Source organism: Nelumbo nucifera, chromosome 4 (assembly GCF_055504915.1).
Source record: "Nelumbo nucifera cultivar China Antique chromosome 4, China Antique-T2T, whole genome shotgun sequence".
NCBI classification, from domain to species: domain Eukaryota; kingdom Viridiplantae; phylum Streptophyta; class Magnoliopsida; order Proteales; family Nelumbonaceae; genus Nelumbo; species Nelumbo nucifera.
The window spans coordinates 31099239-31168757 of NC_142652.1; the positions used below are offsets into that span (position 1 = coordinate 31099239).

Below are 69519 nucleotides of genomic sequence, written 5' to 3' on the forward strand. Positions count from 1 at the left end.
TTAGGCGAGGTGGCCATTTCACGTATGGGGCGTCCTTAATCGTCATTAGGATCTCGGTCCGCCTTGTGTTCAGTGGCGTGTAATCCATCCGAACTGGCAGGGGAGCTCGGAACGACTGGTTCGGTTTTGGGTCCCGGGCCGGGTTTTTTCGGTCGGCTGAGTTAGAGGGCTCGCCATCCCTCTTTCTTTTCTCATTTCCGCCCTCGGTTCTTTGGTTGATTTCCTCCTCAGTCCTCATGAACTTGTCCGCGAGCTTGAGGAACTCGGCCACGGTCGCGGGCTGGTTAGCTACCATGTGCCATTTGAATTCCTTATGCGTCACTCCTCTTTTTGCTGCGGTGAGCTGCACCGCGGGGTCTAACCGCGGTATCTGTAAGCATGCTTCATTGAATCGTTTGATGTAGCCCCGTATGGGTTCTCCTTCCCTTTGGACTACCCCGAAGATGCTTTCCTCTGCTCTGGGGCACCGTTTGCTGGTGACAAAGTGTGCAGTGAAGACCTGCACGAACTGAGCCCAACACTTTATCGACCCGGGGGCCAGGTTCCTGTACCAAGTGCGGGCTACCCCCTTGAGGGTGGTGGTGAAAGCCACGCACATGCATGATTCGCTGGCTCTGGCGAGGTGCATTTGGGACTGGAAGGCGTCAACGTGGTCGTTGGGGTTGAAGGACCCGTCATACTTGTCTAGAGGCGGGAGCTTGAAATCTCTGGGCAGGGGGACTGCCAAGAGTTCTGACGCGAGGGGGGAAGGAACTGAGAGAATCGGGGCAACTCCTACCTCGTCCGAGCTCGTCTCGCCTTTGCCTCTGAGCTCTGACAAGTCACGGGTGGTGGTTCGTCGACCTCGACGGTGCCTTCGCTACTGAGTGGGCCTTGTACTGGCGCTGCTGGCCTCCGTGTTGCCGAGCTCGATGGGCCCGGAGTGCTGGTAGTCCGCTGCTGCCAGTGCGCCGAATCGGTTTTCAGCGAGTGGGAACTCCGGTTTGGAGCCCCGAGGTGCCGATCTCGCGGGCGAGGTTCCCGACCCGCCTACGAGCTGCGAGGCGGGGATGACTTTCCTCTCTCTCCAGCCTGGGGACGAGGCCTGGCTGTTTGGGTGGATCTGGGGCTTGGAGGCCTTTCCTTGGTGGAGGCATCCATCCTGCGGAGAGGCCTTGACCGGCTTCAGAGCAGGGTGGCGAGGTGGAAGTAATGGTTGGTTCGGTGGCAGTTGGGGGAACTGCTGTTGATAGTGATACTGAGAGAGGTTGTGCAACACTTGGTGCTGGTGAAGCTGGTGTTGTTGGAATTGTTGCATCTGGGCTTGCATTAAATAATTTTAAAATGGTAAAATTATCCTTTATGATATTTTTCTGATCATTTTACCCATTTCATCTAAGTGTTAGAAGAAGGAAAGGGGAAGAAGGGTTATGAAACTGGACACCGATCAACTGTGAATCTCCCGCTCCCCTATTCAACCTCCCCCATTCAACAATCAATTGTAATAGGACGATCACCTATCCGGTTTCATAACCCTTCTTCCCCTTTCATTCTTTTGACTCTCAGGCAAAAATGGGTAAAATGGTCAAAAATATCATAAAGGGTAATTTTGCCATTTTAAAATTACTTAATGCATACCTGATGTCGCATGACGATCAACTAATGATAGGAACCTATTAGACACAATTTGAAGTTCAAAGTATTGCAGAGACACGCTTTAAAGTTCAAAGGCTGACTTAACACAACCCCCAAAGTTCATGGTACTGTTCAAGAATTTTCCCAACATTCATGTTTCCGTTAATACCCCATGTAGGATGTAGGATGAAAAATGCTTAAAGGGTAAAATTATCGTCATGGGTCAAGTATTTTGTTGAAGGCGAAGTATCAAACTAACAGACTTCCTGGCCGAGTTGTTGGGCTCGTATATCCAACCCAATTATCATCATGGGTCGGGCTTCAAGGTATAGGACAGGGAAAATTCCCGATTAGTACCTTGTACTTTGGGTCTAGTGTCACTTTGGTCCTTGAATTTTAAAATGCGATAATTCAATACTCGAACTTTCAAAACATGATAATCTAGTACCTGCCATTAACTATCTATTAATCCGTCGTTAAGTGATATTTTAAAAAGACACAAATGCCCTTCAAGTGTCATCTAAATTTTATGTATGAATTATGTAAACGTTAACAAAAAAAATTAATAGTCCCAAATCCTTGCTTTTTCTATTCAAGAAAGTTGGGATCACCATACATAACCCCTACTTTCTGGAATGGAAGAAAAGATAGTTGATAAACAAAATTTGATGACACTTGAAAGGCATTTGTGTCTTTTTAAAATATCACTTAATGACTTCTTAACAACCAGTTAATGACAGGTATTGGATCATTACGTTTTGAAAGTTGATAGTGAATTATCGCATTTTAAAAGTTCGGGAACAAAGTGGCACTAGAATACAGGTACTGATCGGGAATTTTCCATATAGGATAAGATCATAAGACTGCAAAAATGCTTAGAGAGTAATGATCACGTAATGAGCTACGAATCTTCTGTTCCAGTTATTCTCACTCCCACAAGGTAGTTGCTCCGCCTTTCTTGTTTCTTCTGCTACTCGTCTCTGATGTAGTGGCAGGTCTTTGAGGAGTTTATGACGTGATGTTTATGGTGGAGTCCAATTGCAGAGACCGTATACGAGCGTGATGATCATCCCAACTGGTGTAGGTGCCTCCATTGGAGGATTTGCAGGCGATGCTCTGCCGGTTGCTCGAACCCTCTCCACCGTCGTTGATTGCCTCATTTCTCACCCTAACGTATCTACTTACTCTCTCCTTGTCTCATTTAATCTTGCGTCGACCATTGCTAAGCTCAGGGCGGGAGGACGAGAGAAATTCGTCATCCCTCTGTCTTTGTAACCCTTATCCAACGTTATGTGAGTTTTCCTGCATTCCCAAAACTTCGAGCTGATTCTTGGTTATGTTTGTCCTAAAATGATGAAGTAAGGGTATTCTGGACATTTTGTTCAAACGGTAGGGTGACTTGTGAGCTCTGATATGCACCATGTGAAAACACTGGTCCACTTGCTCCAGTGTACTACTGTGTACCGCGTGGCACATCGGCTCAAAATGCAAACCCCACTCCATGCTAAGGGAAGCCTTAAACCTTGAGCCTTCCCTGTGTAAAATTGAAGTCGAAGTTTGATACTTCGATTTATAATTGAAGCCTTTTACTGTGTAGTTTGGTTTACAAGTTGACACATGGGCAGGTGCTCAATGCAGCTATGCTCTACTGGCCCATGTCCAATGTTCTTTACGTCGAAGGTTATGCTCTTGATCGGTTTGCAGAAGGGTCATGGGCGCTACAGCCTGTTCACCAAAACAAAGTCTCTCTCTCTCTCTCTGTTTTTGTCTTCGTAAGGCACGTAGTATTTGATTAAAGATTAGGGGTTTAGGAAAATGGGATGTGCCCAATTCACTCCCCTTAGTAAAAGAAATTTGATTTTTTATGTTGGTCTCGACTTGAGACAGGTAGGGCTGGTTCTTGATGCTGGAATTGAAGAAGAGCTTCGAATTCGGCACTTACAAGTGGCGGATGCAGCAAAGGCTTCCCTTGGATTGCCTGTTTTGGAGTATATAGTCACGGATACCCCTTTGCAGGTATATTGTCACTTGGGTACATATTTTGTTTTATTTGCATGTCAGGTGATCAAATGGCTCATTTCAGTATTGAGGTGCCAGTTCCATGTAATAATAAAATTGCTTATGGAGGGAGCTGCTAAGATTCAATGGTTCTAGTATCAATTTGCTAAATCTTTATTAACATCACCTGTATCAACTTTCACTAGTATGCTGGACAACCAACTATTTTAGTATTTTCACTTAATTCTATTACATTTCTCTATCTTTCTCTCACGGGTTATTCATCTTAATCAGAGTCATAATTTGTTGAGTTACATACTCTATTGTTTAAGATTCAGCTTGACTTCTTTATATGGTATGAAGAACTGATAGAATTTTATCCACCGTGCCTTCTTATAAGAAACTCTATATTTTTATCACTACACCTCATGGAAGCCAACAGGTGGCAATTGCCACTCTCCGCAGTTGTAGAAAGAGTAAATGCTTCCCCTAATGCCCCTAGACTTTTTCTTTGAGATTTTCACTTATTTTCGTCAAATTGAACTGAATCTTCATATACTACTCAATGATGAACTGAAATATCTGTTGTCTGAGGTTCTCTGTTGGACTCCATCCTTTACTTCATAACCATTTTGTAAGAGTTTTTCACTAGCCTTGTTCTCTGGGATGTCAGGTGCGCTTCCCTCATCCCCTCCTCTTAATACAACTCTTCTTCAATGTCAATAAATAAAAGAAACCTATTTCCTGTTTGTAATTGGAAACATCCTATTGTAATCCTTATTAATAAACTGACTTTCAATGCCACAAATCAACGATACCAAGTACCTGTACAAAGGTGCCATATTATGTTGGATATATCAAATTCTAGTGAAAATTTTGTATCCAATACCAATATTCAAAAATACATCAAAGAGTTTTATATGCACCTTGGAGGATTGGACAATGGAAAATTGGGCTAGATATACTTATTTGTGATTGTGAAATAAGTTTAACAATTTTCACAGGTTGAGAAGTGGGTTGATCCGAAGTGTGGACAATCAACAGGAAGGATTAAGCATCCTGATTCACTATTGAGAGCTGTAGACACTTTAGTTAACCATGCAGAACTCAATGCCATTGCAGTTGTGGGACGCTTTCCAGATGATGACATTGAAGAGGTGGAAGACTACTGACAGGGGAAGGTATATTCAGCGATACATTTATTTTCATAGGTTCCCTTTCTATAGCCATTGGTTATGAAATGCCTATATAATATATTAAAGTAGTGACTGCAGAGTTGAAGACATGTATAATGTCAAAGATTATATTTTTGAAACATCTAGTGCTTGTGGATTTGGACATGTGGACTTGTGGAGACTGGAACATCAAAATTTATTTTCTGAAAACGTCTGTTACCTTTTATCTTGTTATATATGGAAGCTCTCAATGTGACCATACTTTCTCAATAACCAAAATTTTTACTCTACGTGACCATACTATGGAATCTATACTTGCTTAATCAAGAAAATATTTAGATGCCTTGGATTGCATCTGAAGACAGTCGTATCTCTATTTCATTTGGCAAGTTGGTGTTTTGGATTGCATCTGTAAAAGGTCTCCAAACCAGGGTGTTTGGAGCCCATCTGAGTTCTAGAAGCCTTGTAGAGTTGTAATGTTTATTGGGCTTTGGGCCTAGTGTTTGGCTCTTGTGTGGGGTCTCTCTGTATTCTTCATTTCTGTTATTAATGAAGTTACCTTACCTCTTTTCGGAAAAAAAAAAAATAGATGCATGCATACCCTGGAACGATGTAGATATCATCGTCGGAGGAAGGTTCAACATTTTGGCAAGCATGATAAGCAAATCATATGGTTGCTGAAGGTATAAGCATAACAATGATAAGCAAAGAAATGATTATGGTTAAATTTTCCTAAAAAAAGAAATTAGAATGTTATTGAAGTTCACATATTTGTCTTCAGCAATGATTAGAAGGTTGGGTGTTGTTAATGATTACCTATTTGTCTTTAACGCTACGTCAACAAGACAAGTGTGAGTCTACAAATACTGCTTTCAAATCAGAGAAGCAGATCCCATTTTGTATCAACTCTTTTCATGCAGCATGCCAATTAGTGGATCCTATCCTAGTCTTGATGTGTACCAGTAAGTGGTTTGCAGTAGGTGAACACTTGGCTAGCTCATAGAATGGTATGGATTTGTTACATTAGGCCCCACTAGTATATCTGAAAGATTTGGAACGTTTACCAGTTGCCTAGTTCCTTATATCTGCTCATTTAACTTGGGTTTGTCTTAGAGGATAAGGGACATATCCAATGATGGTTCTGGCTATTTGAAATCTTGGGAGGGTTAGACTGGGAACTGACCCAACCTCTGGCACTTTTTTTTTTCTTTTTTCTTTTTGTTTTTTTTTTCACAAAGTTGCCACTGTCATAATTAAATCTGCATTCTCATTCTTGTCAGCCTGATATATTACCATTGCACAATGCAATGGCCACTGCTTGTTTAGAGCATGAGGATATCCAAGGTTATAAGATTTACTTAGGGTCTGTTTGATGCTGAGAAAGTAATGAGAAAAGGGAATATTCCTGAATTATTCTTCCTTTCTTGTGTTTGTTTACTGGTAAACAGTGTTTTGGGATGAGAAACAAGAGGGACGCGGGATCCCAAAATTAAGTGAGCGGGGTCGCACCAAAATAGTGCGACCCCAGTGAGAAAAGAAAAAGCTAAGAAAATTTCTCGGGCAATTGCTGGAGGAGCTCTGAAGACCAACATTACCACCCTCGGTCCTCTTGTCCTCCCAATTAATGAGCAGCTTCTCTTCTTTGCAACTCTAGTGGCGAAGAAGCTGTTCAATGCAAAGGTGAAGCCATACATTCCGGACTTCAAGCTGGCTTTCGATCATTTCTGCATACATGCCGGAGGAAGGGCTGTGATTGATGAACTGGAGAAGAACCTACAGCTGATGCCGGTACATGTTGAGGCTTCTCGGATGTCCCTCCACCGTTTCGGCAATACATCGTCAAGCTCCATTTGGTATGAGTTGGCCTACACAGAGGCCAAGGGGAGGATGCTCAAGGGCCACCGTGTGTGGCAGATTGCATTCGGAAGTGGTTTCAAGTGTAACAGTGCTGTCTGGGAAGCTCTTCGGCATGTAAAGCCTTCTCCCAAGGGTCCCTGGGAAGATTGCATTGATAGGTACCCTGTGCAAACAGTTTCTTAATCTCACCCACATTTCGATTAGACATCTTCTTCATTCAGACAGTAGTTAGATATACCCTAACTAGCTCTGTCTATTTTACTTTACCATTTGATTCTGGTCCTTTAATCCATATTGATGTTTTTCTTTTTTTTTTTATTTTCATTTTTCTTTTGTTAATGTGTGCTTCCAGTACTTTGCAATCATGTACTATTACTCTTTGGGAATTTATAAGCTGCACCCTTCTGTTGTAATTGAAGAATGAATCCTTAATGGCTTCCTTATTCTGAAACCCCCTGGCCCTATTGGATATGCTTGTTTCTTTGTCTTTAAATATTTATGGCTCTTCTTCACTAATGGCAAAAGTTATTCAGAAACTATGTAGAGGTATTTACATATGGAGATTGGAGAAATCTTTGGTTTTCCAGGGAATATTAACTAAGCTATTTGATTATAAATTGATAATGATAAGATTGTGATTGTCAGTAAGGCTTCCACTGGTATAAGGCATCTCAATTCTTCCCTATGCTTGCCTCTCTTCACAGATGATGGGGTATAGCTTGCTTTCAATGTGATAGGATGGCATTTATTAAGTGAATTATAAGTTGATGGACTCGAAACCTGTGGATATAGAGCCCAACTTAAGTTATTTTGTTCACTACAATGAGTTGTGATCATTTCAATGTGTCATCTTCCTACTACTGGTTTTGGTTTCCTACTTGCCATAACTAAGTCTGAAATTCTCTACATTACACAGTAAATAATCATTTCTTATTTAATTGTCTTGTCATTCGCATCCTGTTGTTTTTCATGACAGTGCTAATAGCGAGCTAGATTTTATTCTCTTCATCCTATATGTGAGTAATGTAACTGAAAAACAGAAAGTGTGACATTCCAATTTGTATGAGGAGTTCTTGCACCTAGTTGATATTTTCCTTTTCATATGCTCCTTTCCTCTTCTGCAGGCAGCTATGCTCATTTGCAGTCACTTGTGTCCCAGATTCAGTTACCTACCAAAATTATAGTTATGGTAATGATATTATTTGGCAATTTGGGCAACTCTTTTTAATTATGGCATGCAAAGACACAATTAATATATAGTGTTATTATTTTTGTCCTTCTATTGTCTTTGTCCATAATTAATTTCTTTTTATTTTCGGGGGTGGGGGCGGGGGCGGGGGCGGGGGCGGGGGCGGGGGTGGGGGTGGGGGGCAGGGTGGTTTCTCACATCACTGACCTAATAATATTAGAAATCCCAGATACAGTTATTTGATAGAAGATTATTTTGATTTTACTTGCCCCCATATGAATCTCAATTCTTATTGTACTTTCTTTAAGATTGATCAACTCTTACAATATTCTCTAAAGATTAAAATTATAGCAATTGGAGGCAACTTGTAGCAATAGTATATGTTAAATATTAAAACTACTCCCTATGGTCAGAACATGCTTTTACAATATTCTCTAAAGATGCACTAGCAATAACATGGGGTAGTGTGATCCCAATCTACACTTTGATTGCTTCATATTCTCAGTGTACCTACTAGCTGGTCTTCTACTCTGGCTGGTTAAATTTCCTTACCCATATAATGGAACTTAAGAGTTATCCTTGAATTGAAAGTTGAAACAGGAGACATAACAAAGGAGCGGAGTATTCCTGGAAGCTTTTGTTGTGGCTTCATTTACATCTCTGAATGTGGGAAATAATAAGATTAACAAGCTCATCACCAATCCACATGCATATTCACAAAAATGGACCCAACACATGCTGAACTCAGATTCACAAACAAATTCTTGTCAACATTGAGCTTAAATATCCATTAGCATCCTAGAGGGGAGTTCATCTCTATAAGACTATTACAGTATTTTCTCTGTTTCCTACGGTGGTTCCAACTTATGCAAATATCTCCCTGTTCACCAAAGCAAAGCTCCTTTGGACCCAAGCCAAAGATATTGATGCTTATCTACTTCAATGGAGTGAAAAATTGAAACATATCTTCTTTCTCATATAAGAAAAATGAATATTTCTTTTCTGAACTCAGACTGCATTGTGAGCACCACCAAAAATAATTTGGAGAGGCCCATAAACTATTATGAGAAACTCCTTACAAGAGGAAGAAACCAGCTCTTTTCAATTGCCACTTTCCATAGGTCTTCTGGAGGCTGCTGTTTTTAGGCAGAGAAGCCAAAGGGAAGTAACAATGTCAGATTGAACATAGATTTATTTACTACTAGGAATTGTGGACAGGCTTGCTTCCTGCATTGGCACTTTCTGATCACATTTTAAAAAGTATAATTGCACAAATGTGGTCTCAGTTATCCTCACTTCCAGATTGCAAACTTATTTATTATTAAAAATTGTGGATAGACTTATTTCCTACATTGGCACTTTCTGATCACATTTTAAAAAGTACAATCGCACAAATGTAGTCTCAGTTATCCTCATGGAAAGGATGAATTTTTCTGAGGCAGCTTCATCATTTCATCATATTGAACTTGCTCATGTATGAATCTATGCTTTGAATGGCCTCAATGGTTGCAAAGTCAATTAGAAAATTGCAACTTTTAGCATAGAAAAGGAAGAATGAAGATAATAGAAAATTAATTCATTTAAAGAAACATGACAGTGGGAGCAACTAAAAATAGACTTTTGGATCCCAAGATAAATAACTAACTTTGTTCAACAAACGGGTTATGGAACATATAAAATCATCATAACAACAAATATATTCTCCCATTTTCTCATCTTGTCCCCTTATTCCACGGAGGTAATTGATTCTTCTTGCACTGGATACTCTCTCAAAGAGCACATATCTTCATTAAGAACTGCAGATAATGATTTATGGAAAAGATAAAGGAAAAAATAACCTGCAGGGAGTTGCTGATGGTTGAATGTAGAGATTTGGTTATGCACATGTAAATTCTGTTGAAACATTTGAGAGCAAGCAACTTGTCATCCCAACATTTAGGGGGTGCAAGTTGTCATAAAAGTAAATTACATGCATTTTTACAGTTTAGCATGATTTTTCTCCTATAAATTTTCTTGCAAAACAAACACTAGAAAGTGGATTTTCTCACAAAAATTTTCTCAGCAAACAAACACATTATAACTAACTGAGAAAATAAATTTTCCTCTTCTCATCCCAACATTTCTCATCCCATCCTTTCTCAGTCCAATTTTCTCAGCAATCAAACAGACCCTTAGGGTTATAGTTGGTTTCTTATTTTTCTATAATATAGTTATTAACACTTTGGCTTTAGGAAAAATAGATTTTTTGATCTTTATGGCTCTGTTTTAAGTTCAGTAAACATGTGTAATAATTATTCTTTTGGACAACCCATGCTGGCTAGTGGCACTCTAGCTGTTGTAGACTGTAGAGGTTCTTGTTGCAAGACTCCATTATCTTTTTCAATCTTATATTATTTCTCTATATTTGTTGTTCCTTTTATTTTTGTACTCTTAATCTTATATCAAGATTACCTTATTCTAAACCCATAGTTTGTATTTGTCTTGGTTAGATTATCTTTCTTGCATAACTATTCTACATCAACTTCCCCTTTTCCCCTGACACTAGTTATTAAATGGAAATCCCAGTTTAGGTGGGCATTGGAATCCCACTATGAACCTGAGAAGTCAAGCTAGGCCAGTCAAGATCAAGCAGAAGAAAAGCCAAATCGAATCCCTCATTCACCCAACTCAGATTCTTCACTAAAAACCTAGCATCTAATTTCAATGATGGAACAACACCAAGCATCTTATAATTTTGGTGGATGCTAGTGTCATGGGTCCCTTGAATCATAAAGGACAAGACACAAAATCCACCACCCCTGCGTCTATACAAAAAACACCTGCTTATGTTTTGTACTCATTTGAGGTTTGTGATAGAAGAAACCCATGATGCTAGAATTGCTCAATGAGTTCTTGTTTTTAATATATTGCAGGGAATTGATTTGCTCGCAGGAGTGGAGGCAGTTATAAGCCATCTAGTGGTGAAGGAGTTCCAGATCCCTTGTGCACATGCTCCTGCATTATTGCCACTTCCTATAAGCTTATCTTTATGCCCAAGGTCAGCTGCTGAGGAGGTCAGTTAAATCTTTTGTCTGGTTAGTAGAGATAATTATTGATCCTTCCATATGTTAATTTGTAGCTGAAAAATGTAAATTCATAAATAAAAAATATTATTTAGAACATTCATTGTTATCCATTTATGGACATTTTTCTTCCTTTAGCATCTTGCTACAACTAGTGTCTTAGTTGGAAATACCCTTATATTTTTCAATGGAAATGCCTTCAAATTATAGTCTCAAAAACAGGACAGTTTAGTTTCTAGGGTTTCTTTTTGGAGTGTAATGATACAATCCCATGATTTAATTCCTTGAGCAGTCAGAAGTGACACAGTATCATGTGACTTTTAGATAACTTCTGAGCCTAAAATCGTCACATGTCATTATATATATCTTAAAAGCAGTTAATTTAAGTTGGAGAGCTCCATATGGGACTGGAAGTTAATTGGATATAGTAATTTTCCCTTTTTGGCAACCAGGCCTTGTGGGATGCATAATCTTTAGGGTGTCAGTAAAACTAGTTTAAGGTGTTTTCTGGTCTCTAGGCGACTAGGCATTGAGTCAATGGCTTCAATGAAGAAAATTCTCTAAATATTAAATAATTGGAGGTTTTTCATACTCTCTCTCTCTCTCTCTCTCTCTCTCTCTCTTTCTCTTTTCTTATGGTGTGATTTGGAGGGGTCGGACACTTTAGTTGGGGCATACTCACATGTCTGAGTTCGGACATCTGCTGGGACCCTGGGAGAACTGCAAATACAATAGAAATATATTTCTAGACATCCTAAATAATTTGATATCTTGGACAGTGACACACTTTAAAGCTACACAAGCACATGTTAATGAAAAAGCAGACCAACAAGGATGGTTTTAGGCATTTTTTTTTCATAGAGAACGATATTCCTTAAATGGATTTCTCTTGTTTACTTCATAATAAAAAACTTTCTTATCAGTCAAAAAGACATACACGGTAGCACATAGAACACAAATGAAAAATAAAAAAAGAAAATAGAAAGGTAAACATCACAACCATTAATCAAGGTATTTCTCAATGGATTATAAAAACAAAAAATGGAGATTCTAAATCTCTCTCTCTCTCTCTCTCTCTGTGACACCAAAACTATGATTTATTTTCTGTGCTCATGCATCTATTTAATTTCTTGCGAAACAGATAGGATATACCTTCTTGCCATGTGTTCTTGCTGGATTAAGTAAAGCACCCCAATATGTACTAAGGAACTCTGACATTTCAGAGAAAGGTTGTCTATTTTCAAGTGATGTTGATAGTGTAATTCTTCCTGTTGATGCTTGTGGTGGGGATGGTGCTCTGGCTTTTACAAGAAGATCAACAAATAAGGTAAAGTACATGAAGTCATATCATTTTTCCTCTTTCTGTGGTTTGTGAAATGTCCGACTGAACTGAGTAATGGGAGGCAAATCTAAATCTTTTCTTTCTTCCTAGAAAAGGAAAATGTTTTCGTTCATTTGGTCCAAGTTTTGTATTTTTCCTACTGTGAAAATCTGCATTGCATCTGTGACCTGATTACATGAAAGAGTTAAACCAATTATGTTGCAGCCTCTGAAAATTGCCGTTGAGGAGAACCAGACGGTTCTGGATGATACACCTGATAAACTTGGTATAAAAGTGGTATGTATAACATCCTTTGCTTGCATTTCCATTTTGATAAACTACTTTTTTCCCTTATATTTGGCCATCTAAGCATTTGGGTATATCCGTATGTGAAAGAATGGTGAATGCCATCTGCAGGTCAAAGTTTCAAACTATTGGGAAGCCATAGGTGTCATTGCAGCTCACAAGGCTGGGGTAGACCCAAAGTCTCTCCGCATAAATGGAATAAAGCAAATTAGCTCTTCTGTTGTACATTCTTATAATGGCTATTTAGCTTGAAGTGCGGCATGCGTTTCTTGATCCATTCTGTTTTTTGAGCATGCCAGTTTTCTGTGTACTACACAATTTTATTTTGTAGCCATTGCTTACAGTCAGAAGGAAGCACTTTTTTTCAACAGTAAGCCATTGCTGCTGTATAGTTTCCTATCAAAGTATCAATACAAATTTAATTCTTAGAGAAGCTCATGTTTTCTGGAATGAGCAGGTGGTTCAAGCAATCTGTCAAAACTAACTTAAAAGACCGACCAAATAAAGGGCTCTGTCAGCGCTGAAACTTGCTGCTAAAACTTGAAAGATTCTTAGGTAGTAGAGATCTCTTATCTTTATGTTACAAGACTGGAAAAATTCCCTTAAGGTGGTGGAAACAACCAATCAAATCTCCAGTGCTAGATTTTTCAAAGTTTGAGTTGGCTAACGATTAATATCTCCGTTAAAATGTTTGGATTTGGATTTGCCACCGAAAGGGTGATTTCTTGACACAGAAATGTGTGGTCTCTGATCTAATGTCACAACTCTCAATTACCCAGTGCAAGTCCATGAGCCATGAGTTTAGCATATATTGCACCAGTGCTTTTAAAATCTAGCAGGACTGGAGCCAATGGTTTAAAACTGGTTCAGTGGTTTGATGGAGCTGGCCATTCAGCCATTGGTTAAACTGACAAACCAATTGAATTGCACCAAGAAACAGGAACGGTTTCAAGATTGACTTTTAAGACCTTGTTTAACGCTTCTCATCACTCTTTACACTGCTTTGTATTACAATGTAAAAAGACGAAACCATACCAATACAAGGAATAATGACTACTAATTGAAATCCAATATAATTCAAAGTTTTAACTTTGATGTCAAATACAGATGAAGTTCACTGGTCCACAATCGACATAAAAGTTTAATGGCTGCCTTACAAGATTTAAAAAAGAGAGAAAAAAAAAGAAAAAAAAACAAGAAGGATAAAACACTAGACCCAAACCGAGGAACCATACAATTGAAATAGTAATCTCTTTCTGCTTAGTGACTATTGCACCAAAGCAGATTCAAATAACACATTGGATTTCTTGCATTATGTTGTGCATGAGGAAATCTGCCATGTACCTGTAAGCTTTCTCTGTCAAATGGATACCATCCCAACTCACGCGTGTTTCTGGGTCAGGACAAACTGGAACCCCAGGAGCTCCACACATCTTAGTCAGATCAAAGTTGTAATCACCTCCAGTTCCACAACAGGCTTTCTGTAGAGATTTCTCTTCAAATCCTGTACTCCAAGATAAAAATATATGGAATGAGGAGAAAGGGATTGATAATTGGTTTATAATTTTCCTATCAAGCTACAAAATGATTGTTTGGACATAGAAGATGAAACCAAACTTACCAAGAGAAGGAGCATGGCTAAGTACCCACTGAAGGGCTGTGTAGTAGTCAGCATATACAATAGTGACATCAGGGTACTCCTTCCTCAGCTGTTTCAAGGCTCTTTGGAGGTTATCATTGTGAAACATTGCCAAGTTATTCAAGCCTTTCAGGCACTTGAGTTCATCATAAGCCGCTGGGTCATCGCTTCTAAAAGCTGTGAGATAAATTGGCATGCATCCTATTGGGAAATTCCCTGGAACAATCACTGTCCGTGCACCATGATCTATCACTTTCTGCACATGCACAACATGAGAGGATGAAGCTTGAGCAATGAAATTTCAACTATAAGTAAAAACTGATCTGTCAAGATTACAAATTAAAGAACCTTTACTCGGAAAATATAAAATGGTAATGTTGAGGAGGTTGACTAGAGACTTACTCTAACAGCATCCTTGATTTTCTGGACGATATAAGGCACGTAACTCTGAATCTCTCCTATGGTTTTTCCTTGAAAAAACGCATAGTTATAGTCATTCCCTCCAATTTCTCCCACTAGAAATAAGGCCCTTCCAAGCTTGTGGGCACACTCTAAACAGAGATGAAAGAAAAAAGGGCACTTCAATAACTGAAACTGAAGAGTAATCTTGTTAATTAGAAATGTAACTGTGGTGTAATTGAGCAAATTTAAATCAAGTGTTCAGTGTGACATACCTGTATTGGTGTAACAGATGGATTTTAGATGGTCTTCGAACCAACCAAGTTGGACTGAGAGAGAACTGTTGGTGACTGGAGGTATAATTTTGTTTTTTGCAAGGAAAGATGTGTCAAGTGCTGTAGACCCAGCCACTGCAAAGTTCACTCCATGACTGAAGTCCGCATCCCTTGCCAAGTAAGGGTTAAGAAAAGGGAGGTGGAGGGCCGAAGCTGCAATACATACAAAGAAGAAATAGATATAGAATTAGAATTTTAATGGAATGCTGATGATTATCATGACCAATGGACACTCTTTTATTTTCATCAAGAGAGAGAGAGAGAGAGAGATTATTGTAAAGAACAATGAACAATCTAATAAAAAAACTGACATGGAGATCAAAAACAGAAAAGGACCGTCCAGAAGTCCGGACCACATACAATCTGAATCGGGTCTGATCCAATTGACCCAGCTTACACCTTTACCAATCCTGTTCTAAAGAAAACTTATACAACCTGGGACCAGATTATTACATCCTTCGGTGAAGCAAAACAGAAACTAGGAAGGAAATAAATAATAAAAAGAGCCCAATAAACAAATATCAAAGAAATCGTAATAATAAAGAATTAAAATTCTACATCGGTTATATCCAAAAGAAGCTAATGAAAGGAGAGAACCAACTACTTGTGATCGATTACCAAGAAAGATGCGAATGAAGAACTAATTCAAAAGAAAATATAAGACGGTAGCCAACTACTTCTGATCGATGCTGCACTAATCATTGAGAAGGCATAAAAAGAGAATTTTAGATATAAAGAATAATTACCGAAGAAGTCAACCATAAGAAGGCCATTAGAGCAACGACCAGTAGGCTTTTTGAAGAAAGTTTCACCGTAAGGAAGGTGAGCGAATGCAGAAGAAGTCCCGATTGGAGATTCACGGATCAGATTACCAGTATCTGATATAGAGTCTCCCAGTTGATATATGGCATCAAAGGAGCAAACCTTTGGGTGAGCAGAAACAGCAAGTGGAAGAAGGAAACAACTAATAATAAATATCAGAGACAGAGACAGCATCGACTTATTGTTGATGGCCATTGTGGGAAGAAGAAGATGAAGAAGAAAAGAACTTAATAAACAGAACTGCACAAGTATTGATGATCGTAAGCGAGAGTAATGGTACGTAAGTAGAGGCTCTATTAATTTATAGATGAAGAGAAAAAACAACCAAGTGTTACGTTATTTCTAGTTGTAGTTGTAGTAGGAAACTGAGTTTGTTATGGGTCAAAACAAGAATGGATTCCAAATTTCAAATCCTACTAGTACTAGTAGTTGTGTTACGACAAGAATCAAAAAGATGGATTGGGTTGGGTCATTCGATCGAAAACTTCGGCCTTCACTTCACTTTTTAAGTAAGTAGGTGGCTTATAACCGTTAGGAATCAGGAGTGGAGGAGAGTTTTGTTTTTGTTCAAAAACGCGGCTAGGCCTCCCAATCAAAATAGAATTCTTTACCAAAAAAAAAGTTTTAAATAAAATTTATTTGAATATTGTACATAAGCGGTGGTGTGTCTCAACCATTCTGGCTCGATCTTCTTCAATCATGCATGCTGATTTGTGAAATTAGAAATCAAAATCAACCTTTGTTTTCTAACTTAAATAAAAATCAAGCCAAGAGAGGCGTTTATGATAACGTGGGCCCCAAACAAAACACGAAACACGAAACACGAAACACTAATGCACTTAACAAACTGGAATCTTATGACTAAAGCAAAGGAAGAGGGTGGGCTTGGCCTTAAAAATATCTTACAACAAAATAGAGCTTTACTTATGAGGTTATGTTGCAGATTCTTAAAGACTAATGCTTTATGGGCCCAAATCTTACGAGCTAAATACCTCAGCTCTGGTGGTACTTTATGTTGCAGGTTCTTTCTGGACTGGAAAATACAAGAAAAATGCTTCATTGGTATATGGCGCAGCATGGTGAAATGTCGACATGATTTGCGTATGGGCCCTTTGGGGTAATAGGCAATGTATGGAACATTGATACAAGTCTGATCCATGGATACCAGATTTTTCAAATTCAGTCATGGATGCAATCCAGGTTCATAGTACCCAATGTACCAAGGTAGCCCACCTAATAGATACACACGCACACTCAAATTCCACTGTAGCCAAAGGTGTGGAGTCCAATACACTACAAATAACCAGACAACACCAAGGCTTCAAAAAATATCTGATCTCTCCAATAAAACTCAAAAATAAAGCCACTTGATCTAAACAAAACAAAAATCAACAGGATGTAGTTATGTTTCTAGCAGTAAAGCAGGAGGTAACATGGACATTAGTTTTTACAATAATTTGCACCTAACCGATACATCATCCAAGATAACTGGCTCCAACAATTTTTTATAATCAGATGATTTTTCAGTATGAATTACTTGCTGAATCAACATGCTGCCAAGCCAGTGATGCCTTGCCCTGTTACCCAACGCTTTCCATGAGAATCGACTAGAAGTGCAGTAATCGATTACCAACACTAAATATAGTTTCTAACAAGTTCAATACTGGTGGATGGATCAAAGTGTTATCTTCCACTTGATAATCACAACCACTCTGCACCGCAAATATGTATCCACTGAAATGAATTGCAGCATAAACAAACTCCACTTAGAATTTCAATCACAACTTACAAAAAATAAATCATCAAATGGTGCCAGTGCCACTACCCACTAGCCAACCATCCAAATTGGATGTCAGGGATACTTGAGAGAATTCTTCTGTGGCTTTAAGACAAGTGATTGAAGAATTCAACCACAGAAAATAATCACAAGGTACACAAACAGATTAATTATCTGAAGTGGAGACCGGAAAATGCACTTCCTCAGTTCCTCTACAAAGTTTCTTGTTGTTAGCTCTTGTCTAAGCTGTGAAGCATCCGCTAGCAAAAGATTTCACAACACCTAAGCAACAAGTGCAAAATATGCAATCTGCCACTTGCTATAAAAGCTGTATGGGATCATACCTTGTTTGATAAAATCTCTACTACAATCCCAATTTATATTAGGAAAAGGCTACTTGATGCAGTATCTTTCATCAAACTCAGAGCTAGGTAAAACTCAAGGGATAGAACTCACAATCTGAACTGAAATTTGAAACTTGAAACTGCAGATTTTCCAATATTGTGATGCAACAATACTAAATAAATTATTTAGTCCTGGCCCTGCGTTTGAAGGAGATGTCTGTGTGTGTGTTGGGATCCACTGCAGTAGTTGTCCTGCACTTCTATTCAATTATCCTGATCTTGACTGAAAGAAAAGTGCAAGATAAAGGCAGCAAGAAAAAAAAAAAAGGTACAGCAAATCTGAAGTATAATGTAGAATAGTGAAATCCACCCACCAGTCTCTTAAACTGAGCTCAGATCTGCTACCCACAAAGACACTACCCACAAGCTACTCACAAGACACCAGAGCTGCACATTGGGAACATCTTCTGTACTTGTATGTTGTCATTCATGGGGAGATGCTTCCAATGTGCAGATCTAGCATATTGTGGCTAGGGTGTGGGTAGCATCTTGGGGACAGCATATCTGGTCCATCTGGACTCTCTTGAACCATGTTCTCTCTAATACTTCAGTTATCATCTAGTTCTTAGAAAATAAAATTTTAGTTAGACAAATCAGCAATACTCCAGTTATCAAATACTTCCTCTAGTTAACTAATAGATTGGTTTTAGTGTCTACTGACAATGCTTAGTATAAGATGATGCATCATGAGGGCTTTATGCCTGTACCAAGAATGAAGAGAAGGTTGAATCAAGTTCCTGATCTGGAACCTCCTCATCACCCCACCTGAGTAGCTAAGCAAAAATGAGCCATTTTCATCACTTATCACTCCACCTAGCCAATGCAAGACAGATTTGGTACTTTGTTACCTTTATGCAATCAATGATACCATTAGATTTCATTAAAATATGAATGACACTAGTTTTCAGTCTATAGGTATCAATTTAACATGAGTACTGGGTAAAGGAATACAGAGATCCCAATGTCAGTTCGTTTCTCCACACCCATATCTTTGAATGATCACCAACAACTTAGGTATGTTGATTGATGAAATTAAGCAAGAAAGACCATTTAATCTTAGTGTGGTTTGTAACATTCTTCATCATCACTAATAGAAAAACAGCATTTGAGACAAACCACTTCATATACAAGAATGGACATGAAATGCGAATTTATCCCCTTCTGCCTTGTTGGGTGCTATATAGTAGGTACTATTTAAATCCTTTTATCAGCTTATATTTTACAGAGTTATGATTTATGGAGTGAGCAATCCAACCGTTGCAGGTTTTAGTGGATGCTGTTGACTAATAGAAAACCATTACAGGTTTGTGTGGGGAAAGTAGATATGTTTGCTTTGTGTGTTGTGTTTGTCAAATGTAAAGTAAAATTAAAAATGTAATGTCAGTTGTAAATCAGTATATTCTTTAGAAAAAAAATTTAAGTATGGAGAGATCTCCACATACAATTCGCCTATGCATGTCCCTCTATGAAGTAATCTATTTGTCAAATAATTGTTTCAGGCTTTGTTCCTGCGCCATGTACACTGTACTTGTATGGAGAGATGTCCACATACAATTGCATAGGCGAAATGGAAGTTTATGTTTTCTGCAATGAGTGGTCATTGATACCCCACTTAAAACATTGCTTTTAAGCACCTCTTCCAAAAATGCTACCACTCACAATAACCAGGTGGTTCAAGCAATCTGTGCAAACTATCATAAAGATCAACCAAATAAAGGGCTCTATCCGGGCTGAAGCTTGCTACTAAAACTTGAAATATTCCTAGGTAGTAAAGATCTCTTATCTTTATGTTACAAAACTGGAAAAATTCCCTTAAGGTGGTGGAAACAACCAATCAAATCTCCATTAGCACTAGATTTTCGATGTTGGAGTAAGCTAACGATTAATAACTCTTTTAAAATGTTTGAATTTGGATTTGCCACTGAAAGGGTGATTTCTTGACATCCAAAGTTGTGGTCTCTGATTTAATGTCACAACTCACAATTACCATGCGCAAGTCTGTGAGCCAAGAGTTTAGCATATATTATCACCAGTGCTTTTAAAAACCAGCAGGACTGGGACCAACAGTTTAAAACAGGTTCAGTGGTTAAACTAACAAACCAATTGAATTGCACTCAGAAACAGGAATGGTTTCAGGACTGACTTAAGAACTTGTTTAATGCTTCTCATCACTCTTTACACAAATTTCATAAAAGTTTAATGGTTACCTTACAAGATTAAGAAGAGAGAGAGAAAAAAGAAAGAAAACAAGAAGGGTAAAACACTAGACCCAAAATGAGGTTCCAAACAATTGAATTAGTAATCTCTTTCTAATCAAGCTTTGTGACTATTGCACCAAAACTGATTCAAATAACACACTGGATTTCTGGCATTATGCTGTGCATAAGGAAATCTGCCATATGCTTGTAAGCTTTCTCTGTCAAATGGATGCCATCCCAACTCACGTGTGTTTCTGGGTCAGGACAAACTGGAACCCCAGGAGCTCCACACATCTTAGTCAGATCAAAGTTGTAGTCACCTCCAGTTCCACAGCAGGCTTTCTGTAGAGATTTCTCTTCAAATCCTGTACTCCAAGATAAAGATATACGGAATGAGGAAAAAGGGATTGATAATTGATTTTTAATTTTCCTATCAAGCTACAAAATGATTATTTGGCCACAGAAGATGAAAGCAAACTTACCAAGAGAAGGAGCATGGCTTAGTACCCACTGAAGGGCAGTGTAGTAGTCAGCATATACAATAGTGACATCAGGGTACTCCTTCCTCAGCTGTTTCAGTGCTCTTTGGAGGTTATCATTGTGAAACATTGCCAAGTTATTCAAGCCTTTCAGGCACTTGAGTTCATCATAAGCTGCTGGGTCATCACTTCTAAAAGCTGTGAGATAGATTGGCATGCATCCTATTGGGAAATTGCCTGGAACGATCACTGTTCGTGCACCAAGATCTATCACTTTCTGCAAACAACATGAGACGATAAAGCTTGAGCAATAATATTTCAACTAAGTAAAAACTAATCAATCAAGATTACAAATTAAAGAACCTTTGCTTGGAAATATAAAATGGTAATGTTGAGGAGGTAGACAAGAGACTTACTCTAGCAGCATCCTTGATTTTCTGGAGGATATAAGGCACAAAACTCTGAATCTCTCCTATGGTTTTTCCTTGAAAGAATGCATAGTTATAGTCATTCCCTCCAATCTCTCCCACTAGAAATAAGGCCTTTTCGAGCTTGTGGGCACACTCTAAACAAAGATCAAAGAAAATAGGCAATTCAACAACTGAAACTAAAGAGTAATCTTCTTAATTAGAACTGTAACTGTGGTATAATTGAGCAAATTTAAATCAAGCGTTCAATGTGACATACCTGTATTGGTGTAGCAGATGGATTTTAGATGGTCTTTGAACCAACCAAGTTGGACTGAGAGAGAACTGTTGGTGACTGGAGGTACAATTTTGTTTTTTGCAAGGAAGGATGTGTCAAGTGCTGTAGACCCAGCCACTGCAAAGTTCACACCATGACTGAAGTCGGCATCCCTTGCCAAGTAAGGGTTAAGAAAAGGGAGATGGAGGGCCGAAGCTGCAGTACATACAAAGAAGAAATAGATATAGAATCAGAATTTTAATGGATTGCTGATGATTGTCATGAGCAATGGTAACTCTTTCTTTTTGACAGAGAGAGAGAGAGATTATTGTAAAGAACAATTTATGAACAATATAATAAAAAAACTGACGTGGTGATTAAAAACAGAAAAGGACCAGTCCAGTTGTCTGGACCACATATATACAATCTAAATCGGGTCTGACTCTGACCCAATTGACCCAGCTTACACCCTTACCAATCCTGTTCTAAAGGAAACTTACACAAGCTGGGTCGAGATTATTATATATCCTCTCGTGATTCGTGAAGCAAAACAGAAACTAGGAACGAGATAAATAATAAAAAGAGCCCAATAAAGAAATATCAAAGAAATCATAATAATAAAGAATTAAAAATCTTCTCGGTTATATCCAAAAGAAGCTAGTGAAAGGAGGGAACCAACTACTTGTGATCGATTACCAAGAAAGATGCGAATGAAGAACTAATTCAAAAGAAAATATAAGATGGTAGCCAACTACTTCTGATCGATGCTGCACTAATCATTGAGAAGGCATAAAAAGAGAATTTTAGATATAAAGAATAATTACCGAAGAAGTCAACCATAAGAAGGCCATTAGAGCAACGACCAGTAGGCTTTTTGAAGAAAGTTTCACCGTAAGGAAGCCTAGCGAATGCAGAAGAAGTCCCGATTGGAGATTCACGGATCAGATTACCAGTATCTGATATAGAGTCTCCCAGTTGATATATGGCATCAAAAGAGCAAACCTTTGGGTGAGCAGAAACAGCAAGTGGAAGAAGGAAACAACTAATAATAAATATCAGAGACAGAGACAGCATCGACTTATTGTTGATGGCCATTGTGGGAAGAAGAAGAAGATGAAGAAGAAAAGAACTTAATAAACAGAACTGCACAAGTATTGATGATCGTAAGCGAGAGTAATGGTACGTAAGTAGAGGCTCTATTAATTTATAGATGAAGAGAAAAAACAACCTAGTGTTGCGTTATTTCTAGTTGTAGTTGTAGTAGGAAACTGAGTTTGTTATGAGTCAAAACAAGAATGGATTCCAAATTTCCAATCCTACTAGTACTAGTAGTTGTGTTACGACAAGAATCAAAAAGATGGATTGGGTTGGGTCATTCGATCGAAAACGCCGGTCTTCACTTCACTTTTTAAGTAAGTAGGTGGCTTATAACCGTTAGGACTCAGGAGTGGAGGAGAGTTTTGTTTTTGTTCAAAAACGCGGCTAGGCCTCCCAATCAAAATAGAATTCTTTAGCAAAAAAAAGTTATATAATAGAAAAAGTTTTAAATAAAATTTATTTGAAAATTATACGTAAGCGGTTGTGTGTATGTTGATTTGTGAAATTACAAAGTTGTTAGTTAGAAATCAAAATCAACCTTTGTTTTCTAACTTAAATAAAAATCAAGCCCGGAGAGGCTTTTATGTTAACGTGGGTCCCAAACCAAACCCGAAACACGAAACACGGAACACTAACAATTACAAGATGGAATTCAGAATGAGGGGCAATCTCTACTACAATCCCAATTTATATTAGGAAAAGGCTACTGGATGCAGTATCTTCCATCAAACTCAGAGCTAGGTAAAACTCAAGGGATAGAACTCACAATCTGAACTGAAATTTGAAACTTGAAACTGCAGATTTTCCAATATTGTGATGCAACGATACTAAATAAATTATTTAGTCCTGGCCCTGCGTTTGAAGGAGACGTCTGTGTGTGTGTGTTGGGATCCACTGCAGTAGTTGTCCTGCACTTCTATTCAATTACCCTGATCTTGACTGAAAGAAAAGTGCAAGATAAAGGCAGCAAGAAAAAAAAAAGGTACAGCAAATCTGAAGTATAATGTAGAATAGTGAAATCCACCCACCAGTCTACCCACAAAGACACTACCCACAAGCTACTCACAAGACACTAGAGCTGCAATTGGGAACATCTTCTGTACTTGTATGTTGTCATTCATGGGGAGTTGCTTCCAATGTGCAGATCTAGCATATTGTGGGTAGGGTGTGGGTAGCATCTTGGGGACAGCATATCTGGTCGATCTGGACTCTCTTGAACCATGTTCTCTCTAATACTTCATCTAGTTCTTAGAAAATAAAATTTTAGTTAGACAAATCAGCAATACTCCAGTTATCAAATACAAATACTTCCTCTAGTTAACTAATAGATTGGTTTTAGTGTCTACTGACAATGCTTAGTATAAGATGATGCATCATGAGGGCTTTATGCCTGTACCAAGAAGAGAAGGTTGAATCAAGTTCCTGATCTGGAACCTCCTCATCACCCCACCTGAGTAGCTAAGCAAAAATGAGCCATTTTCATCACTTATCACTCCACCTAGCCAATGCAAGACAGATTTGGTACTTTGTTACCTTTATGCAATCAATGATACCATTAGATTTCATTAAAATATGAATGACACTAGTTTTCAGTCTATAGGTATCAATTTAACATGAGTACTGGGTAAAGGAATACAGAGATCCCAATGTCAGTTCGTTTCTCCACACCCATATCTTTGAATGATCACCAACAACTTAGGTATGTTGATTGATGAAATTAAGCAAGAAAGACCATTTAATCTTAGTGTGGTTTGTAACATTCTTCATCATCACTAATAGAAAAACAGCATTTGAGACAAACCACTTCATATACAAGAATGGACGTGAAATGCGAATTTATTCCCCTTCTGCCTTGTTGGGTGCTATATAGTAGGTACTATTTAAATCCTTTTATCAGCTTATATTTTACAGAGTTATGATTTATGGAGTGAGCAATCCAACCGTTACAGGTTTTAGTGGATGCGGTTGACTAATAGAAAACCGTTACAGGTTTGTGTGGGGAAAGTAGATATGTTTGCTTTGTGTGTTGTGTTTGTCAAATGTAAAGTAAAATTAAAAATGTAATGTCAGTATATTCTTTAGAAAAAAAAGTGAAGTATGGAGAGATCTCCACATACAATTCGCCTATGCATGTCCCTCTATGATGTAATCTATTTGTCAAATAATTGTTTCAGGCTCTGTTCCTGCGCCATGTTCACTGTACTTGTATGGAGAGATGTTCAGATACAATTGCCCTATGCCTGCAGTTTCCAGGTCATCCATCACAATGGACTTTCCTCTCTCTCTCTCTCTCTCTCTCTCCATTGATATTGCCAAGGTTCAGTTTAACAGAGTTGATCATACACATCACACTAATCTTCCATAGTTCAATATAAAAGCATTCTAGTGTTTCCTTAACTATTCCCATTATAAGCAACTTTTTGGTCCAAAAACTATTTTTATGTACTATTTTGAATTAAATATATGAAAATTTGGGTTATTTTGGTTAACAATGCCCGTCCTACCAATCAAACTATCAAACTAATAAGAACAGAAATTTGGGTTATTCCTATGGATGTCTAAACAACATACATACACATACCAAACTAGTTCAAATTTTGGGTTGGTCCTATGGATGTCTCAACTAATTGCTAAACAAGGTAAAGCTTGCCCGAGACTACAATATGGAGAACAAGGTGCATGTATAAAGGAGCATATATTTTGATTTTAATCTACTATTTGGAATTAATTTTCACTCTTTGGTGGGTCTAGTTATTCAAAACATATCATTTTGATAGTTCTGCTCAAGTGGTACGACCTATAATTGAGTGTAAACCTAGTTTTGTATTTGTATTATCTTGTCATTTCTAAAATCAGAAATTTTTATTGTCTTCATTGTCCAAAATTATAATGTTCATTGGTTTAATGTTGCCATGTTGAGATTAGGGGCACTATCCCAGCCATCCACTAAAAACATGTACCTTATTGACAATTTTATAAGGCAATCCTTTCTTACCATCTCATGCTTACTTTGATGATAGATTTCTATTAACTTGAACATATTTATCTCTGATTAGCTGATTTCAAAATGTCTGACCTTGTATCAATGGAGTATGTTCATTAAACTATGGGAAACTTCAAAAGGTTATTGGTAAGGCAGAAAATGGAAATTTTAGTTCAATCTCCTAGTGAGTTAACCGTCATTTTTATAGGTGACTGGTGATTTCAATATATAATATTGAAAAGAAGGAAAGTATTAGTAGAGTTCTAGATACATGAGAGTATGCATCAAATGCAAAAATTATAATCAGTTCAATGACCTAATATACACCAAAATCAGGCAAAATAATATTTGTCTCGCAATCTCATTCCATTGAGACTTATAACTAGTCCAACTCAAATCTTCAAACCATTTAAAGACCACCCAACCCAAGATGGATGAACCAATGTCTCAACATATTCTCAGGTGTGTTCTTGTACATGTTTTCAAATTTTCTTCTATTTCTCTCTTTCTAAATGCCCCAAATTACAACTAAGGGGAATACCCTGTATCTTCTACTATACTTCAGTCCTTAAAGCATGGTAGAGTGGCTGAATTTGTTTGATCCTTCTATGCTTCAATCTGGAAAAGAAGTTCAAGAATATTATCAGGTTTTGACCAGTCAGTAAACTGGAATGCTCACTAGGTCATGGTTGTACCAGTTAACTGCTTGGTTAACAAACCAGAAAAAGCTATCATTTAACCAGGACTTGGAAAGGTAAATGTATCACTGGTTCAACCATTTGGTTCGGATTATTTCTTTCCTTGGTCATTATTTTTTGGAAGCAAAGAAGCTAATTGGGGCATGATAATACTACATTACAGAAGAATATGTGTCGGCACAGGTTTAGCTATTCTTTCACAGAAGGATATTCTGTCAAATTCACCTTACCATTATTAACTTTACATTGATCTTCTTACCAGAAAAGTTAGCTATATAGTATTTAATTATGAAAGTAAATGCAATCAATGATACCAAATACCTGTGCAACGGTGCCATATTTTAGTATAAATATTTTATCCAATACCAATATCCAAAAATACTGAAAAGAGTATTATGCACCTTGGAGGCTTGGGCAATGGAAAGTTGGGCTAGATATACTTATTTGTGACATAAGCTTAACATCTTTCACAGTTTGAGAAGTGGGTTGATCCGAAGTGTGGACAATCAACAGGAAGGATTAAGCATCCTGATTCACTATTGAGAGCTGTAGACACTTTAGTTAACCATGCAGAAGTCAATGCCATTGCAGTTGTGGGACGCTTTCCAGATGATGACATTGAAGAGGTGGAAGACTACCGAAAGGGGAAGGTATATTCTATGATACATTTATTTTCAGAGGTTCCCTTTCTACAGCCATTGGTTCTGAAATGTCTAAAGAATATATTAAAGTAGTGGCTGTAGAGTTGAAGACATGCATAATGTTGAAGATTCTATTTTTGAAACATCTAGTTTTTGTTGATTTGGACATGTGGAGACTGGAGCATCAAAATTTATCTTCTGAAAATATCTTTTACCTTCTATCTTTTTATATATGGAAATTCTCAATGTGACCTTACCATGGAAGCTATGCTTGCTCAATAACCAAAATTTTACTCTATGTGACCATACTATGGAATCTATTCTAGCTTAATCAAGAAAATATTTAGATGCATGCATACCCTGGAAAGATGCAGATATCATTGTTGGAAGAAGGTTAAACTTATGGGGAAGCGTGATAAGAAAATCAGATGGCTGCTGGAGGTAAAAGCACAACAATGATAAGCAAAGAAATTAGAATGATATTGGTGACAAGAAAAAAAGAAATTAGAATGATATTGAAGTTAACATATTTATCTTCAGCAATGATTGGAAGGTTGACTGTTGCTAATGTTAACTTATTTGTCTTTAATGCTATGTCAGAAAGACATGTGTAAGTCTACAAATACTGCTTTCAAATCAGAGAAGCAGATCCAATTTTGAATTATCAGCTCATTTCATTCACAGAAAGCCAATTAGTGGATTCTATTCTAGTTTTGATGTGTACCAATAAGTGGGTTGAAGTAGGTGAACACTTAGCAAGTTCATAGAATGGTATGGATTTATTACAATAGGCCCTACTAATAAATCTGAAAGATTTGGTATGTTTAAACATTGCCTAGTTCCTTATATCTGCTCATTTAACTAGTTGGGTTTGTGTTAGAGGACAAGGGCTATATACAATGATGGTCTTGGCTATTTGAGATATTGGGAGGGTTAGGCAGGGTACTGGCCATTTTTTCTTTTCTTTTTTCTTCATTTTTTTTTACACAAAGGTTCCAATGCCATAATTGGATCTGCATTCTCACATTTTCCAGCCCGAGTTTTACCATGAAAAATCCCTGCTTGTTTTAGAGAATCAGGATCTCTGAGGTTATAAGGTTTACTTAGGTTTATAGCCGGTTTCTTATTTTTTCTATAAGTTATTAACACTTCGGCTTTAAGGAAAGATAGATGTTTATATCTGTTAGAGTTAGCCGAATAAAGGTAGATTAGTCAACTCACCTTGCTTAAGTTATGAGCTTATGTGGCAGTCTTATTAGAGGTTCTCTGTCCCATACTTAAGTAGGGGCAGTTTAGTCCTTGTACATTTAATTAGAAGCCTAATCACTATTAAGAGGTCGACTGATAGGGTTTAGCTATCAGGTTCGACAGTTCTTTCATCCTCTTCTTCTTCTCTTCTTCTTCTTCTTCTTCTTTTCCTTCTCTTTCTTCTTCTCCTTACTGGTTCGGACTACTGTAGCTACAGTAGAAACATGGTATCAGAGCGTGACAACTTCAGTTCGTGACCTATTTCAGTTCGTGACAACTTCAGTTCGTGCTTCAGTTCTCTCCTTTTCTTCTCTGGGCTGTCAATGGAGAAAAGTGGTTCGTCCCAAGCCTGAAACAGCACAGCTCTTCTTTTTTCTGGTGCACAGAACCTCCTTTCCTAAGAAAACAATTTCAGCAGTGAATGGTTGGCTGAAGCTCTCAAACGAAGGTTGGTTATCTCTCCTCTATGTGCTGTTGGTATTTCTGGGTTGAAAATCTTCAAGAACTTGAGAGGACTGATCAGAACCTAGAGAACTAGGTTGGTTGTTGCCCTGGTTCTTGGAAAAATTCCAAGAACAGGCTGTGTTTACAGTGACCAAATGGTGTAAGGGCTGCTACTGTAGGTGGCCGAATGGTGCAAGGTGTAATGCAATGGTACTAGTTGAGTTTTTGTTGGTCTTGTGGTGCCCTCTTAAAAGCGTTAAAGCAGGTCTGTATTGTGTCTGACAGCTATGGCTGTGTGGTGGTGCTTGTGATGCACAAACTCTGTTGAGTAGTTGTAAGAGAGCTTGCATGTGGTTAGTAAGTGCTGAATTAATGTCGGTGTAGTCTGTGTTTTTTTTTGTGAAGTCAGTAGTGGTGTGGATAAGAACAAAGGCGTGTGTATCTATCATTGTGTTTAGGGACTGCTGTAGGTTCTGGAACATCAAACTCTTGACAGCAACACTTAGTTGGTGATTGGGAATTCAGATTAGAGGCAGCATTGAAAGAGTATCATGGCAGCAATGGGAGATGGCTGTAGTGATCAGAAACCTAGTGTGGTGGTTTCCTCTGACTATCTAGGTGTACAGATGACCTCAATTAAACTGAATGGTGAGAACTATGTTCCATGGGCCAAGTTGGTGGAAGTTTTTCTCAAGGCAAAGAGAAAAGTGAAGCATGTGAAAGAAGATAAACCACCGACTGACTCTCTAGGGTTTGATGATTGGGAACAGGAGGATGCTCAAATCATGACATGGCTATGGAACAGTATGAAACCCAAAATAAGTGCCAACTTCATGTTCTTAGATACAGCTAAGGACATATGGGAACATGCCAAGAAGCTGTATTCTGGGCAAGATAATACTACAAGGGTATATCAGCTCTATGAGGAGTACTTTGGTCTGCAACAAGGAAATAAAACCCTAGAAGAGTACTATGCCAGTATGAAGAACCTCAGAAATGAATTCAATGTCTATCATCCTCTCACTCCAGATGTTAAGGTTCAGCAACAACAGAGGAAACAACTAGATGTCACAAGGTTCTTAGTGGGGTTGAAATCAGAGTATGAACCAGTTAGGGCCCAAATATTGGGGGGCTCTACCCTTCCTACACTTGAGGAAGTGTTTGCTCGGCTTCGCAGGATTTCTTTGGGACAGACAGAGAATCCCACACAGTCTGATAGATCAGCTTTTGTGACAGCTAGAGGAGGTAGACGTGGTATGAAAGGGGGAGGACATGCCTCTCGAGGAGGTCGTGGTGGTTCCATATTTGGCCGTGGTGGTGGTCGTGACTCAAGGGGAGGCTGTGGCAAAGAAAAAGGCAGCTCTACAAGGAAGTGTACCCACTGTGGCAGGGAAGGACATTCCGTAAATTTCTGTTATGATCTTCATGGCTGCCCTCCCTCTAAATGGGCCAATCATGCTGTTGCTGGTGGGGTTGATGTCAGTGATAATCAACAGGCAGACCTAACTCCTTCCACATCTACATCTGTTTCCGGAAGGGAGATGGTGAGTGTACCGCGTGATGAGTATGAGCGGTTCCTTCAGTCCACTTCACAGCACACTACTGCTACTCTTGCCCACTCAGGTATAGCTTGCCTATCATCTAAAACCTCTCCTTGGATTATTGACTCTGGAGCCTCTGATCACATGACCGGGACTCCAGGTGTGTTCTCTTCTCTCTCTAAAACTTCCACATCTCAAACTGTTACCTTGCCAATGGTTCCTCCTCTCCCATCTGTGGTGTTCGCAATGTTGACATGTCTTCTCTTTCTTTATCATCTGTTCTATATGTCCCTAAGTTTTCATTCAATCTTATGTCTGTTAGTAAATTAACCAAGACTCTTAACTGCTTTGTTACTTTTTTCCCTTCCTCTTGTGTTTTTCAGGATCTCAGGACGGGGAAGAAGATTGGTAGGGGGCATGAAGCTGGTGGATTGTATTACCTTGACAGTGGTGGATCGTCAGTTGCACTTCAGACTTCACTCACTCCTCTACAGTGGCATTGTCGACTGGGGCATCCTTCTCTCAAGGCACTCAAGATACTAGTTCCGTCTTTGAGTCATTTGTCAGTGTTACAGTGTGAGTCATGTCATTTTGGGAAACATCGTCGTGTTTCCTTCAGTCCTAGAGTTAAAAATCGTATGTTGAGTCCTTTTACTTTGGTTCATTCAGATGTTTGGGGCCCGATCAAAATAGAGTCTTATAATGGTTACAAGTATTTTATCACTTTTATTGATGATTGTTCAAGAATGACATGGATTTATTTAATGAAAGAAAGGAGTTAATTATTTTCCATTTTTCAAAAATTCCATGCTGAAATACGTACACAATTTGGTGTTCCAATCAAAGTTCTTCGTTCAGATAATGGTCATGAATATTTTCTAACTTCCTTTCAACAGTATTTAGAACAACATGGCATCATTCATCAAACTTCTTGTGCATCCACTCCTCAACAAAATGGGGTGGCTGAACGGAAGAACCGTCATCTCCTTGAAACAACTCGGTCTATTCTTCATCATATGAATGTTCCTAAACGGTTTTGGAGTGATGCTGTACTTACTGCCTGTTTCCTCATTAATCAGATGCCCTCCTTTATTCTTCATGGTCGGTCTCCCTTCTCTACCTTGTTCCCCACCTTGTCTCCCTTTCTATTAACACCTCGTATCTTTGGCTGTGTGTGCTTTGTTCACAATCTGAGTCCTGGAATAGACAAGTTGGATGCACGCTCTGTTAAGTGTGTCTTTCTTGGCTACTCTCGAACTCAAAAAGGGTACAAGTGTTACAATCCCATTACTCGGAAGTGCTATGTCTGTCTTGATGTCACATTTTTTGAGTCTGTTCCCTTCTTCTCAGGAACTGAAGCATCTTCGTCTCCACCTTTACTTCCTCTTCCTCTTCCGGTCAGTGATCCCGTTCCGGGTGTTCCTGTTGGAGTTGACTCGTCACCTCATCCAGTGCAGATCCCTACTGAACGACCACCAATTCGGCAAGTGTATACATGTCGAACGACACCGGCCCCTCCTCCAGCTTCTACCTTGTCCGTGGATCCTGTCGTTGCTCCTGTTGCTGAACCTTCAGGACTTGACCTACCCATTGCCTTACGGAAAGGTAAACGTAGTTCTACTCTCCATCCCATTTCCAATTTTGTTTCAGTATCTCGCCTTTCCACCTCACATCGCCAATTTGTTTCACTATTGTCATCTATTTCCATACCTAACAATGTCCAAGAGGCTCTTAGTTCACCTGGGTGGAGGCAGTCAATGGAGGAGGAACTCTCTGCTCTTCAGCATACTCACACGTGGGAGTTCACTACTTTTCCTCCTAGTAAGCATGTTGTGGGTTGTAAATGGGTGTATACTGTTAAATACTTGCCAGATGGTAGTGTGGAGCGTCTGAAAGCCAGACTTGTTGCTAAAGGGTATTCACAGTTGTATGGAGTGGACTATATGGAGGCCTTCTCTCCAATGGCTAAGATTAGCTCTGTCCGTGTGTTAATTTCCCTGGCAATTATGTATGATTGGCCCTTATTTCAACTTGACATAAAAAATGCCTTCCTTCATGGTCGCCTTATAGAGGAGGTATATATGGAGCAACCACCTGGGTTTGTTGCTTAGGGGGAGGCTGGTAAGGTGTGCAGACTGAAAAAGGCAATTTATGGGTTGAAACAATCGCCTCATGCTTGGTTCGGAAAGTTTAGTGAAGTGGTGAAGAATTTTGGAATGAAACAATGCCAGGTTGATCACTTAGTGTTCAGTTATGACTCAGAAGCTAGAAAGATTTTATTAGTGGTCTATGTGGATGATATTGTCATAACTTGCAATGACAAATTGGGGATCGACAAACTCAAGGTCTTTCTACAAAATCATTTTCAAACAAAAGACCTTGGGACATTGAAGTATTTCTTGGGTATAGAAGTTGCTAGATCAAGACAAGGTGTAAACCTGTGCCAAAGAAAATATTTTCTCGATCTATTGGATGAAACAGGACTGTTAGGTGCAAAACCAGCTGAGACTCCTATGGAACCAAATGTTAAGTTGAGCAGTGATACATGGGAAATATTTGATGATCCTAGAAGGTATAGACGACTAGTGGGGAAGCTGAACTATTTGACTATCACGAGACTAGACATCTCCTTTGCAGTTAGTGTGGTGAGCCAATTTATGCAGAACTCTCGTATATCTCACTGGGATGCAGTTCTTAGAATTGTAAGATATTTGAAAGGAGCTCCGGGCCGTGGGCTATTGTATAAACCAGGAGGAAAACTTGAAGTAGTTGGGTACATGGATGCAGATTGGGCGGGCTCTGTGTCTGATAGAAGATCTACTACAGGTTACTGCACATTTCTTGGAGGAAATCTTGTGACGTGGAAGAGTAAAAAGCAGACGGTTGTGGCTAGAAGCAGTGCTGAAGCCGAGTACAGAGCCATGACACACACTACATGTGAATTAGTGTGGTTGAGGAATCTCCTACAAGAAATCGGGTTCCACATGGATAAACCTATGAAGTTGTACTGTGACAATCAAGCTGCGCTCCATATCTCATCCAACCCTGTTTTTCATGAGAGAACAAAGCACATAGAGATTGATTGCCACTTTGTGAGGGAGAAGGTTCTTACTGGAGAGATAAGCACAGAACATGTAAGCTCAGGTGATTAGTGGGCAGATTTGTTTACAAAAGCCTTAAGCTCAGGGAGAGTGAACTATATATGTAACAAGCTGGGATTATATGACATATATTCTCCAGCTTGAGGGGGAGTGTTAGAGTTAGCCGAATAAGGGTAGATTAGTCAACTCACCTTGGTTAAGTTATGAGCTTATGTGACGGTCTTATTAGAGGTTCTCTGTCCCATACTTAAGTAGGGGCAGTTTAGTCCTTGTACATTTAATTAGTAGGCTAATCACTATTAAGAGGTCGACTGATAGGGTTTAGCTATCAGGTTCGACAGTTCTTTCATCTTCTTCTTCTTCTCCTTCTCTTTCTTCTTCTCCTTACTGGTTCGGACTACTGTAGCTACAGTAGAAACAATATCTTTATGGCTTTGTTTTAAGTTCAATAATTGGACAGTGAATTAAGGAAGAATTAAATTGCTCTTTGTAAATATTTTTCATGCTTCAATGGTGAGATTTGTTCTTGTTTAAGGCTATTGACACTCTAGATCTTGTAGACTATAGAGGTTATAGTGGTTTAGTTTTAAGTTCAGTAAACACGTATATGACAATTATTCTTTTGGACAATGCATGCTTCAATGGAAAATACCATTGAAGCATGGTGTTTTCCATGCTGGCTAGTGAAACTCTAGCTCTTGTAGACCGTAGAGGTTATTGTGGCATGACTCAATTATCTTATTCGATCTTATTATTTCTCTGTATTTTTTGTTCCTTTTATTTATGTACTCTTAATTTTGTATCAAGATTACCTTATTCTAAACCCATAGTTTGTATTTCTTCTAGTTAGTTAATTAGACTAGATTCTTCACTAAAAACCTAGCATCTAATGTCAATGGTGGAACAACACCAAGCATCTTATTGACTGGTTGTACATTTTACCACTTTGAATGTCTTATAATTTTGGTGGATTCTAGTGTCAAGAGCCCCTTGAATCATGAAGGACAAGAGACAAAACGCACCACCCCTGCATATATAGAAAAAAACACATGCTTATGTTTTGTATGTTTGTGATAGATGAAGCCCACAATGATAGAATTGCATAATGAGTTCTTGTTTTTTACATCTTGCAGGGAATTGATTTGCTCACAGGAGTGGAGGCAGTTATAAGCCATCTAGTTGTGAAGGAGTTCCAGATCCTTTATGCACATGCTCCTGCATTATTGCCACTTCCTATAAGCTTATCTTTATGCCCAAGGTCAGATGCTGAGGAGGTCAATTAAATCTTTTGTCTGGATAGTAGAGACAATTATTGATCCTTCCATATGTTTTCTTTTTTGAACCCAAAAGGCATAATTTCATTCAACAGAAATAGCTACACCTCATGACTGACTATAGGTCGAATAAAACCTGGCATGATTGGCCAGGTCATGGATCTGTTATGGGAGATAGCAAACTGAGCTAATTTGTGGGCTACTCCATTACACAATCGAGATGTAACAAGCAAATTGCACTGTGAGAAGGAAGAGCGAAGAGTGTGGCAATCAACTATAGTGGTGTGGATTCTCCAAGGAGGATGAGCACCAGAACAAATTGCCTCGATGACTGCCTTAGCATTGCTCTCTAGTTGGATAGCCTCCATCAACATGCACTGGGAAAGCCTCAGACCTTCCAGTACTGCTATTCCTTCAGCTTCTTCAGACGTGGAGCAAACAGATGGCTCAGAATTAAGCAACCCATATGATCTCTGATGATGATTCCCACTACAGCTTTATGTGGTGACCAAGCTCCTTCAGAATTGATTTTCAAGGTGTTGACTGTGGTTTCAACCTGATGGTGCACAATCCGGCCGGTCCTACCTATCAATGACCTTGCCTCTGAACGGAGCTACAGGGAACCTGAAATGGAGAAGATGAGGAAGCTCCGGGGGGAACTCAGTGTGATTGCTCCGAAGCTCAAGTTAGAATTCTCTCAATGGCAAGATAAAACCAGATGGCGCAAAGTTCACATACCTTGTTCTTGGGGGGTAGGGAGCCTTTTATAACCACCTCGTGCACTCACTTCTAAGCTTCTGTTAGATCGGGTATGATTATTTCTGAGCTCCTGCTAGTTCGGATGTCATCCCCTCTGCTGGACAGAACCGCCACTGCTCTCTTTGTCGGAGCCGTCTCTGCGGCTGGTGACGATGGTGGCAGGTGGCCGTTGGAGTGCGGCTGTCAAGCGTCAGATCCCAAGTCAGTCAGGTGCGCCGCCCTTGGATACGAACATCCTTGGTGTCAGGTATGGTACGTTTGTTCAGTTTGGCGTCCTGGAGGCGAAGTGCTGGAGTGGTGAGCGATGTGAAGTCTTGAGTTCGGATAGGGGAGTGTCCCGAACTGCCATGGGACGAACCGGTTTGGGTTGTTGCCTTGTGTGAGGTTCGGAACCTAAGGGAGAGTTCGGGCTCCTTGCAAGGAGTTCGGGCTCCTTGTAGGGAGTTCAGGCCCCTAGTAGGGAGTTCGGACTGCTGGTTCCTCCCTTCGGTGCTTGCGCTTTGGGCGCGCTGTTGTGCCGAGCTGTTGCCTTTGCCACATTGAGTGATTATGAGGTCGGGCCAAATCTTCCTTCATCAATTGCCCCCCCACTTCTCGTTCAAGGGGCTTGCCTTGGCGCGAGGAGTTCACGAGGTGGCAGGTGGATTTGTCCCGTATTTCGAACTGGTTTTGACTGATAGCGCGAGGTGTTCGTCCGGATTTTTCTGAGTTTCTCGAGCACCAAAGAGACGGAAAATGCAGCAATCTGTCTAAAAATGCTGACAGACGTGGCGGCGCACGCTTATCTCAAATTTCAAAAAAGCGCGCCGCTGCGAGACGTGACAGCGGGTCTTTTCAAATTTGAAAAAACGCACCGCTGCCGCTTTTAATGCGAGGAGACAAGCGTTGTCTTTCTGTCAGTTTCAGAAAGACGTGCGCTGGCGTTCTATCAGTTTCGGAAAGACGTGCGTCAATCACGTCTTGGTCTTTGTGGACGTGTGGTCAGCGCGACTGTGGGCCGTCGGATTGGCTTTGATCTGAGCCGTTGATTCTCGGTTACTGTGAGTATAAATAGTGGGGGACCCCAGTCGTTGTCACTTCTGCGCTTTACTTCTTGAGCTCACGTCCAAGTTTCAGCTCGCGTCCAAGTTTTTAGTTCGCACTTTAGCTTGTGTTCAAGTTTCCGCAGTTCATTCAAGCCTCTTTCCGGGTGAGTACTTTCCTGGAATCCATCTACTCCTCCCGATGTCTAGCTCGGATAGCTCTGATAGTTCTTCAAGGGGGTCCGATGCAGGTTCTACGAACCAAGTTGCATCCCCTGATGGTCCTAGCGAACCTAAGGTAAAACTTGAGGAAGAGTTCGAGCCCGTAGGCCGAGTCGCCTTGGGAAGTTTGGCATCCACCTCTCGTCAAGGTCAGATGTTAGACAAGTTTGGGCCCTCGACTATGACGCCCGAGGGGTTTCAATCCCTTATTACTCAGTTTAACCTGCCTGGGGAGTACGCCTACTTCATACCTTCGGACAGTTTCCCTTGGGAGCACGGTCCTAATGAGATCATGATATTCCGGGAGCAGCTCGCCGCGGGGTTGCGCCTGCCTTTCCACCCTCTCCTTGTCGAGGTCATGAACCACTTTGGCGTTACTGTCGACCAGCTTCACCCGAACTCCATTCGTAACTTGGTGGGGACAATCTCCCTATTTTGCGAACAGGGTTTTCCTTTAGACTTGGAGATTTTCTCTTCCATCTTAATGCTTAAGAAGCAAGCGGGTCCCCTTCCCGGGCGTAGGTGGGCATATTACCTGCCTCCTCGCCCGGGTTTTAAGCTTTTACATGAACTTCCCAACAAGGTCCTGGCGTGGAAGAGGGACTACTTCGGGGTGCGAAGTGTACTAGGGTGGCCGTTTCAGACCGGGTGGGGGATGGCCACCCCTGACTCCGGTGTTACGCTTGACAAAGAGACGGTGAAAGGCCTCCGGCAATGGGCGCGGCTTGGGCTAAAGTGCCATCAGTATCTGACGGAGGCCAAGCTCATTGCAGCCGGCCTGAGTTCGGGTAGGTTCCTTACTTAGAGGTTCTGTTTTGCTCTGTTTCTTTTGTTTTTTCTGATGCCGATCTTTTTTGCAGGTGTGATGGACTCAGAAAGGACTCATGGTGGGCACTTGTTTCAAGGCATGAAGAGGAGGAAGCAAGTCGCCAAACGAACTCGTGCCGAGCTGCCCCAGGATGCGGAGCCCGAGGTACCAGACTACTCATCAGAGGATCCGCCCAGGGAGCCTGAGATGGCTCCTCCAATGCAAGAAGCGGCAGGGGCCCCTTATGCTGAGACTACTTACACGGGGGCTTCCACCTACTCTGGTGCTCCTGCTTACTTTGGGTCTGCTCATACGCGAGCTGGGCCCTCAGGCTCGGGGGCCCAAGGGGAATTCAGGAGTGTGCTGTCGCCGACCCACGCTCTTCAGAAGAGTAGGGAGGCCATTTTCCCCGAGGAGGTCGCGGCGTGGACTGATCTCCCTTTGCACCAGGTGGCCTGTCGTGCTGTCACTCATGCCATGGTGGTAAGTCCGATTTTTTATCGAGCTCTTTTTCTTTTATCCCTCTTGCTGTCGTTCTTTTGATCACTTGTTCTTTCCTTTTGGTAGGTGAATTCTTCTATTCATGCCTTGGCGGCCTAGGTGGAAAGGAGCTCGAGGCAGGTGCGAGTTGCCGAAGAGGCTCTTTGTGCTGCCGAGACGACTTCCCGAGCTGCTGAGGCGGCTGCTCGCGCTGCCGAGGAGGCTGCTCGCGTTGCACAGATCAGGCAGGCGAGGTCTCAGAGAGATGCCGAGGCCATGGGAGTAGTGGTGAAGCACATGGCGGACCTGAGGCTGGATCTGCAGCATCAGGTTGAGTACCTTCAGGAGGACATTAGGGAGAGGACGTAGATCTTTTCTCAAGGCATCGAAGATGCCAAGAAGAAGGTTGTCGATGAGTACATCGCCTCGCCGCGCTTTGATGATCTGATGGTGGACTCGTACAGAAGGGGTTTTAAACTAAGCCGGTGGATGATCTGGAATACGTACCCCAAGCTCGATATCTGTGCCATATCCACTTCGCGCATAACTCGGGAGATGACCAATGCTGCTGATGGTGAGCCAGATTCTAAGGGTGAGGCAGGGCCTTCGGGTATCGTTGAAGTACCTTCCGATAATGAAGAAGTAGCTCCGGGCTTGTAAAATTTTTTGTTTGAAATGTACTCCCTTATTTTGAAATGGAATGACTTTGGTGTTCTTTCTCCCGAATTGAATGTATTTGCCGAACTGACCATACGTCCGATCTGTTTCCTGCCCGGGTTATCGCACTCGCACGGTCTGTTTTGGTGTTAATACTTAGTCTCTGAGATGCCGATGTCCCTATTAGCTCGTTGTCTCCGCTTTGCCTTTGGCTGAATTTTCTTTGCTTGCCTATGCCGAGGTTCCTTCGTTAGCTCGGCATCCTAGCCCTTAGGCTTTGGTAGCGATTTTGTCCACTTCGCTTGGTGGTCTATAGGTAGTATCGCCTTAAGTTGACGATGTTCCACACTCGGGGTACTTGCTTACCCTCTAAGGTTTCGAGCTCGTATGCCCCCCCGAGTGCTTTCTTTACTCTGTAGGGCCCTTCCCAATTTGGTCCAAGTTTGCCCACGCCGGGTTTGGGTACCATGATCTTACGGAGAACCAGGTCGTTGACGTGGGAGCTCCGCTTCTTTACTCTGGCGTTGTAGTATCGATCTATTTTTGCTGGTAGGCCGTTGTCTGGATGTGCGCGAGGTCTCTTACCTCATCCAGTAGGTCGAGGTTGGTGCGTAACTCATCTCCATTTGTCTAATCGTCATATGCTTCTAGTCGCAATGTAGGTATTTCGATTTCCGCCAGGATTACCGCTTGGTGTCGTAGGTGAGGTTAAAGGGGGTCTCTCCCGTGGCGGTTTTTTTCGTAGTTCGGTGAGCCCATAGAGCACTTGGTAGCTCGTCCGCCCACAACCCTTTAGCTCGGTCTAGTCGTGCTTTCAGTCCGCAGAGGATGGCTCTGTTCATTACTTCTGTCTGACCGTTTGCCTGCGGGTGTGCGACCGATGTGAAGTTCTGACGAATTCCCATATCTTGGCACCATTCTTGGAACTTGATATCCTCGAATTGTTTGCCGTTGTCGGAGATCAGTACCTGAGGTAGCCCGAAGCGACATACTATGTTCCTCCAAAAGAAGCTCTGTATGTTTCGGGCTGTGATCGTTGCCAGAGGTTCAACTTCTATCCATTTTGTGAAGTAATCTACTAACACCACTAGGAACTTTCTCCCACCTGTTGCTGGCGGGAAAGGCCCCAGGAGGTCGATGCCCCACTGCGCAAAGGGCCATGGACTGGTGAGGTACTTGAGGTCGGCAGCAGGCTGATAGTGGATATTGGCATGCTTTTGACACTTGTCACATTTTCTGACGAGCTCGACCGCCTCTGCCTTCATCATTGGCCAGTAGTATCCTTGTCGAAGTGCCTTTTGGGCGAGGGCTCTGCCCCTCAAGTGTCCGCCGCACAGACCTTCATGGGTGTCGCGTAGTACGAGCTCAGCTTCGGTAGGTCGCAAGCAACGTAGGTAGGGGAGCATGTAAGACCGTCGGTACAACCGTTCGTCTATTATGACATATTTGGCTACCTGGCGCTGCACCCTCTTGGTTGCATTGCGGTCCGCAGGGAGGGATCCATCTAGCAAGAAGCTCGCGAGTGGGTCGATCCAGCTCGGCTCTGCTTCAAGGACGGGAGCGACCTCCTCTGCCCCACCAAGAATGCTAGGCCGAGGTAAGTCCTCTATGTACACAGTTCTCATGGTGTTGTGACTCGTGCTGGATAACCGGGACAGGGCGTCGGCCTCAGTGTTCTCTGACCTCGGGATTTGTCTGATGGAGTGTGACTGGAAGTTGAGCAGAGCCTCCTTTACTTTTGCCAAGTATGCAATCATAGTGAGCTCGTGTGCTTGGTATTCGCCCGTAACCTGGTTGACCACAAGCTGGGAATCACTACAGATAACTATGTGCTTTGCTCTTACCTTTTGCGCTAGGTTCAGCCCAGCTATCAGTGCCTCGTACTCCGCCTCATTGTTGGATGCCACAAACTCAAAGCGTAGTGCGTATTCCAATTTTGTGCCACCCGGGCCGCGTAGGACTATTCTAGCCCCGCTGCCCTACTGGTTCGAGGAGCCATCTACGTGAAGGATCCAGGGCTCCTCATCCCAGTTCGCGTTTGGCCTAACCAGGAGAGATGCCACACTGGCTGCTACTTCACGGGGTTCGGACACTATTGGCTTGGGAGCTCCGGGCTCACCCGAACTGGGGATCTCGAGCTCAACCTGCCCAGGGACTTCGAGGCTGAACGTGCACTCGGCGATACGGGAGGTCGTACTCGCTGAGCTCAATGGCCCACTTCGTTAGCCGACCGGAAACCTCGGGCTTAAGTAAGACTTGCCTCAGAGGTTTGTCAGTCAAGACCACGACAGTGTGAGCCTGGAAATACGGGCGGAGTTTCCGAGCTGCAATTACCAGCGCATACGCTAGCTTTTCTATCTACGGGTATCTCGCCTCTGATCCCTGCAGAATTTTACTAACATAATAGACAAGCCGTTGGACCCGATCTGCTTCTTTTATTAGTACCGAACTGACCGCCTCGTCACTTGCCGAGAGGTATAGTTCCAAGACCTCGCCCTCCTCGGGCCTGGCCAGGGTTGGCACAGTAGCGAGGTAGCTCTTTAGCTCGTCGAACGCAAGCTGGCAGTCTCGGGTCCATTCGAACCCTTTGCCTTTGATTGCCTTAAAGAAAGGTAGATAGCGGTCTGCCGATTTGGACATAAAGCAACTTAGGGCGGCTATGCGACCGTTTAGCCTCTGAACTTCTTCTACTTTTCGGGGTGGTCTCATATCTAGGATGGCCTTTATCTTGTCCGGGTTGGCCTCAATACCGTGCCAGTTGACAATGTACCCTAGGAACTTACCCGAGGTGACACCGAAGACACATTTGTTGGGGTTTAGTTTCATGCTAAATTGACGCAGAATTTGGAAGACAGAATCTAAGTCGTGTATTCAATCTTGTGAGAACTGCGTCTTGTCGACCATGTCGTCTACATAACATTCTATTTTTGTGCCAATTAAGGGCAGAAACAGCTTATTTACAAGTCTTTGGAAGGTCGCCCCAGCATTCTTCAGTCCGAAGGGCATGACCTTGTAATAGTACAGGCCGAACTCAGTTATGAAGCTGGTTTTTTCCTCATCGGACCGGTCCATCCTGATTTGGTTGTAGCCTGAGTAGGCGTCCAAGAAGCTTAGCAACTCATGTCCCGAGGTCGCGTCCACTAGGCGGTCAATTCTAGGGAGGGGGAAGCAGTCTTTTGGGCAAGCTCGGTTCAGGTCGGTGTAGTCGACGCACATGCGCCATTTGCCGTTTGCCTTTTTCACCAGTATTGGGTTGGCTACCCAGCTCGGGTAATGAACTTCCCTTATGAAGTCTACTGCGAGGAGCTTTTCAACCTCCTCGTCGACCGCTCTCCAGCGCTCTGGGGCTAAGTTGCGTTTCTTATGTCTAACGGGTCTGACTACAGGGTCAGTGTTAAGTTTGTGAGTTATAAGGCCTGAGTCAATACCGGGCATATCGGCCGCGGACCATGCAAAAACATCTAAGTTTTGAAGTAAGAAACTCACCAATTCGGTTTGTAGAGGCTCCTTGACGGAAGCACCGATCCGTAGCCGAAGTTGGTATCGCGACCGTTTCCTCTGTAGGCGAGGCTCGTTCTTCGCCCTGCTCCGTAGGCCACTCCAGCTCGAAGTCGTCGGCCGCCTTGGTTTTTCCCTTCAGGGTGGCAACATAACACTTGCGGGATTCAAGCTGGTCGCCCCGCGCTACCCCCACACCGAAGTCTGTAGGGAACTTCATTGCCAGATAGTAGGTGGAGACCACTGCCCGCAGAATATGTGTAATTGACCGCCCTATTATGGCAATGTATGGGGAGGGGGTCGCGACCACCAGGAAATCGTGGTTGAGTCTGACCGCACAAGGCCATGGGGTGTCTTTGATCGTCATCAAGATCTCGGTCCGCCTCTTGTTTAACGGTGTGTAATCCGTCTGAACTGCTAAGGGAGCTCGGGGCGGTGGGCTTGGCTTCGCCTCTCGAGCCGGGTTTCTTCTGTCACCTTGGTTGGAGGGCTCACCTTCTCTTTTCCTTTTCTCGACCCCGCCTTCGGTCCTTTGGTTGATCTCTTCCTCCGTTCTCATGAACTTGTCCGCGAGCTTGAGGAATTCGGCCACGGTCGCGGGTTGGCTGGCTACCATGTGCCATTTGAACTCCTTGTGCGTTACTCCTCTCTTGGTCGTCGTGAGCTGTACCGCGGGGTCTAATCGCGGTATTTGCAAGCACGCTTCATTGAACCGCTTGATGTAGCCCCGGATGGATTCTCCTTCTCTCTGGACTACTCCGACGATGCTTTCCTCAGTTCTGGGGCACCGCTTGCTGGTAACGAAGTGTGCGATGAAGACCTGCACGAACTGGGTCCAGCTTCTTATCGACCCGGGGGCTAGGTTCCTGTACCAGGTGCGGGCCACCCCCTTGAAGGTGGTGGTGAAGGCCACGCACATGCACGATTCACTGGCCCTAGTGAGGTGCATTTGGGACTGGAAAGCATCAACATGGCCGTTGGGGTCAAAGGACCCATCATACTTGTCCAAAGGTGGGAGCTTGAAGTCTCTGGGCATGGGGACTGCTAGAAGTTCTGATGCGAGGGGGGGAAGGAACTGAGGAATTGGGGCAGCTTTTACCTCGTCCGAGCTCGTCTCTTCCTTACCTTTGAGCTCGGGCAGGACATGGGTGGCAGCTCGGCGACTTCGCCGGCGCCTTCGTTGTTGAGTGGGCCTGGTACTGGCGCTACTGGCCTCTGTGTTGCTGAGCTCGATGGGCCCGAAATGTTGGTAGTCTACTGCCAGGGCGCTGAATCGGTTCTTTGTGAGCGGGAACTCAGGCTTGGAGCGCCGAGGTGCAGACTTTGCGGGCGAGGTTCCCGACCCGCCTGCGAGCTGCGAGGTGGGGGTGGTTTTCCTTTCCCTTCGGCCTCAGGATGAGGCTTTTAAGTTAGGGGGGTTCTGGAGTTGGGAGGCTTCTCCTCGGTGAGGGTGTCCACCCTGAGGGGAGGCCTTAATCGGCTTCAGAGCAGGGTGCCGAGGTGGAAGCAGTGACTGGTTCAGGGGTAGTTGGGGGAACTGTTGCTGATAGTGGTGTTGAGAGAGGTGGTGTAGTACTTGGTGCTGTTGGAGTTGATGCTGCTAGAATTGCTGCATTTGGGCTTGCATTGCCCGCATGCATTGCATCAGGTCATCAAACTGGTTCTGGCGGGTCGCCAGGGGGACAACAGTTGGTTCAGCAAAAGTTGTTTCGATAGGGAGTGGAAGAGGGACGTTCGTGGCAGGAAGGTTTACGGGCGCCACTGCTTGTGGCGCATTCAAGCTGGGGATCCCATCCATCGGGAGGGGGATGGTGAACTGTTCGATGCACACCACGGGGACTTGGAGTTGTTCCCCGGTGGCGTTCATCTCTGTGCCACGTCCGACATTGCTGGAAGAAGCCATGAGTGTTAGGGTTTTTTGGGAAAGGAAGGGGTTATTAGAGTTTTAGAGGTAGGCTTTTAGAAGCTTTCCCATAGACGACGCCAATTGATGGTGCACAATCCGGCCGGTCCTACCTGTCAATGACCTTGCCTCTGAACGGAGCTATAGGGAACCTGAAATGGAGAAGATGAGGAAGCTCCGGGGGGAACCCGGTGTGATTGCTACGAAGCTCAAGTTAGAATTCTCTTAAAGGCAAGATAAAACCAGATGGTGCAAAGTTCACATGCCTTGTTCTTGGGGGGTAGGGTGCCTTTTATAACCACCTCGCGCACTCACTTCTAAGCTTCTGTCAGATCGGGTATGATTATTTCTGAGCTTCTACCAGTTTGGATGTCATCCCCTTTGCTGGACAGAACCACCACTGCTCTCTTTGTCGGAGCCGTCTCTGCGGCTGGTGACGACGGTGGCAGGTGGCCGTTGGAGTGCAGCTGTCAAGCATCAGATCCCAAGTCAGTCAGGTGCGCCGCCCTTGGATATAGACATCCTCGGTGTCAGGTATGGTACGTTTGTTCAGTTTGGCATCCTGGAGGTGAAGTGCTGGAGTGGTGAGCGAGGTGAAGTCTTGAGTTCGGATAGGGGAGTGTCCCGAACTGCCATGGGATGGGCCGGTTCGGGTTGTTGCCTTGTGTGAGGCTCGGGGCCTAAGGGAGAGTTCGGGCTCCTTACAGGGAGTTCGGGCTCCTTGTAGGGAGTTCGGGCTCCTTGTAGGGAGTTCGGGCCCCTTGTAGGGAGTTCGGACTGCTGGTTCCTCCCTTCGGTGCTCGCGCTTTGGGCGCGCTGTTGCCTTTGCCACATTGAGTGATTACGTGGTCGGGCCAAATTCTCCTTCATCACAATCCAATGATGAGAGCTTTGCGTAGGATTTGGATTAGACCCAGATTCACTAGGGTTATTACTGAGAGTTTTTTGCAAATCTTCAATATGTACCTTGGCTGAATTAACCATGCTTATTGGAGAGAAGTTAATACCTTGGAAAATTGCTTAGTTTTTGGCCTTCCAAATGTACCAAATAAACACCTTACCTTGGGTGAATATAGGTATGGTGGAATGGCTAAGAGATGTTACTCAATTGACCCTGTTTGTAGACTCAGTTTGGAAAGCTCAGAAACTTTTGGAACATTTATTCTTATCTTGCCCAACAGGTGGTCCTATTTGGCTAGCTTCTCCTATGAGTTTCAGGGAAATGGAAAGCAATTTTGGAGATCCTTCCATATGTTCATTTGTAGCTGGAAAATATTAATTCAAAAACCACAAATATTGCTCAGAACGTTCATTGTTCGTTATCCATTTATGGACATTTTTATTTCTATAGCATCTTGCTACAACTATTGTCTTAGTTAGAAATACCCTTAGGTCTTTCAATGGAAATGCCTTCAAATTATGGCCAAAAAAACTGGACAGTTGAGTTTCTAGGGGCTCTTTTTGGAGTGTAATGATGCAATCCCATGATTTAATTGGATATGGTAATTTTCTCTTTTTGGCAACCAGGTCTTGTGGCATGCATAATCTTTAGGGATGCCAGTAAAACTAATTTAAGGTCTTTTCCATAATAAATAATTGGAGATTTTTCATATTCTCTTTCTTTTTATTATGGTGTGTTTTGGAGGGGTCAGACACTCTAGTTAGGGCATAACCACATGTCTGTGTATGGACATCTACTGGGACCCTGGGCGAACTGAAAATACAAAAGAAATATATTTCTAGACATCCAAAATAATTTGATATCTTGGACAAGGACACAGTTAAAAGATACACAAGTACATGTTAAAGAAAAAACCAGACTAACAAGGATGGTTTTAGTCAATTTTTTTAAATTGAGAATGGTATTCCATAAATGGATTTCTCTTGTTTCCTTTATAAGAAAAATTTTATTACTCTTAATCTGATGCTGATAGTGTATTCTTCCTGTTGATGCTTGTGGTGGGGATGGTGCTCTTGCATTTTCCACTCTGTGGTTTGTGAAGCGTATGACTGAACTGAGTAATGGGAGACAAATCTAAATATTTTATTTCTTCATAGAAAAGGAAAATGTTTTCATTCATTTGATCCAAGCCTTGCATTTATCCTACTGTAAAAATCTGCATTGCATCTGAGGTCTGATAACATGAAAGAGCTAAACCAATTATGTTACAGCCTCTGATATGTGCTGTTGAGGAGAACCAAACAGTTCTTGATGATACACCTGATAAACTTGGTTTAAAAGAGGTATATATAACATCCTTTGCTTACATTTCTATTGTGATAAACTATTTTCTTCCTTATATTTGGCCATCTGAGAATTTGGGTATATGAAAGAATGGTAAATATCATATGCAAGTCAAAGTTTCAAACCATTGGGAAGCTGTGGATGTCATTGCAGCTCACAAGGCTGGGGTAGACCCAAAGCCGCTCCAAATAAATGCAATAAATCAAATTAGCTCTTCCGTTGTACCTTCTTATAATGACTATTTAGCTCGAAGTGCCGCATGTCTTTCTTGATCAATTCTGTTTTTTTAAGCTTGCCAGTTTTCGGTGTACTACACAAGTTTATTTTGTAGCCATTGTTACGGTCAGAAGTAGGCACATTTTTTTTCTTTTTCTTTTTCTTTTTTTTTTTTTTTACTGTAAGCCATTGTTACTGTATGGTTTCCTATCAATGTATCAACAAATTTAATTCTGAAATGGAAGTTTATGTTTTCTGCAATGAGTGGTCATTGATACCCCACTTAAAACATTGCTTTTAAGCACCTCTTCCAAAAATGCTACCACTCACAATAACCAGGTGGTTCAAGCAATCTGTGCAAACTATCATAAAGATCAACCAAATAAAGGGCTCTATCGGGGCTGAAGCTTGCTACTAAAACTTGAAATATTCCAATATTCCTAGGTAGTAAAGATCTCTTATCTTTATGTTACAAAACTGGAAAAATTCCCTTAAGGTGGTGGAAACAACCAATCAAATCTCCATTAGCACTAGATTTTTCGATGTTGGAGTAAGCAAACGATTAATAACTCTTTTAAAATGTTTGAATTTGGATTTGCCACTGAAAGGGTGATTTCTTGACATTCAAAGTTGTGGTCTCTGATTTAATGTCACAACTCACAATTACCATGCGCAAGTCTGTGAGCCAAGAGTTTAGCATATATTACCACCAGTGCTTTTAAAAACCAGCAGGACTGGGACCAACAGTTTAAAACAGGTTCAGTGGTTAAACTAACAAACCAATTGAATTGCACTCAGAAACAGGAATGGTTTCAGGACTGACTTAAGAACTTGTTTAATGCTTCCCATCACTCTTTACACTAATTTCATAAAATTTTAATGGTTACCTTACAAGATTAAGAAGAGAGAGATAAAAAAGAAAGAAAACAAGAAGGGTAAAACACTAGACCCAAAATGAGGTTCCAAACAATTGAATTAGTAATCTCTTTCTAATCAAGCTTTGTGACTATTGCACCAAAACTGATTCAAATAACACACTGGATTTCTGGCATTATGCTGTGCATAAGGAAATCTGCCATATGCTTGTAAGCTTTCTCTGTCAAATGGATGCCATCCCAACTCACGTGTGTTTCTGGGTCAGGACAAACTGGAACCCCAGGAGCTCCACACATCTTACTCAGATCGAAGTTGTAGTCACCTCCAGTTCCACAGCAGGCTTTCTGTAGAGATTTCTCTTCAAATCCTGTACTCCAAGATAAAGATATACGGAATGAGGAAAAAGGGATTGATAATTGATTTTTAATTTTCCTATCAAGCTACAAAATGATTATTTGGCCACAGAAGATGAAAGCAAACTTACCAAGAGAAGGAGCATGGCTCAGTACCCACTGAAGGACAGTGTAGTAGTCAGCATATACAATAGTGACATCACGGTACTCCTTCCTCAGCTGTTTCAGTGCTCTTTGGAGGTTATCATTGTGAAACATTACCAAGTTATTCAAGCCTTTCAGGCACTTGAGTTCATCATAAGCTGCTGGGTCATCACTTCTAAAAGCTGTGAGATAAATTGGCATGCATCCTATTGGGAAATTGCCTGGAACGATCACTGTTCGTGCCCCAAGATCTATCACTTTCTGCACACAACATGAGACGATAAAGCTTGAGCAATAATATTTCAACCAAGTAAAAACTAATCAATCAAGATTACAAATTAAAGAACCTTTGCTTGGAAATATAAAATGATAATGTTGAGGAGGTAGACAAGAGACTTACTCTAGCAGCATCCTTGATTTTCTGGAGGATATAAGGCACATAACTCTGAATCTCTCTTATTGTTTTTCCTTGAAAGAATGCATAGTTATAGTCATTCCCTCCAATCTCTCCCACTAGAAATAAGGCCTTTTCGAGCTTGTGGGCACACTCTAAACAAAGATCAAAGAAAATAGGCAATTCAACAACTGAAACTAAAGAGTAATCTTCTTAATTGGAACTGTAACAGTGGTATAATTGAGCAAATTTAAATCAAGCGTTCAATGTGACATACCTGTATTGGTGTAGCAGATGGATTTTAGATGGTCTTTGGGTGAGCAGAAACAGCAAGTGGAAGAAGGAAACAACTAATAATAAATATCAGAGACAGAGACAGCATCGACTTCTTGTTGATGGCCATTGTGGGAAGAAGAAGAAGATGAAGAAGAAGATGAAGAAGAAAAGAACTTAATAAACAGAACTGCACAACTATTGATGATCGTAAGCGAGAGTAATGGTACGTAAGTAGAGGCTCTATTAATTTATAGATGAAGAGAAAAAACAACCTAGTGTTACGTTATTTCTAGTTGTAGTTGTAGTAGGAAACTGAATTTGTCCGCCCCCGGATTAGGCCTTTAGACTGCCACCTTAGAACTCAGGCGGTGGTCATTAGTCCGCCCCCCTAAGCCTTTGTTGGCTTACATCAAGGCTGCTGCCCTTGACGACTAGTTCGGGTTAAGAATGAGGTCTAGAGTCAAAAAAGGGCTGAGTGACAGCAAGAAAAAGGAGGATGAAGGCAAATGTTAGCTAAAATGGGAAACACGTCGTACATATGTGATAGAAGAAGTGAATGTGACGCTCTTCCCATTGTTACGAAGAAAAGTCTCACTTTGACTCACCTTTAAAACGTTTTTTGATTTCCTTTTTTTTTTTATCAAAATTCCTATAATACAGTACACCTGCTTTGCATTGTATCACAATCACGTTCCTCCTCCACTAGTCCACTGATGCCAACTGTAACTGCAAGGTGGGGTATTGTGAAAATTCCCCATCCCCCCCGCGCCCCCCGAGTTCGAGTTTGGATGGGCTTTATCAATTATCACAGAGCGCGCCCGACGCCCCGTCCCCTCCGTGCAATTTGGGGAGATGTTCCTAATGCCAATGGGTTGTTGGATCGTCCAATTGAAAATTGCTCCTGTTATGAATGGTCCAATTCACAATCAATGATGATACCTTGTTTTCCAAAAGTTTTGTACATTTCGATGACGTATCTTTGAGATTCACTCTGAATCCGACATTTTTTTTTCTTAAGAGTGAACTCTGCCATTGAATTGGCATTGGCAACCCAGTTCAAAATGAGAGGCTGAGGTTGATCGTCCTTTCAGATCAAGTGTACCATCCATATTTCTCGCCAAAACCAAACCTAATCACTGTGATTTAAAAGCTTTTTATCTTTTTAATTAATCAGTGTACTAGGGAATAGGGATTGCATCATAAGCTTTGAGGGCTCTTTGATATTTTTCCTCTAGACCAGACTGTATTTAAGACCAAGGCAACCTATGATGATGATAGTGAGATGAGTCTCTAACGAGTAACGACTCGAAGACTCCCTATGATACACTATGTATATGTTTGGCGCTGATGGGTGGCTCCAGGAAATACACTATGTATTTAAGATTAAGGCATTGTTGGAATCATTGCTGTCAGGTAGGATGTTTCTTGGAGCAATAGTAATTTTTTCTGTTTGGTACCAATGCTTTAGGAAACGTTTTCTGTACTTCTAACCATTATCCATTGCCACATCACTACCTTATTGGCAGCAACAAGCTGCAGCTCCAGGAAATGCCAAATTTGGCATTGCTCCAAGCCATACCTTCCCGATTTTCAAGGCATGGCTTGGAGCACCATTTTCTATGGAAAAACAGTTCCAAATAGAAGGTCGTTTCCTGGTGCATCATTTTTTCCTACATGGTGCTGATGTGGCATTGTTTTTTGGAGCAACAACAACGGTTCCAAATAGACGCTATAGCAAATATTCCAATGGTTAAGTTAGCCCAAGTAGTTTGAAAGCCAAGGTGTCGAGGTGCTTGAGAGTTAAAAGCAAAGGTGAAACAGTGCATAAGAGACATGCATGCCTATTCTTGTCCTACTTAGGTGTGGACCTTTTAAATGTGATGTTGGTGGGGCTTTGTAACACTTCTCACATCGCCTTGCAATGACTACTAACTCTATTAAGAATAGATACCACATGGTCAAGCCTTCAATATACATTGAAATCGAGCATAAGCCTTTCTTGCAAAGAGCTAGGGGTGAGCAAAAAAAACAAAAAATTGAACCGATTGAAACCAAACCAAAAAATTGGTTAACCGAATTGGTCGATTCAGTTTCGGTTTGGTGTTTTTAAAAATCAAAGGTACCAATTCAGTTTCGATTAACCAATATAGAAAACCGGTAGTTAACCGAACCGATAGGTATATATATTATTTATTATTTAAAATATAATATTTGATATATGATGATGCACGTTTTGGCAGTTCCCGGCTGGCTAGTGACTCAGATGCCTAGCTGAATAATCCCTACCTAGAATGTGGCTTAGACGCCTAGCTGAATGGTTCCTACCTGGAAGGTGGTTTGGATGCCTAACTGAATGGTGACGAGCTGGAGAGGTGAAGAGGTGGCTCTGATGCCTAGTTGAATGGTGACGAGATAGAGAGGTGGCTCTAATGCTTAGATGAATGGTGACAAGCTAGAGAGGTGACTCTAATGCCTAACTGAGTGGTGACAAGCTGGAGAGGTGGCTCTGATGCCTAACTGAGTGGTGACAAGCTGAAGAGGTGGCTCTGATGTGACCTGCAAGGAAACATTGTCATAGTGCTCGGTTGCTTTACTCGGGGTGGGCACTCCGATACTTAAGTCAGCGAATTAGAGATTTTTAAGATAGCTAAATGTGAGAGAGCTGGAGAGCTGCAAGAACTTGCGCTTCTACTTGGGTCTCAGGGGCTGATGCCCTTATATAGCTGGGCTGTTGTGGGTCTCGCGAAATGCTCCTGGAATCCTTGACCCACGACGTAGGGATCCATTCTGCTTTGGAAGGAGGATAACGTGCCAGTTAATAAGGCTTATCGTTTCTCTCCGGTTCAGGTAGGATGAAGATAAGGCCTACGGTGGTAGAGGTAGGTCGCCAGGTCGGCAGCAGAGGTAGGTCGCCAGGTTGGCGGCAGAGGCAGGTCACCACTCACCAGTTGGGACCCCATTTTGGCTAAGGCAAGTGTGTCGCCTAGGTGATGTTGGGATGTAGTCCAACTGTTCTGATATGCCATGTGTCATGATGTCAATGGAGGGCAAATTTGCCCCCATCAATATATATTTATAAATTTTTATAACATATGTATATATATATATTATAAAAAATAAAAAATAAAAAACTGACAAACCGAATTGATGGTTAACCGAACCGGTCAATTATTTAACCAATTGGTTTTGGTTTGGTTTCAATTATCGGTTTTCCAAAAGCCAGTAGTACCAGTTCGGTTACAAAAAAAGACCCATGATTTGGTTAACCGAACCGTGAACACCCCTACAAAGAGATTTCTCTGCTTATTAGTAGGCCACCAGATATTACATTAATGACCCCAACCAGGAGCCTATTGGTTATGAGGTCAGGTTGCTTTGAGGTCAATCCAAATTTTTGATCCTTCCAAATGAAGTCTTTCAAGTACCTTTTTTTATTAGAGCTTCTATCTTATTTTTAAGTTCTCGGCACTCATTCATGTCATGGCTGATACCTTGGTGGTACTTACAATACTTGTTGTAGTTTCCCTTCGTTGGGTTTTTCTTCATTTTTTGTAGGCCATTGTACGTAGTTTTGCTTCCCAAACTGCATAAGGATGTGGCTTCGGGAGGTGTTCAATGGAGTGTAGGCTTCATACGAGGGTGGTACCTACTTGGATGATTTATCTTGGATTGTGAGTTTCCAAGCCTTAACTCATCCTATCCTTCCTCTAAGGTAGGGATGCAAACAGAACAAATCGAATACGTATGAAGGTATATTCGAATCCGAATCAGATTCTTTCATATCAATAGGGGTGATCTGAATTCGATCTGCTTTTTAATTGGGTCATATTTATCCAATCCGATCTAGAAATCCATTAGATTCTTTCAAATCAAGAGGAGTGATCCGAATTTGATATACTTTTTAGTTGGATAGTATTTATCCAATCCAATCTAGAAATCCAAAAAGGGGGATATTTACCAAAATAAGATTGGATATGATTCGATCCATTTGTACTCCCTACTTCCTCTTCCTACCTTTCTCCACAACTTGCTTGCTAGCTTGGGCCTCTTCAGCATTTATATACTTTTTGGCATAAGATAAGAGCTCAACCATGGTACGAGGTGGTTCCTTAGCTAAGGAAAAACTAAAGGAAGAATTCAAATTGTTGGTGACTGTCACTACTGCCATTCAGAGAACCATCATTAAGCTGCTTTCTTCAATGTGGCCTGAAAGGCTTGGCATAACAGGGCATCATAAAAACCCATGCAATAGCATCATAGCTCGAAAGCTTTTATGTGGTCCTTTAGGTCAGTCATGCCATCATATGTCTCTAGGTAAGGAGACTTGAAGTACGAAATGAGAAACTCTTAGGTGATTTATTTAGTGAAAGCGGTCTCCATCGAGGTGGTGTGACTTGAGGAGGCATCCATTCTGCCCTCCTTCACTTCTTTGATTTCTGATGCTATTCGATCCGAGGTGGTGCACGAACCGAGGTTGTAGTCAGATAGTCCTTGCCAATAGGGTGGAGCCGAGGTGGAAGGATAGAACCACGCCTCAAGACCTGTGATCAAGAAAGGATGTCAGAGGCCCATGGAGTTATCCCTGGGTAGATGCTCTGATGCTCAAGTTAGTAGAAGGTAGTGGATGGTTGGGCCGAGAAATGAGGGTGCTGGTCCGAGCAAAGTGATAGTATGGGTGCTAGAAGTCGAAATCCCTTACCTTGAGCGGGAGACACCTTTTTATAGCCAAAGGTCCATGTCCTGGTCGGATTAGGCTTTTGGGGTTGTTGGGATGAGGTTAACCGCCTAGGTTTTTGGGATAGAGTCCTAATCCCCAAGGGAGTTGTCCTCATCCCGCCTCCTGTCCTTGGTCGTGCTTATCCATGTGACATGGGGCTGGCGTGGCTGAGAGGATAAGGTGGGGGGCTACGAAGATGGTGTAGCGCAGTCATGGCTGCGGAGTCGGTGTATTCCGTGGAGCTGGTCGGGTGATGCCGACGTGGCCATGCTGATTAGGCGATGACTGGGTGGCCATGTGGCATTTAAGGCCAGCTCAACTATGACTCGAACACCACTCCCCTAGTTCTGAGGTCGAGGAATGAAGTGCTCATCCGAGGTGTAGTGTGGCAGGGCACTTTATTTCTTGGCTGAGGAACTCCAAGTTGAAGTCTTGGTTGAGCGTTTGGTCCACTTAGTATTCCTCGGTGCTTGTTAGAGCTTGGTGTCCGCGTAATGCGGGATGCGGCTGAGGAGTTTTTGATCGTCGGCTATGGAACTTCGAGAATTATAATTTTGGAATCTGAACCACTCCCCGAGTTCTGGAGTCGAGGAGAGGAGTGATCAGCTGAGGCATTGTGTGGTTGTTTACTTCGGTTAGGCACCGAGGAGCTTTCAGTTGGTCTTTGGAGTCTGAGCTTTTCTGATGCTTGGTTGTGCTACGTTGTGGAAGGGCTCTTTGTTCTTCAGTTGAGAAACTTAGACTCGAAATTGGAATCTGAACACCACTCCTCCAATTTCAAAGTCGAAGGGAGGAGTGCCTGGTTGGGGTGTAGCGCGGGCTCTTTGGTCAGAGACCGAGGTGTATCAAGTTTGACGTCGGGTTCATCGAGGCGGTGGCGGACCGAGGAGGTTTGCTGATTTGGTTAGACCGGTGCTTTGGGGTGAACCGGTGTAGTTAATGCCTGTACCGTTGCTTGTCAAGAATGTCGCTTCGATTCCCGAGGCTTCACGCGTGCGGTGACAACCGCATCGATTGGTCTTCCCAGGCTTCATCAGAGCAGCGCTTGATCTCCACCATTGATCTGGCTTCAATTTGAGCCTTTGGAGGTTATAAAAAGAGGAGGAAGGGCATTTCTCCTTTGTCATTTGCGAGAGAGACTACTTAGGGAGCTCGGCGAGGGGTTGTTGGCATTGCTCAGTTTCTACTCTAATTCCATGGCTTCAAGTTCGGTAAGATGTCTTCCTCGTCTTCCCGTTCTTCTTTTCTTCTTCTTCTTCTTCTGGTTCTTCTTCCAGTTCTAGTGATTCTAATTATGAGTCTGAGGCCGGGGAATTTGAGGGGGTAGAAACGGGAAGACCCGCCGATGTCGAGGAGGCCAGGGTTGGTCCTTCGAGCATGGAGGTAGAACTTCCTACGCGGGCTGGTCATCGGTTCGGGACCACCCCTTGCGGCTTGACTCTTAGGGACATGGCTTGGATCCAATCCCTATATGACATTCCCGAGGAGTTTGAGATGAGGTGTCTGCAGGCCGACGAGAGGCCAACGGATGCTCGGCTGGGCGAGGTGTGTGTGTATGAGAGAAGCTTGGAAGTCAAGCTGAGGTTCCCTTTGCACGAAGGGGTAGCCAGGGTATTCGAATGGTATCTGGTGTTGCCAGTGCAGCTGATGCTCAACTCCTTTAGATCATTGCTTGGCCTTATGTCATACTACTTTGTCCATGATGTCGAGTTGACCCTAGGTATGGTGAGTTACCTTCTCCAACTGAAGCATCACTAGCAAGGTTACTACTATTTCTCGGCCAGGAAGAATATCAAGGTGTTGGCCGGGGCTCCATCCTTAGTGAAGCACTGGAAGGAAGGGTTTTTCTTTGTGCATTGTCCCGGGGGTCTGCCTTTCCCAACCGTGCTGCAGAAATCGAGGACGAAGGTGTTGCAACCTAAGTGGCACAAGCTTACCGAGGAGGAGAGATCGGCCCTGAACATAATTGGCAGATCGATGTGATGGTGTACACATGTTCCGAGATGTTGATTCTTATCGGATTGATGCATAAGGTGGCTGGTCTTTCCTGTTTCTTTGGTTTGTTTGTCTAATCTTATTTTTGAGCTTATGCTTGTTCTGATGCGATTCCTTGGTGCAGGTATGGAGATGGCAAGTGAAGAAGAGATTGTCCGCAGAATGAAGGAAAGTTAGTTGAGGTGGAACTGGGATGGTGCACGGCCCCAGTCGTGCTAGGAGGGAGTTCCGCCGCCAAGGTCTTTGCAGAGGGCATCCCAATAGTAGAAGAGGGCCTGGCAGCGGGGGAACGATGAGGACGTGGTGGTGGTGGACCCGAAGGAGGCTTATCGGGCTGTTGTTCCTCCTTCTCTGCGGATGGAAGTCAAGGGTAGCAGCTCGACTATCCACAAGCTGCGGTGGATGGTCCGCTGCGAAGACGGGCTCGAGATGGAGGGGGTGTCAGGCAAACTGGGAGTGGCACTTTGGAATGTTCCTTCATCCGGGTCGCGGCAAAGGTAAGTTCGGGCATGCTTCTGTTGTTTGACTAAGTCGAGTTTCTTCGTGATGATGTGTCTCTCCTTGTTCGTAGAATGCATGCTTGGCGATCGCTTTGGTTGACCATCTTCGGCAGCTACGGAGTATGTATGAGAAAGAGCACGCCGAGTACCTGAACATGAAGGCCCAGTTGGTTGAGCTTCGAGCAGCCGACGAGTGCACTCCAGTGATTCTGTATAGCCCTTCCCAGTTCAGTTCGAGCTTGCCTTCTCCTAGCATGGGCACTATGACTTTGCGGAGGACAAGGTCACCAGTTTTGAACTCCCGTCTTCAGACTTTTGAGTTGTAGTATTTGGCCATCCTCTACTGTTGTGCTGTAATCCTGATATGTGCTTGGTCCCGCGCTTCTTCCACCAGGTCTAACTCTGCGTGGAGGTCTTCATCATTCTGCTCTTCATTGTAAAGTTTGGTCGGGAGAGTCGGTGAGCTTATCTCCACGGGTACCATGGCTTCGGCCCCATAGGTCAGGCTGAAGGGTGTCTCTCCAGTCGCCATCTGCGGAGTAGTCCTGTATGCCCAGAGTATGCTCGACAGCTCCTTGACCCACCTTCCCTTGGCCTGGTCAACTTTAGTTTTTAGGCCGTGCAATAAGGTTTGGTTGGTCACTTCGGTTTACACATTGCTATGAGGTTGGTGTACGAAGGTGGTGCGATGGTCGATCTTCAGGTCAGCGTAGAGGGCTTCAAACTTTCGGTCAATGAACTGCATCCCATTATCTATGATGAGGACCTACAGAATACCGAACCGACAAACAATACCTTGCCAGAAAAATTTTTGGGCATTGTGCTCAATAATGCGTGCTAGTGCCTTGGCTTCCACCCATTTGGTGAAGTAGTCCACTGCCACCAAGAGGAACTTCTTTTGGGCCACCGCAGTAGGGAAGGGACCGAGGATGTCCATGCCCCACTGCGCGAATGGCCACGGGCTGGTGATCGGCTTCAAGGGAACCACTGGTTAATGGTGAAGGTTGGAGTGTTGCTGACAACTGTCACACTTTCGCACGAGTTGGGCTGCATCCTGCTTCATGGTTAGCCAGAAGTATCCTTGCCGAAGTGCCTTGTGTGCCAGGGTACAAGCGTTGGGGTGGTCTCTGCAGATACCTTCGTGTATTTCCCTAAGGACATAGTCGACCTCGGGAGGGGGAAGACACTTCAAGTATGGGGGAGTATGTGAGCATCAGTAAAGCTGTCCCTAGATAAGGCAGTATCGGGTTGATCTTTGTTGGAGTTTCTTGGCTTCTGTTCGATCTTCTGGGAGCGTGCCATCCCGGAGGTACTGAGTGATTAGATCCATCCAGGATGGGCCATGCTGTATTGGAAGGACGAGGAGGGCCATGGGTGCGATGCTCGGTTGGGCCAGAGTGTCTATCCGCACCCTGGAATCTAGGTCGATCTTCGGCGAACTAGCTAGCTTTGATAGTGTGTTGGCTCAGATGTTTTCGGCTTGGGGGATCTATTGTATGTCGAACTACTCAAGCCTTTGGATGAGTTCCTGCACCTTTTGTAAGTAGCTTGCCATTGTAGGTGTCCTTGTCTCGAACTGGTTGTGGATCTGATTGACAACCAATTGAGAGTCGCTGAACGCCTCTATTCTCCGGGCTCTGTGGTCTAGGTCAAGTCGAAGTCCAACGATGAGGGGTTCATACTCGACTTCATTGTTGGAAGCCTGAAACTTGAATCTAAGGGCATGCTCCAGTACTATGTTGTCTGGGCCGAGTAGGATGAGGCCGACTCCGTTGCCTTGTTTGTTCGATGAACCATCCACATGGAGAGTCCATATCTACGGCTCTAGGGCCGGGTCCTATGTAATGAAGTTAGCCAAGGACTGGGCTTTGATTGCGGGTCGAGGTGTGTAGTCGATGTCAAATTCGCTCAGTTCTACGCTTCAATATCTTTTCAAATGTTTGAGCCAATATATAGGGGTGTAAATAGGATAATGTAATATTCGAATTCGAATTCGATTAAAAAGTTTGATATTCAAATTTGATGCGATACCCGATGGATATTGAAAATTAATATTCGAATTCGAATTTGATTAAATATTTGATTCAATTCAAATTCGACTAATTAATTATTTTAGGAAATTAATAAATATATAAAATAAATATTTTATTTATATAAAGTATATAAATATATAAATTGTTTATATAATTTAATTATTATATATATAAATTATATAAAACATTTAAAAATTTTATATATTATATAACCAGTTGAATTCGGATATTTATTGAATCGAATCAGGTTGTATCCGAATTTGAATCTGATTAGCTATTCGGTATGAATAGGATATCCAAATTTGACCGATTAGATATTCGAATTATCCAAATTTGATTCAATTGTATCAAATCTTGAATTGGAAATTGGATTTTCGAACATCGTTGACACCCCTACCAATATGTGCCAAGTGGGCTCATGCTGTGTTGGGTCGTAGGTGGCCCATTTTTTAAGAAAAATGAAAATGAGAATGTAAAAATTAAAATAAATTAACAATATAAACAATAATTGAAAAAGACTTAAATTTTTATTCGATATAAATTTTGATGTATATAATTGTTTATAAAATAAAATTGAAAATAAAAATTTATACACACATGCACACACACACACACATACTAGTAAATATGCATGTACAATGCATGTGGCAATTTCAGATAACATTAATAATTCCAACATCCTTATTAGAACCATTTGAAAATGATAAGTAATTAAAGCATGGTGTGATGGTGGATTTAGATTTTATGTTTCATTTTCATTGCTAATAAAAAAAAATACTTATAGTTTATCATATTTATTTTTGTTTAATATAATAAATATATAAAATAAAAAATGTGAAAAAAATTATAGACAATTTTTTGTCTTCTCTATATTTTTCATTTCTATCTAATTTTTGTGTTTTTATTATATAATTATGAAAACATGCTTTAATTATATAATATGACCTATACATAATATTAGAGATGCACCCAAATGCTTTTTTTACAATTTTTTTATGTTTTTAATAATTTTTGTGTATCTATTTTTTTTTTTATTTTTATTATTTATTTATGATATCATGGGTTGATCCATTTGACCTAAAAGGTTGAACCATTGAACCACCACTTAAATAGGAAAATGGTTTCATTTTTTAGTTAGCTTTAAATTTCATATTTCATTTCCATTGAAATCCTTGGACATATCACCCCATATTTGTGAGGGCATTGGAAATTGTTGCAAGAGGCCAGGTGGACTGGCTTGTTGCCCCCAACACATTGTCACTTATTGCAAGACTTGATAAACTCTTGGACACGGTGCTTCATACCCTTCCAATAGAAAGTGTTGCACAACCTTAGTATGTTTATTATTGTTTGATATGATAAATAGATAGTATTAGAGATGTGCATTTATAATTGTTGTAGTATTTATATTTATTTTTAAATTTTTATTATTTAATTATGAGAACATTGGTTGACCCATTTGACATGGATGATTGAACTATTTACTTGCCACTTACACAAAAAGGTGGTTTATTTAATTATTTTTCATGTTGGTTTTGAACATATGTTTTACATTATTAAAAATATTAGATACGGATTTAATTTATAGAGTTTATTGGTCAGAAACAAAAGTACTTCAAATAAAATTTTTAAGGGAAGAGAGAGAGAGAGAGAATGAGATTTAATGCCTTAATGAGAGGGAATTTAATGAAGTGGAATTTTAGGGGTATTTTAGTAAAAAAATCCCACAAAACTCATTTATTTAATGTGCCTTAAATATAAGATTTAATGAAAGGAAATGAGAGTCAATACTTTAAATATAGGACTTAATGAGGAGGAATATAATAAACTTAATAAAATTAAGTAGTTTTAATTATATTTGTTTTGCCCTCATAATATAGGGAGACCAAATTTAAAAAATAAGGGTATTTTAGTAAAAAATTTCTAGAATCTAGACCTATTCACACTTTTAATAATACTCGTTTGTAGTATATGTGTGTGTGTTAGGCCAGCACACAAGCCGTGATGGCATGGCCCACTTTGTTGTGTTGTATTGTACCAACCTGTAGGCCTCAAAACCCAATCCTAGCATGGCACGGGTGTTTAGGTGATCCTAGCACAACCCACTTGCTATAGTGACCAGGTTTAGTCATGTTGGGCCTTGCCAACCCGTAGGGCGAACCCCTCGAGGTAGGATCTCAATCATGGTTCGAGTGGTTTCTTAGCCAAGGAAAAATTAAAAGGTGGAGAGTTCAAACCATTAGCGATTGCCACTGCTACCAAAACTTGATTAAGCTCCTTGACTTCAAGAGCCTTGACAATGAACCTTTGAATCTAATCCTAGAGCAATTCACCCAGCTTTTGTCTTATTGACATCAGGGTTGTTAAGGTCTTTTGGCAACATCGCCTGCTGACAAAGTGGGAGAGTAAGATGTCTATAAATTGCTCCCATGAACTAATGGAGCAAGGGGCAGTTTAGAGAACCATTGTTGAGTTGCTTTCTTCGGTGTAGCCTGGAAGGCTTGACACATCAGGGTGTTGGAAAACCTATGCAATAGGATCTTAGCTTAGAAACATTCTATGTGGTCCTATAGGTTGGTCTTGCCATCATATGTCTCCAGGTTGGGAGCTTTGAAGTTCAAAGGGAGGTGCTCTTAGGTGATTAAAACAGTCTCTGCCAAGGTGGTGTGACTTGAGGAGGCGTCCATTTTTCCTTCCTTTACTTCTTTGATTTTGGTATGAATGGCACCTAGTTGGGTGGCCAATTCATCAAGTCTCCTACCATGCTTACTTGCCAGAGGTGTTTCTTGTAGCTGTCTCCCTAGCCCATGGTGGTTGAGGGTCGTTTTGGGAGTATCCCGACAATGTGGGGTTCCCCTCTGAGCTTGGTAGTTGTTCAAATGGTCACAAAGATCTCCTACTTGAATTAAAAGGATAGGTTGGTGTGCCAGGCCACCTTGTTGGTTCATGTTTTCTTATTCCAATTATGGTTTAAAGAAACATGTCTTCTTTTGGATATTTAATATCATGTTCCATTAAATCATATAATTTCTATGCTACAAAATTTGTTTTTTAGAAGCTATTACTTTAGGAGTTTCAAAAACATATATTGTTTTCTGAAACAAAATAAACTTGTTTTTGCTTTCAAAACAAAAATACAATTCAAGAGCGTGCTTTTATTTTTTTCTGCTAATGGGGCAATTTTAAGAACAAATGGAAACAAAAATCATTCATGTTGTAGAATACCCCCTTAAGCATTCTAAATATTATTTACCTTTTAATTGTACTATTGGATTCTTTATATTTTCCTAATGACTAGCATGTATTTGTAATAATTCCATTATTTTTAAGGGGTTTAGTAACTCAAAATTTTGCTTGAATATCTATATCTTTGCTAGTCTTTGGCCATGTTTGGGAGTGCTTAAAAATAAGTGCTTATTTGGGTCGAGACCACACCATTAAGTACTTATTGGTGTTTGGGAAATAAGCCCGAAATAAGTGCTTATTTTAAAAATAAGGGCTTATTTTTAAGCCCAATTTTTCAGCTTTTATTAAGTGCTAATACAATTAGTTATTCAGTTTTCTTTCTTCCAAAATTATCCCTATTTGAATTTTAAAATACCTCTCAGAAAATTATCCCTAGTTGAATTTTATAAAAGTATATTTTGTAAAAGTTCTTTCGTAAAAGTAATTCCCTAAAAGTATGTTTATAAAAGTACTTCTATAAAAGTGCTTTTATAAAAGTACTTTCATAAAAGTGCTTTCGTAAATGTACTTTTATAAAAATTCTTTCATAAAAGTACTTGCATAAAAGTGCTTTCATAAAAGTACTTTCATGAAAGTGCTTTTATTATAGTGCTTTCGTAAAGTGCTTTCGTGAAAGTACTTTTACTTTTGTAAATTTTGAAAGAAAATGAAGGACAAAATAGTCACAAATGATTATTTAAGTGTTTATTGGAAATAAGTGCTTATTCTAATAAGCACTTGTTTTTAAGCAGTTATTTTTAACATAAGCACTCCAAACATGACCACAAATCTAGATAATTTTCTCAACAATTAATTTATAATTTGGACCAAAAGGAAATGATAGAGCATAAAAATTAAAAACTCATATTTTAAGGAAAATTATTTAAACTACTCCTGTACTTGAGGAGTACAATATTGTCTCCCAAACAAGATAGAGAACCATATATCGTGATTAGTTCTTGGGTTGATTGGTTCAACCATCAAATTCAAATAATTATTTGATTCACTCAAATAAAATATATGAAATTAAAATGGTTGGTAATTATATTTGGAAATTAGTTTAAATCAAAATAAGCTCACAACAATGAAAATTAGGGGTATAGCACATGCCACATATTAAGACATGTAAATGGGGTAAGTTTAACCAAGTCCCACTTTGACTATTGAGTAGCAGAAATTCTAAAGTCTTTTGAGGAAGCAATTTAGTTCTAAAGAGCATAGTAACTAAAAATTTCAAATTAAGTCATGCTAAAAAATAAAACTAAAAGTTAATATTATGTATGTGTTTGGTAGAGCTTCCATTTATTAGCTAAACATTTGTATTTGATTTGTCTTTAAAACTGAGACAAGTAGGCACCACTAGGTGCCATTAGGCACCACATCAGCAAAACAATGAATAAATGCCGAACCGTTAGGGGAAGCGTCAAAATAAAGCTTCCCCCAACGGTAGGTGTGCACATAAATCAATGCCATCTTTTATGAATATCTATGGATACAGATCATCATGATGGGCTAAATGTTGATTTTGCGATGACATGATGACGTTTTGATAAATGCTTATTACGAAATGCCCACGAAACAAAACACATGCTATATATTAGCTAATACATGGACTAAGATATACTATGATATTGCCAATTGTACAAATGGTGCAATCTGGCCCATGTACTATTTAGTGACGGGGCTACACCATCCGATCTACTTGACTTAGGATTTGATGTTAGTGGTCACATGTAAGGATTTGATGTACATTCTCTAGAGAGAGAGATAAATCAGGTGCAACTTTAAGTTGATGAAAACAAGAGAGTTGGAACATAAAAATAAAATAGTGTTTGGTTTGATATAATTCGTCCGTAAGCCATACCCCAAATAATAAATAGAGAATTGTTGACCACTAGTATGAATTTTGGGGTTGTGCCAAGTTAGTCCCTAAATGTGTCTTTATAGTATCCTGAACTTTCAAATTGTGTCTATTAGGTCCCTACTGTTAGTTGACCATTAGCTAACACCATCACCTGATATTAGGTATGCATTAAATAATTTTAAAATGGCAAAATTATCCTTTATGATATTTTTCTGATCATTTTACCCATTTCATCTAAGTGTTAGAAGAAGGAAAGGGGAAGAAGGGTTATGAAACTAGGCACCGATCAACTGTGAATCTCCCACTCCCCTGTTCAACCTCCCCCATTCAACAATCAATTGTAATAGGACGATCACCTATCTGGTTTCATAACCCTTCTTCCCCTTTCATTCTTTTGACTCTCAAACAAAAATGGGTAAAATGGTCAAAAATATCATAAAGGGTAATTTTACCATTTTAAAATTACTTAATGCATACCTGATGTCACATGACGATTATTGACTGATGATCAACTAATTGATAGGAACCTATTAGACACAATTTGAAAGTTCAAAGTATTGCAGAGACGTGCTTTAAAGTTCAAAGGCTGACTTAACACAACCCCCAAAGTTCATGGTACTGTTCAAGAATTTTCCCAACATTTATGTTTCCATCAATACCCCATGTAGGATGTAGGACGAAAAATGCTTAAAGGGTAAGATTATCATCATGGATCGAGTATTTTGTTGAAGGCGGAGTATCAAACTAACAGACTTCTTGGCCGAGTTGTTGGGCTCGTATATCCAACCCAATTATCATCAAGGGTTGGGCTTCAAGGTATAGGATAGGGAAAATTTCTGATTAGTACCTTGTACTATGGGTCTAGTGTCACTTTGGTCCTTGAATTTTAAAATGCGATAATTCAATACTCGAACTTTCAAAACATGACAATCTAGTATCTGCCATTAACTATCTATTAATCCGTCGTTAAGTGATATTTTAAAAAGGCACAAATGCCTGTCATCTAAATTTTATTTATCAATTATGCAAACATTAATCAAAAAAATTAATAGTCCCAAATCCTTGCTTTTTCTATTAAAGAAAGTTGGGGTCATCATATATAACCCCAACTTTCTTGAATGGAAGAAGAGATATTTGATAAACAAAATTTGATGACAGTTGAAAGGCATTTGTGTCTTTTTAAAATATCACTTAACTACTTATTAACAGCTAGTTAATGACAGGTATTGGATCGTTAAGTTTTGAAAGTTTGGATACTAAATTATTGCATTTTCTGGGACCAAAGTGACACTAGAATATAGGTACTGATCGGGAATTTTCAATATAGGATAAGATCATAAGACAATGCAAAAATGCTTAGAGGGTAAAATGTTCTAACCACTACATTTATAAATCGCAATGCTACCCTCTCCGAGTTCAGTCGCCCAAGCGGGGAAGGCAGCGTCGCCGATGGCACTCCATCTCGGCGGACCGTTTCACGGTGCTGAACGGGTTCTGCGACGACAGTCACGGCATTCTATCTCCAAAGTACAGTCACGTAATGAGCTACGAATCTTCTGTTCCAGTTCTTCTCACTCCCACAAGGTAGTTGCTCCGCCTTTCTTGTTTCTTCTGCTACTCGTCTCTGATGTAGTGCCAGGTCTTTGAGGAGTTTATGACGTGATGTTTGTGGTGGAGTCCAATTGCAGAGACCGTATACGAGCGTGATGATCATCCCAACTGGTGTAGGTGCCTCCATTGGAGGATTTGCAGGCGATGCTCTGCCGGTTGCTCGAACCCTCTCCACCGTCGTTGATTGCCTCATTTCTCACCCTAACGTATCTACTTACTCTCTCCTTGTCTCATTTAATCTTGGGTCGATCATTGCTAAGCTCAGGAAGGGAGGACGAGAGAAATTCGTCATCCCTCTGTCTTTGTAACCCTTATCCAACGTTATGTGAGTTTTCCTGCATTCCCAAAACTTCGAGCTAATTCTTGGTTATGTTTGTCCTAAAATGATGAAGTAAGGGTATTCTTGACATTTTGTTCAAACGGTAGGGTGACTTGTGAGCTCTGATATGCACCATGTGAAAACACTGGTCCACTTGCTCAAGTGTACTACTGTGTACCGCGTGGCACATCGGCTCAAAATGCAAACCCCACTCCATGCTTAGGGAAGCCTTAAACCTTGAGCCTTCCCTGTGTAATATTGAAGGCGAAGTTTGATACTTCGATTTATAATTGAAGCCTTTACTGTGTAGTTTGTTTACAAGTTGACACATGGGCAGGTGCTCAATGCAGCTATGCTCTACTGGCCCATGTCCAATGTGCTTTACGTCGAAGGTTATGCTCTTGATCGGTTTGCAGAAGGGTCATGGGCGCTACAGCCTGTTCACCAAAACAAAGTCTCTCTCTCTCTCTCTGTTTTTGTCTTCGTAAGGCACGTAGTATTTGATTAAAGATTAGGGGTTTAGGAAAATGGGATGTGCCCAATTCACTCCCCTTAGTAAAAGAAATTTGATTTTTTATGTTGGTCTCGACTTGAGACAGGTAGGGCTGGTTCTTGATGCTGGAATTGAAGAGCAGCTTCGAATTCGGCACTTACAAGTGGCGGATGCAGCAAAGGCTTCCCTTGGATTGCCTGTTTTGGAGTATATAGTCACGGATACCCCTTTGCAGGTATATTGTCACTTGGGTACATATTTTGTTTTATTTGCATGTCAGGTGATCAAATGGCTCATTTCAGTATTTGAGGTGCCAGTTCCATGTAATAATAAAATTGCTTATGGAGGGAGCTGCTAAGATTCAATGGTTCTAGTATCAATTTGCTAAATCTTTATTAACATCACCTGTATCAACTTTCACTAGTATGCTGGACAACCAACTATTTTAGTATTTTCACTTAATTCTATTACATTTCTCTATCTTTCTCTCACGGGTTATTCATCTTAATCAGAGTCATAATTTGTTGAGTTACATACTCTATTGTTTAAGATTCAGCTTGACTTCTTTATATGGTATGAAGAACTGATAGAATTTTATCCACCGTGCCTTCTTATAAGAAACTCTATATTTTTATCACAACACCTCATGGAAGCCAACAGGTGGCAATTGCCACTCTCCGCAGTTGTAGAAAGAGTAAATGCTTCCCCTAATGCCCCTAGGCTTTTTCTTTGAGATTTTCACTTATTTTCGTCAAATTGAACTGAATCTTCATATACTACTCAATGATGAACTGAAATATCTGTTGTCTGAGGTTCTCTGTTGGACTCCGTCCTTTACTTCATAACCATTTTGTAAGAGTTTTGCACTAGCCTTGTTCTCTGGGATGTCAGGTGCGCTTCCCTCATCCCCTCCTCTTAATACAACTCTTCTTCAATGTCAATAAATAAAAGAAACCTATTTCCTGTTTGTAATTGGAAACATCCTATTGTAATCCTTATTAATAAACTGACTTTCAATGCCACAAATCAACGATACCAAGTACCTGTACAAAGGTGTCGTATTATGTTGGATATATCAAATTCTAGTGTAAATTTTGTATCCAATACCAATATTCAAAAATACATCAAAGAGTTTTATATGCAACTTGGAGGATTGGACAATGGAAAATTGGGCTAGATATACTTATTTGTGATTGTGAAATAAGTTTAACAATTTTCACAGGTTGAGAAGTGGGTTGATCCGAAGTGTGGACAATCAACAGGAAGGATTAAGCATCCTGATTCACTATTGAGAGCTGTAGACACTTTAGTTAACCATGCAGAAGTCAATGCCATTGCAGTTGTGGGACGCTTTCCAGATGATGACATTGAAGAGGTGGAAGGCTACCGACAGGGGAAGGTATATTCTGCGATACATTTATTTTCAGAGGTTCCCTTTCTATAGCCATTGGTTATGAAATGTCTATATAATATATTAAAGTAGTGACTGCAGAGTTGAAGACATGTATAGTGTCAAAGATTATATTTTTGAAACATCTAGTGCTTGTGGATTTGGATATGTGGACTTGTGGAGACTGGAACATCAAAATTTATTTTCTGAAAACGTCTGTCACCTTTTATCTTGTTATATATGGAAGCTCTAAATGTGACCATACTTTTCTCAATAACCAAAATTTTTACTCTACGTGACCATACTATGGAATCTATACTTGCTTAATCAAGAAAATATTTAGATGCCTTGGATTGCATCTGAAGACAGTCGTATCTCTATTTCATTTGGCAAGTTGGTGTTTTGGATTGCATCTGTAAAAGATCTCCAAACCAGGGTGTTTGGAGCCCATCTGAGTTCTAGAAGCCTTGTAGAGTTGTAATGTTTATTGGGCTTTGGGCCTAGTGTTTGGCTCTTGTGTGGGGTCTCTCTGTATTCTTCATTTCTGTTATTAATAAAGTTACCTTACCTCTTTTCGGAAAAAAAAAAATAGATGCATGCATACCCTGGAACGATGTAGATATCATCGTCGGAGGAAGGTTCAACATTTTGGCAAGCATGATAAGCAAATCATATGGTTGCTGAAGGTATAAGCATAACAATGATAAGCAAAGAAATGATTATGGTTAAATTTTCCTAAAAAAAAGAAATTAGAATGTTGTTGAAGTTCACATATTTGTCTTCAGCAATGATTAGAAGGTTGAGTGTTGTTAATGATTACCTATTTGTCTTTAACGCTACGTCAACAAGACAAGTGTGAGTCTACAAATACTGCTTTCAAATCAGAGAAGCAGATCCCATTTTGTATTAACTCTTTTCATGCAGCATGCCAATTAGTGGATCCTATCCTAGTCTTGATGTGTACCAGTAAGTGGGTTGCAGTAGGTGAACACTTGGCTAGCTCATAGAATGGTATGGATTTGTTACATTAGGCCCCACTAGTATATCTGAAAGATTTGGAACGTTTAACAGTTGCCTAGTTCCTTATATCTGCTCATTTAACTTGGGTTTGTCTTAGAGGATAAGGGATATATCCAATGATGGTCCTGGCTATTTGAAATCTTGGGAGGGTTAGACTGGGAACTGACCCAACCTCTGGCACTTTTTTTTTTCTTTTTTCTTTTTGTTTTTTTTTTTCACAAAGTTGCCACTGTCATAATTAAATCTGCATTCTCATTCTTGTCAGCCTGATATATTACCATTGCACAATGCAATGGCCCTTGCTTGTTTAGAGAATGAGGATATCCAAGGTTATAAGATTTACTTAGGGTTATAGTTGGTTTCTTATTTTTCTATAATATAGTTATTAACACTTTGGCTTTAGGAAAAATAGATTTTTTGATCTTTATGGCTCTGTTTTAAGTTCAGTAAACATGTGTAATAATTATTCTTTTGGACAATCCATGCTGGCTAGTGGCACTCTAGCTGTTGTAGACTGTAGAGGTTCTTGTTGCAAGACTCAATTATCTTTTTCAATCTTATATTATTTCTCTATACTTGTTGTTCCTTTTATTTTTGTACTCTTAATCTTTTATCAAGATTACCTTTTTCTAAACCCATAGTTTGTATTTGTCTTGGTTAGACTATCTTTCTTGCATAACTATTCTACATCAACTTCCCCTTTTCCCCTGACACTAGTTATTAAATGGAAATCCCAGTTTAGGTGGGCATTGGAATCCCACTATGAACCTGAGAAGTCAAGCTAGGCCAGTCAAGATCAAGCAGAAGAAAAGCCAAATCGAATCCCTCATTCACCCAACTCAGATTCTTCACTAAAAACCTAGCATCTAATTTCAATGATGGAACAACACCAAGCATCTTATAATTTTGGTGGATGCTAGTGTCATGGGTCCCTTGAATCATGAAGGACAAGACACAAAATCCACCACCCCTGCTACAAAAAACACCTGCTTATGTTTTGTACTCATTTGAGGTTTGTGATAGAAGAAACCCATGATGCTAGAATTGCTCAATGAGTTCTTGTTTTTAATATATTGCAGGGAATTGATTTGCTCGCAGGAGTGGAGGCAGTTATAAGTCATCTAGTGGTGAAGGAGTTCCAGATCCCTTGTGCACATGCTCCTGCATTATTGCCACTTCCTATAAGCTTATCTTTATGCCCGAGGTCAGCTGCTGAGGAGGTCAGTTAAATCTTTTGTCTGGTTAGTAGAGATAATTATTGATCCTTCCATATGTTAATTTGTAGCTGAAAAATGTAAATTCATAAATAAAAAATATTATTTAGAACATTCATTGTTATCCATTTATGGACATTTTTCTTCCTTTAGCATCTTGCTACAACTAGTGTCTTAGTTGGAAATACCCTTATATTTTTCAATGGAAATGCCTTCAAATTATAGTCTCAAAAACAGGACAGTTTAGTTTCTAGGGTTTCTTTTTGGAGTGTAATGATACAATCCCATGATTTAATTCCTTGAGCAGTCAGAAGTGACACAGTATCATGTGACTTTTAGATAACTTCTGAGCCTAAAATCGTCACATGTCATTATATATATCTTAAAAGCAGTTAATTTAAGTTGGAGAGCTCCATATGGGACTGGAAGTTAATTGGATATAGTAATTTTCCCTTTTTGGCAACCAGGCCTTGTGGGATGCATAATCTTTAGGGTGTCAGTAAAACTAGTTTAAGGTGTTTTCTGGTCTCTAGGCGACTAGGCATTGAGTCAATAGCTTCAATGAAGAAAATTCTCTAAATATTAAATAATTGGAGGTTTTTCATACTCTCACTCTCTCTCTCTCTCTCTTTTCTTATGGTGTGATTTGGAGGGGTCGGACACTTTAGTTGGGGCATACTCACATGTCTGAGTTCGGACATCTGCTGGGACCCTGGGAGAACTGCAAATACAATAGAAATATATTTCTAGACATCCTAAATAATTTGATATCTTGGACAGTGACACACTTTAAAGCTACACAAGCACATGTTAATGAAAAAGCAGACCAACAAGGATGGTTTTAGGCATTTTTTTTTCATAGAGAACGATATTCCTTAAATGGATTTCTCTTGTTTACTTCATAATAAAAAACTTTCTTATCAGTCAAAAAGACATACACAGTAGCACATAGAACACAAATGAAAAATAAAAAAAGAAAATAGAAAGGTAAACATCAC

General features: G+C 40.9%; 6 protein-coding genes and 1 pseudogene across 8 annotated transcripts in view; 4 read left to right on the forward strand and 3 right to left on the reverse strand.

Moving 5' to 3' along the window:
* Nucleotides 1-2395: 2395 nt before the first annotated feature.
* Nucleotides 2396-6433, forward strand: LOC148792127 (uncharacterized). The gene is made up of 6 exons (XM_088902616.1): nt 2396-2554; nt 2659-2787; nt 3240-3356; nt 3502-3630; nt 4617-4793; nt 6236-6433. Exons 2-5 carry the CDS (start codon nt 2677-2679, stop codon nt 4782-4784), a joined length of 525 nt encoding a protein of 174 aa, XP_088758742.1. The 5' UTR covers nt 2396-2554; nt 2659-2676; the 3' UTR covers nt 4785-4793; nt 6236-6433.
* Nucleotides 6095-6827, forward strand: LOC148792128 (3-ketoacyl-CoA synthase 4 pseudogene; annotated as a pseudogene).
* LOC148792129 (uncharacterized) lies at nt 6663-12890 on the forward strand. The gene is made up of 6 exons (XM_088902615.1): nt 6663-6802; nt 7769-7833; nt 10746-10886; nt 12037-12222; nt 12442-12513; nt 12634-12890. Exons 2-6 carry the CDS (start codon nt 7831-7833, stop codon nt 12772-12774), a joined length of 543 nt encoding a protein of 180 aa, XP_088758741.1. The 5' UTR covers nt 6663-6802; nt 7769-7830; the 3' UTR covers nt 12775-12890.
* Nucleotides 12891-13614: 724 nt separating this feature from the next.
* LOC148792130 (acetylajmalan esterase-like) lies at nt 13615-15952 on the reverse strand. The gene is made up of 5 exons (XM_088886659.1): nt 15642-15952; nt 14836-15048; nt 14564-14712; nt 14144-14417; nt 13615-14026 (listed from the first exon to the last, which is right to left on the reverse strand). Exons 1-5 carry the CDS (start codon nt 15910-15912, stop codon nt 13809-13811), a joined length of 1125 nt encoding a protein of 374 aa, XP_088742785.1. The 5' UTR covers nt 15913-15952; the 3' UTR covers nt 13615-13808.
* Nucleotides 15953-20040: 4088 nt separating this feature from the next.
* LOC104591187 (acetylajmalan esterase-like) lies at nt 20041-22468 on the reverse strand. Its single transcript, XM_088886576.1, has 5 exons — nt 22084-22468; nt 21263-21475; nt 20992-21140; nt 20579-20852; nt 20041-20461 (listed from the first exon to the last, which is right to left on the reverse strand). Exons 1-5 carry the CDS (start codon nt 22352-22354, stop codon nt 20244-20246), a joined length of 1125 nt encoding a protein of 374 aa, XP_088742702.1. The 5' UTR covers nt 22355-22468; the 3' UTR covers nt 20041-20243.
* A 24439-nt stretch (nt 22469-46907) lies between these two features.
* LOC104590987 (GDSL esterase/lipase At5g03980-like) lies at nt 46908-48525 on the reverse strand. The gene is made up of 4 exons (XM_088886396.1): nt 48142-48525; nt 47871-48019; nt 47458-47731; nt 46908-47340 (listed from the first exon to the last, which is right to left on the reverse strand). The coding sequence occupies exons 3-4, from the start codon at nt 47669-47671 to the stop codon at nt 47123-47125; spliced, it is 432 nt and encodes a 143-aa protein (XP_088742522.1). The 5' UTR covers nt 47672-47731; nt 47871-48019; nt 48142-48525; the 3' UTR covers nt 46908-47122.
* Nucleotides 48526-63799: 15274 nt separating this feature from the next.
* LOC148792131 (uncharacterized) overlaps nt 63800-69519 on the forward strand; it is a 6772-nt gene continuing 1052 nt past the window's right edge. Inside the window, exons 1-6 of one of the 3 annotated variants that reach the window (XM_088902860.1) lie at nt 63800-64058; nt 64163-64410; nt 64755-64858; nt 65004-65132; nt 66120-66296; nt 68387-68527. In XM_088902860.1, the coding sequence (XP_088758986.1) occupies nt 64230-64410; nt 64755-64858; nt 65004-65132; nt 66120-66296; nt 68387-68527 (732 nt within the window). In that variant the 5' untranslated portion in view covers nt 63800-64058; nt 64163-64229. Of the gene's footprint in view, nt 64059-64162; nt 64411-64741; nt 64859-65003; nt 65133-66119; nt 66297-68386; nt 68528-69519 lie in introns of all 3 variants that reach the window. The other 2 variants (XM_088902858.1, XM_088902859.1) reach the window with 2 other exon arrangements.

Excerpts from the sequence above, each read along its gene's own strand:
- LOC104590987 (XM_088886396.1), bottom strand. The coding sequence starts at position 47,671 with ATGCCAATTTATCTCACAGCTTTTAGAAGTGATGACCCAGCAGCTTAT. Across the intron at positions 47,341-47,457 it reads GAGCCATGCTCCTTCTCTTG|GATTTGAAGAGAAATCTCTA; the intron begins GTAAGTTTGCTT and ends CTTGGAGTACAG.
- LOC148792129 (XM_088902615.1), top strand. Across the intron at positions 10,887-12,036 it reads CAAGGTCAGCTGCTGAGGAG|ATAGGATATACCTTCTTGCC; the intron begins GTCAGTTAAATC and ends CTTGCGAAACAG. Across the intron at positions 12,514-12,633 it reads ATAAACTTGGTATAAAAGTG|GTCAAAGTTTCAAACTATTG; the intron begins GTATGTATAACA and ends TGCCATCTGCAG.
- LOC148792130 (XM_088886659.1), bottom strand. The coding sequence starts at position 15,912 with ATGGCCATCAACAATAAGTCGATGCTGTCTCTGTCTCTGATATTTATT. Across the intron at positions 15,049-15,641 it reads TCTTATGGTTGACTTCTTCG|CTTCGGCCCTCCACCTCCCT; the intron begins GTAATTATTCTT and ends TATGTATTGCAG. Across the intron at positions 14,418-14,563 it reads AAATCAAGGATGCTGTTAGA|AAAGTGATAGATCATGGTGC; the intron begins GTAAGTCTCTAG and ends GTGCATGTGCAG.
- LOC148792127 (XM_088902616.1), top strand. The coding sequence starts at position 2,677 with ATGATCATCCCAACTGGTGTAGGTGCCTCCATTGGAGGATTTGCAGGC. Across the intron at positions 2,788-3,239 it reads GCCTCATTTCTCACCCTAAC|GTGCTCAATGCAGCTATGCT; the intron begins GTATCTACTTAC and ends ACACATGGGCAG. Across the intron at positions 3,631-4,616 it reads TCACGGATACCCCTTTGCAG|GTTGAGAAGTGGGTTGATCC; the intron begins GTATATTGTCAC and ends CAATTTTCACAG.
- LOC104591187 (XM_088886576.1), bottom strand. The coding sequence starts at position 22,354 with ATGGCCATCAACAATAAGTCGATGCTGTCTCTGTCTCTGATATTTATT. Across the intron at positions 21,141-21,262 it reads CATCTGCTACACCAATACAG|AGTGTGCCCACAAGCTCGAA; the intron begins GTATGTCACATT and ends ATCTTTGTTTAG. Across the intron at positions 20,462-20,578 it reads AAGCCATGCTCCTTCTCTTG|GATTTGAAGAGAAATCTCTA; the intron begins GTAAGTTTGCTT and ends CTTGGAGTACAG.